Source organism: Somniosus microcephalus, chromosome 4 (genome assembly GCF_052327205.1).
Source record: "Somniosus microcephalus isolate GS21.2 chromosome 4, FLI_Smic_1.0, whole genome shotgun sequence".
Classification (NCBI taxonomy): domain Eukaryota; kingdom Metazoa; phylum Chordata; class Chondrichthyes; order Squaliformes; family Somniosidae; genus Somniosus; species Somniosus microcephalus.
Window position 1 is genome coordinate 6904109 of NC_140990.1, and position 72089 is coordinate 6976197.

Here is a 72089-nt window from a genome sequence, read left to right on the forward strand (position 1 = left end):
TTCGATTTCAAAATTCACATCCTTGTTTTCAAATCCCTCCATGGCCTCGCCCCTCCCTATCTTAGTTATTCCCTTCAGACTCAACCACCCGCCCCCCGCGATAGAATCACAAAAAAATTACGGCACAGAAGGAGGCCATTCAGCCCATCTTGTCCGTGCCGGCCGATTAAGTGCTATCCACACTAATCCCACTTTCCAGCACTTGGACCGTAGCCTTGTAGGTTACGGCACTTCAAGTGCACATTCAAGTACTTTTTAAAATGTGATGAGAGTTTCTGCCTCTACCACCCTGTCAGGCAGTGAGTTCCAGACCCCCACCACCCACTGGGTGAAAACATTTCTCCTCAACTCCCCTCTAAACCTCCGACCAATTACTTTAAATCTATGCCCCCTGGTTGTGGAGCCCTCTGCCAAGGGAAATAGGTCCTTCCTATCTCGGCCCCTCAGAATTTTATACACCTCAATCAGGTCTCCCCTCAGCCTCCTCGGTTCCAAAGAAATCAACCTCCTCCCCTCCGAGACATCTGCGTTCCTCCAATTCTGCCCTCTTGAGCATCCCTGATTATAATCGCTGCACCATCAGTGGCCGTGTCTTCTGTAGCCTCGGCCCTAAGCTCTGGAATTCCCTCCCTGAACCTCTGCGCCTCTCTTTCATATAAAATAGGAGGAGTCGGCCATTCGGCCCCTCGAGCCTGCTCCGCCATTCAATGAGATCATGGCTGATCAAAACCCACCTCTGTGACCAAGCTTTTGGCCATCTGCCCGAATTTCTCCTTCTGTGGCTCGGGGTCACATTTTTCAATGTCTTACAATACTCCTGTGCAGCGCCTTGGGACGTTTTCCTACGTTAAAGGCGCTATAGAAATACAAGTTGTTGTTGTTCTCATTGTTGGAGGTGAGCTCTGAACAGGCCCCGCCCCCTCCCCCTACTCCGCATGCGCCGCTCCAAGGTGAGCGCGGGCTCTGAACAGGCCCCGACCCCTCCCTCTACTCCGCATGCGCCGCTCCAAGGTGAGCGCGGGCTCTGAACAGGCCCCGCCCCCGTCCCCCTACTCGGCATGCGCCGCCCCAAGTTGAGCGCGGGCTCTGAACAGGCCCCGCCCCCTCCCCCTACTCCGCATGCGCCGCTCCAAGGTGAGCGCGGGCTCCGAACAGGCCCCGCCCCCTTCCCCTACTCCGCATGCGCCGCTCCAAGGTGAGCGCGGGCTCTGAACAGGCCCCGCCCCCTCCCCCTACTCCACATGCGCCACTCCAAGGTGAGCGCGGGCTCTGAACAGGCCCCGCCCCCTCCCCCTACTCCGCATGCGCCGCTCCAAGGTGAGCGCGGGCTCTGAACAGGCCCCGCCCCCTCCCCCTACTCCGCATGCGCCGCTCCAAAGTGAGCGCGGGCTCTGAACAGGCCCCGCCCCCTCCCCCTACTCCGCATGCGCCGCTCCAAGGTGCGCGCGGGCTCTGAACAGGCCCCGCCCCCTCCCCCTACTCCGCATGTGCCGCCGGGCCCCGCTCCCGAGGATGAGCCACTACCGCGCCTGCGCAGGGCCTCGCATTCTGGGTCGGCCCGGGCAACCGCGAGAGTCCGGATCACCGGCGGAAAGTGAGTTTTATCAGGGTTTTTTATATATAGCGGAGAGAAGCGCGGGCGGGGAGATAAATAAAAATAAAATACAAACCGGACCGTCCCAGCGCCCTCCCGGCACCGAGCGGAGCGGATTGAGCAGCCGCAGCCCCTTGTCTTCTGCAGGGAGCCGGACTGGGGCACGTCATCAACTCCACGGCGGTGACTGATGGGAGCTCTGACCAATAGGGAGAGAGCGGGCGGAGCTAGGAGGACTGAGGTGGCAGCGGGTCCTCCAACCAATCGGGGTGTCCGAGGGGCGGGACTTCCGCCGCCTGCTTCTCCCACTGCTGAGACAAGTGGAATGCAGTAGAGGGCGCTCTTCTGAGTTTGGGGCTCAGGCCTGTTGGTGGAGCAGTGCAGAGGGAACTTTACTCTGCACTGGGCTTTACTCCCTCAGCACTGCACTGGAAGGGCAGCACAGAGTTTTAGACTCGAGTCTCTGGAGTGGGACTTCAACCCATAACCTTCTGACTCAGAGGGGAGAGTGCTGCCGCCTGAGCTTGGCTGACACGCTGTATCTAACCCGTGCTGTACCTGCCTTGGGAGTGTTTGATGGGACAGTGTAGAGGGAGCTTTACTCTGTATCTAACCCGTGCTGTACCTGCCCTGGGAGTGTTTGATGGGACAGTGTAGAGGGAGCTTTACTCTGTATCTAACCCGTGCTGTACCTGCCCTGGATGTGTTTGATGGGACAGTGTAGAGGGAGCTTTACTCTGTATCTAACCTGTGCTGTACCTGCCCTAGGAGTGTTTGATGGGACAGTGTAGAGGGAGCTTTACTCAGTATCTAACCGGTGCCGTACATACCCTGGGAGTGTCTGATGTGACAAGATAGAGGGAGCTTTACTCTGTCTCTAACCCGAGATGCAGCTGCCCTAGGAGTGTTTGATGGGACAGTGTAGAGGGAGCTTTACTCTGTATCTAACCCGTGCTGTACCTGCCCTGGGAGTGTTTGATGGGACAGTGTAGAGGGATATTTACTCTGTATCTAACCCATGCTGTACCTGCCCTGGGAGTGTTTGATGGGACAGTGTCGAGGGAGCTTTACTCTGTATTTAACCTATGCTGTACCTGCCCTGGGAGTGTTTGATGGGACAGTGTAGAGGGAGCTTTACTCTGTATCTAACCCGTGCTGTACCTACCCTGGGAGTGTTTGATGGGACAGTGTAGAGGGAGCTTTACTCTGTATCTAACCCATGCTGTACCTGGCCTGGGAGTGTTTGATGGGATAGTGTAGAGGGAGATTTACTCTGTATCTAACCCATGCTGTACCTGGCCTGGGAGTGTTTGATGGGACAGTGTAGAGGGAGCTTTACTCTGTATCTAACCCGTGCTGTACCTGCCCTGGGAATGTTTGATGGGACAGTGCAGAGGGAGCTTTACTCTGTCTCTAACCCGAACTGTACCTGCCCTGGGAGTGTTTGATGGGACAGTGTAGAGGGTATTTACTCTGTATCTAACCTATGCTGTACCTGCCCTGGGAGTGTTTGATGGGACAGTGTAGAGGGAGCTTTACTCTGTATCTAACCCGTGCTGTACCTGCCCTGGGAGTGTTTGATGGGACAGTGTAGAGGGATATTTACTCTGTATCTAACCCATGCTGTACCTACCCTGGGAATGTTTGATGGGACAGTGTAGAGGGAGCTTTACTCTGTATCTAACCCGTGCTGTACCTGCCCTGGGAGTGTTTGATGGGACAGTGTAGAGGGAGCTTTACTCTGTATCTAACCCGTGCTGTACCTGTCCTGGGACTGTTTGATGGGACAGTGTAGAGGGAGCTTTACTCTGTATCTAACCCGTGCTGTACCTGCCCTGGGAGTGTTTGATGGGACAGTGTAGAGCGAGCTTTACTCTGTATCTAACCCGTGCTGTACCTGCCCTGGGAGTGTTTGATGGGACAGTGCAGAGGGAGCTTTACTCTGTCTCTAACCCGAGCTGTAGCTGCCCCAGGAGTGTTTAATGGGACAGTATAAAATGATACAATGGTTACAATATGAAGGAAGACATTCGGATCACCGAGCCCGTGCCGTCTCTCTGCAAGAGCACTTCAGCTGCTCCCACTCCCCGCCCTTTCCCCGTAGCCCTGCAAATTTTTTTTCATTTAGGTACTTATCCAATTCCCCTTTTGGAAGCCAGGATAGAATCTGCCTCCATCACCCTCTCACGCATTGCATTCCAGATCCTAACCATTCGCTGCTTAAAGAAGATTTTCCTCATGTCGCCTTTGGTTCTTCTGCCAATCACCTTAAATGTGAGTCCTATGGTTCTCTACCCTTCTGCCAATGGGTACAGTTTCTTTCTATCTACTCTGTGTACACCCCTCATAATTTTGAATCCCTCTATCAAACCTACTCTGAACCTTCTCTGCTGTAAGGAGAACAGCATACCCTCCCACCCAGCTTTGTGTCGTCTGCAAATTTGGAGATATTACATCCAATTCCCTCGTCCAGATCATTAATATATATTGTGAACTGCTGGGGTCCTAGGACCGATCCTTGCGGTACCCCACTAGTAACTGCCTGCCACTCGGAAAACGACCCGTTTATTCCAACTCTTTGCTTTCTGTCCGCCAACCAGTTCTCTATCCAAGTCAATTCCTTGCCTCCAATCCCATGTGCCTTAATTTTGCACGCTAATCTCTTATGCAGGACCTTATCGAAAGCCTTCTGAAAGTCCAAATACACCACATCCACTGGTTCTCCCTTATCTATTTTACCAGTTACATCCTCAAAAAATTCCAGTAGATTAGTCAAGCATGATTTGACTTTTGTAAATCCATGTTGACTTTGTCCGATCCTGTCACTGCTTTCCAAGTGCTCTGCTATTACATCTTTTATAATGGACTCTAGCATTTTCCCCACTACCGATGTCAGGCTTACCGGTCTATAATTCCCCACTTTTTCTCTACCACCTTTTGTGAATAGTGGGGTAACATTAGCTACTCTCCAATCCATGGGTACTGTTCCAGAGTCTATCGAATTCTGGAAGATGACCAGCAATGCATCTACTATTTCTAGGGCCACTTCCTTAAGTACCCTGGGCTGTAGATTATCAGACCCTGGGGATTTATCGGCCTTCAGTCCCATCAATTTTCCTAACACCATTTCCCTACAAATACTGATTTCTTTCAGTTCCACCCTTTCATCAGACCCGATGTTCCCCGGCATCTCTGGGAGGTTATTTGTGTCCTCCTTTGTGAAGACAGGACCAAAATATGTATTTAGTTCATCTGCCATTTCTTTGTTCCCCATTATAAATTCCCCTGATTCTGACTGTAAGGGACCTACGCTTGACTTCACCAATCTTTTTCTCTTCACACATATCTATAAAAGCTTTTACAGTCAGTTTTTATGTTCCCTGGAAGCTTACTCTCATATTCTATTTTCCCTTTCTTCATTAATCCCTTTGTCCTCCTTTGTTGAATCCTAAACTGCTCCCAATCCTCAGGATTATTGCTTTTTCTGGCCAATTTATATGTCCTCTCCTTGGATCTTATGCTTTCCCTAATTTCCCTTGTTAGCCACGGTTGAATCACCTTTTTTGTTTTATTTTTATGCCAAACTGGGATGAACAAATTCTGTAGCTCAACCATTCGGTCTTTGAATGTTTGCCATTGCCTATCCACCGTCAACCCTTTGAGTGACATTCCCCAATCAATCCTACCCAACTCGCTCCTCAGACCATCGTAGTTTCCTTTATTTAAATTGAGGACCCTTGTCTCTGAGTCAACTACTTCATTCTCCATCTTAAGGAAGAATTCAATCATATTATGATCGCTCCGACCCAAGGGGCCACGTACAACAAGATTGCTAATTAATCCTTTCTCGTTACATAATACCCAGTCTAAGATGGCCTGATCTCTGGTTGGTTCCTCGACATATTGGTCCAGGAAACCATCCCGTAAACACTCCAGGAATTCCTCCTCCACAGTATTGTTACTAATTTGGTTAGCTCAATCTATATGTAGATTAAAGTCACCCATGATGACTGCTGTGCCCTTATTGCACGCTTCTTTAATTTCCCTTTTAATGCCATCCCCAACCTCCGCCTTACTGTTTGGAGGTCTATATACCACTCCCACTAATGTTTTTTTCCCCTTAGTATTTCTCAATTCTACCCATACAGATTCCACATTATCAGAGCTAATATCCTTCATTACAATTGTGTTAATCCCTTCTTTAACCAGTAATGCTACCCCACCTCCCTTTCCTTTTTGCCTATCTTTCCTGAATATCGAATACCCCTGGATGTTGAGTTCCCAGTCCTGGCCTTCCTTGAGCCACGTTTCTGTAATCCCAACCAAATCATATTCCTTTACCTCTATTTGCGCAGCCAATTCATCCACCTTATTACAAATGCTCCTCGCATTAAGACACAAAGCCTTCAGGCTTGTTTTTTTAACGCTCTTAGGCCTATTAGAATTATTATTTACTGTGGCCATGTTTGATTTAAACCGTTGATTTCTCTGACTGCCACTTTTGTTTTTCTCCTTCCTATCTTTTGCTTTTCTCCTTCCTATCTTTTGCTTTTTTCCTTGTTTCCCTTTCCTCTGTCTCCCTGCTCAGGTTCCCAACCCCCTGCCATTTTAGTTTAAACCCTCCCCCACTGCACTAGCAAACACTCCCCCTAGGACATCGGTTCCAGCCCTGCCCAGGTGCAAACCGTCCGGTTTGAACTGGTCCCACCTCCCCCAGAACCGGTTCCAATGTCCAAGGAACTTGAATCCCTCCCCCTGGCACCATTCCTCTAGCCAAGTATTCATCTGAAGTATCCTTCAATTTCTACTCTGACTAGCATGTGGCACTGGTAGCAATCCTGAGATTACTACCTTTGAGGTCCTGTTTTTTAATTTATCTCCTAACTCCCTATATTCCGCTTTTAGGACCTCATCCCGCTTCTTACCTATATCGTTGGTGCCTATATGCACCACGACAACTGGCTGTTCACCCTCCCCTTCCAAGATGTTCTGCAGCCGCTCGGATACATCCTTGACCCTTGCACCAGGGAGGCAACACACCATCCTGGAGTCTCGTTTGTGACCACAGAAACGCCTATCTATTCCCCTTACAATAGAATCCCCTATTACTATAGCTCTACCCCTCTTTTTCCTCCCATTCTGTGCAGCAGAGCCACCCCTGGTGCCAGCTGCCTTCCTCGGATAAGCCATCCCCCCCAACAGTACTCAAAGTGGTGTATCTGTTGGAGAGGGGGATGGCCACAGGGGATCCCTGCACTACCTGCCTGCGCCGAGTAATCTGCCTGTTGGTCACCCGTTCCCTTTCTTCGTGTCCAACCTCTACCTGCGGTGTGTCCAACTCCGTAAACGTGCTATTCACGATGTCCTGAGCATCGTGAATGCTCCAGTATGCATCCAATCGCAGCTCCAGTGCCGCAATGCAGTCTGTCAGTAGCTGCAGCTGGATGCACTTCCTGCACATGTAGTTGTCAGGGACAAAGGAAGTGTCCCTGAGTTCCCACATATCGCAGGAGGAGCATATCACATGGCCGGGCTGTCCTGCCATGACTTACCCTTTAATTAATTGAATATTCTTAATACTCTGTATCTAACCCGTGCTTTACCTGCCCTGGGAGTGTTTGACGCGACAGTGTAGAGGGAGTTTTACTCTGTATCTAACCCGTGCTGTACTTGCACTGGGAATGTTTGATAGGACAGTGTAGAGGGAGCTTTACTCTTTATCTAACCCGTGCCGTACCTGCCCCGGGAGTGTTTGATGGGGCAGTTTTACTCTGTATCTAACCCGTGCTGTACCTGGCCTGAGAATGTTTGATGGGGCAATGTAGAGGGAGTTTTACTCTGTATCTTACCTCGTGCTGTACCTGCCCTGGGAGTGTTTGATGGGACAGCATAGAGAGAGATTTACTCTGTATCTAACCCATGCCATACCTGCCCTGGGAGTGTTTGATGGGGCACTGTGGAGGGAATTTTACTCTGTATCTAACCCGTGCTGTACCTACCCTGGGAGGGTGTGATGGGACAGTGTAGAGGGAGCTTTACTCTGTGTCTAACCTATGCTGTACCTGCCCTGGGAGTGTTTGATGGGACAGTGTAGAGGGAGCTTTACTCTGTATCTAACCTGTGCTGTACCTGCCCTGGGAGTGTTTGATGGGTCAGTGTAGAGGGAGCTTTACTCTGTATCTAACCCGTGCTGTACCTGCCCTGGGAGTGTTTGATGGGACAGTGTAGAGGGAGCTTTACTCTGTATCTAACCTGTGCTGTACCTGCCCTGGGAGTGTTTGATGGGTCAGTGTAGAGGGAGCTTTACTCTGTATCTAACCCGTGCTGTACCTGCCCTGGGAGTGTTTGATGGGACAGTGTAGAGGGAGCTTTACTCTGTGTCTAACCTATGCTGTACCTGCCCTGGGAGTGTTTGATGGGACAGTGTAGAGGGAGCTTTACTCTGTATCTAACCTGTGCTGTACCTGCCCTGGGAGTGTTTGATGGGTCAGTGTAGAGGGAGCTTTACTCTGTATCTAACCCGTGCTGTACCTGCCCTGGGAGTGTTTGATGGGACAGTGTAGAGGGAGCTTTACTCTGTATCTAACCCGTGCTGTACCTGCCCTGGGAGTGTTTGATAGGACAGCGTAGAGGGAGTTTTACTCTGTATCTAACCCGTGCTGTACCTGCCCTGGGAGTGTTTGATGGGACAGTGTCGAGGGAGCTTTACTCTGTATCTAACCCGTGCTGTACCTGCCCTGGGGGTGTTTGATGTTGACACCAGCTGCTGAAAATGTTAAAATGTTCCTTTTCCCCACAGTGACATCCAGCACCTTCTTGAGCACAAAAATTCACTTCAAGAAAGTAACACCAACCCATCAGCTTCTCCCCTGGACACCGACATTGAGGGGACAGGGAATGTGTGTAACAAGTCATCAATTAGCTCTCGGCTTATCTTAGAATCAAGGCCTCAATAGACTGGGTGTTTCAAACAAAGCTGTTTTATTGATACAGAGTCTTAAAATCCAGTCCAGTTATTGGGGTTTTAATATCCATAAAATATAAGATGGTCACTAATAAATCCAGGAGGGAATTCAGGAGAAACTTGTTTACCCAGAGAGTGGTGAGAATGTGGAACTCGCCACCACAAAGAGTAGTTGAGGCTAAAAGTACAGATGCATTTAAGGGGAAGCCACATGAGTGTGTAAGGAATAGGAGGATATGTTGATCGGGTTAACTGAAGTAGGGTGGGTGTGGGGCATAAACACCGGCATGGACCAGTTGGGTTGAAAGTCCTGATTCTGTGCTGTACATTCTATGTAACACCAAGAACAGTCAAAAGAAGGGAATCATCAGAATAACACTTATATAATTTTTTTTGATATATATAAATGACCTGGATATTGGAATACAGAGCAGAATTTCTAAATTTGCCGATGACACCAAACTTGGGGGTGTGGTAAACAGTGAGGATGATACCAGTCAACTGCAACAGGACATAGAAAGGCTAGCAGAATGGGCAGACAAGTGGCAGATGGAATTTAATACAGAGAAGTGTGAGGTGATGCATTCTGGCAGAAGGGACAGGGAGAGGCAATATTCACTTAATGGCACAGTTTTAAAGAGCGTGCAGGGACAGAGGGACCTGGGAGTTAATGTGCGTAGGTCCCTGAAGGTGGCAGGACATATTGAGAGAGTGGTTAGCAAAGCATATGGCATCTTGGGCTTCATAAATAGAGGTATTGAGTACAAAAGTAGAGAAGTTATGCTGAAACTTTATAAAGCACTGGTTAGGCCACAACTGGAGTATTGCATCCAGTTCTGGTCACCAAACTTTAGGAAGGATGTGAAAGCCATTGAGAGGGTGCAGAGATTTACCAGAAAGGTCCGGGGATGGGGGATCTTAGCTACAAGGACAGGTTGGAGAAAATGGATTTATTTTCCTTAGAGCAAAGGAGGTTGAGGGGTGATTTGATAGAGGTGTACAAGATTATGACGGGTTTGGATAGGCTAGACGGGGAAAGGCTGTTCCCACTGGTTGATGGGACAAGGACTAGGGGACACAGATTTAAGGTTTTAGGCAAGAGATACAGCGGGGGATGTGAGGAAAACTTTTTTACGCAGCGAGTGGCGAGGACCTGGAACTCGCTGCCGACGGAAGTGGTGGAAGCGGACACACTGAATGTTTTCAAGGGGAGACTGGATAGGCACTTGAGAGAAATAAACTTGCAGGGCTACGGGGATAGAGCGGGGGAATGGGACTGACTGGATTGCTCTACAGAAAGCTGGCACGGACTCGATGGGCCAAATGACCTCCTTCTGTGCCGTTATGACTCTATGACTATGACTAGAACAGTGTGAACTCGCTGGTGTCTCAGCAGGTTGGAGAACTGAGTGAATCCCTTCCCACACACGGAGCAGGTGAACGGCCTCTCCCCAGTGTGAACTCGCTGGTGTACCTTCAGATTCCCAGAGCTTTTAAAGCTCTTCCCACAGTCAGAACATTTAAATGGTCTCTCCCCAGTGTGATATCGCTGATGTCTCACCAGGTGGGATGACTGAGTGAATCCCTTCCCACACACAGAGCAAGTGAACGGTCTCTCCCCAGTGTGAACTCGCTGGTGTGTGAGTAGGTTGGATGACTGAGTGAATACCTTCCCACACACAGTGCAGGTGTACATCCTCTCCCCAGTGTGAACTCGCTGGTGTCTCACCAGGTGGGATGACTGAGTGAATCCCTTCCCACACACAGAGCAGGTGAACGGTCTCTCCCCAGTGTGAACTCGCTGGTGTGTCAGTAGTTGGGATGACTGAGTGAATCCCTTCCCACACACGGAGCAGGTGAATGGCCTCTTTCCTGCTCCCTCCAGCTGGTGTCCCTTAAGCTCCTGGGACATTTGAAAGCTTTTCCCACAGTCGGAATGATTCAGTGGCCTCTCCCCAGTGTGAAGGCGCTGGTGTGCCAGCAGATTCGAGGACCGAGTGAATCCCTTCCCACACATGGAGCAGATGAACAGAATCTCTCCTGCTCTCTCCAGCTGGTGTCTCTTCAGATCCTGGGACCTTTTAAATCTCTTCCCACAGTCAGAACATTTAATCGGTCTCTCATCACTGTGAACAAGCTGGTGTCTCAGGAGGGTGGCAGAATGAGAGAATCGCTTCAAAAACACGGAGCAGGTCAAAGGTCTCTCATTGGTGTGGACAAGCTGGTGTCTCAGCAGCATGGAGGGTGCAATTAATCCCTTCCTGTAGTGTATGTGCCTTTAAGAGCCCCCTGTGTACTGTAATGCCGGTAATGGCCACTCGGGCTATATAAGCCTGTATATTGTGTTGTATCAGTTAGTTCACCTCCAGACTTTGTTCAGTAAACACCTGTGAAACCAACTTCTGCATTCAGTGTCTCTATTAACACACGGACACAACACTTCCCACACACGGAGCGGGTTAAAGGTCTCTTCCTAGTGTGATCTTGCTGGTGTATCATCGGAGCGGATGACTGAGTGAATGCCTTCCACACACGGTGCCCGGGTTTCCCCCAGTGTGTAGGCACTGGTGTCGCTTCAGGTATTTGTAGATTCTGAAGCTCTTTCAGAACATTTTAAAGGTCTCTCCCCAGTGTGAACTCACGGGGGTGCCAGCAGATTCAAGGAGCGACTGAATCAGGTCCTGATGAATCGAGCGACTCTTGTCAGATCTTGACGTGATGTTTGGTTTGAGCTTCCTGTCTGTAAATGCTCCACTTCTAAAACCCTGTAAAAGGAGTGTAGAAAGGGTAAGGGGGGAGTAGGAACTTTTTTGGCTAATTTTGCATCAAAGAACAAACATGGCAGGGCCGGTCCCACTGGTGTCCAGCCGTGCCCACAATAATCAGTGGGCCAGAAACAGCCCAATCCACCCTCACTGACTTGGCCCTGAAGTCAAATCAAGTGTCATCAAATGACATCCTTTGTGACTGTGACAAAGGTAAACTATCCCTCCTCGTCCTTCCTGAATTGTCTGCAGCCTTTGACACGGTTGACCACTCCGTCATTCTCCCAACACCTCTCCACCGTCGTCCAGCTGGGTGGGACTGCACTCGCCTGGTTCCATTCTTATCTATCTAATCGTAGCCACAGAATCACCTGCAATGCCTTCTCTTCCCACTCCCGCATTGTTACCTCTGGTGTCCCCCAAGGATCTATCCTTGGGCCCCTCCTATTTCTCATCTAAATGTTGCCCCTTGGTGACATCATCTGAAAACACAGTCTCAGTTTCCACATGTACGCTGACGACACCCAGCTCTACCTCACCACCACTTCTCTGGACCCCTCCACGATCTCTAATCCGGTTCTGGGTGAGCAGAAATTTTCTCCAATTAAATATTGGGAACACTAAAGCAATTGTTTTCGGTCCCTAGCCACTGACTCCATCCCTCTCCCTAACATCTCTCTGAGGCTGAACCACACTGTTCACAAACTCGGTGTCATATTTGACCCTGAAATGAGCTTCCGAACACATATCCGCAGCATAACAAAGACCGCCTACTTCCACCTCGGTAACATGGCCCGTCTCCACCCCTGCCTCAGCTCATCCGCTGCTGAAACCCTCACCCGGGCCTTTGTTACCTCTAGACTCGACTATTCCAACGCACTCCTGCCTGGCCTCCCACATTCGACCCTATGTAAACTTGAGGTGATCCAAAACTACCCGTGTTGTAACTCAACGCCAAGTCCCGTTCACCCATCACCCCTGTGCTCGCTGACCTACATTGGCTCCCGTTTAAGCAATGCTTCGATTTCAAAATTCTCATCCTTGTTTTCAAATTGCTCCATGGCCTCGCCTCTCCCTATCTTAGTTATTCCCTTCAGCCTCACAACCACCCGCCCCCCATGATAGAATCACAGAAAAATTATGGCACAGAAGGAGGCCATTCGGCCCATCTTGACTGTGCCGGACGATTAAGTGCTATCCACACTAATCCCACTTTCCAGCACTTGGTCCGTAGCCTTGTAGGTTACGACACTTCAAGTGCACATCCAAGTACTTTTAAAATGTGATGAGAGTTTCTGCCTCTACCACCCTGTCAGGCAGTGAGTTCCAGACCCCCACCACCCACTGGGTGAAAACATTTCTCCTCAACTCCCATCTAAACCTCCGACCAATTACTTTAAATCTATGCCCCCTGGTTGTGGACCCCTCTGCCAAGGGAAATAGGTCCTTCCTATCTCGGCCCCTCAGAATTTTATACACCTCAATCAGGTCTCCCCTCAGCCTCCTCGGTTCCAAAGAAAACAACCTCCTCCTCCCCCACCCCCCCGAGACATCTGCGTTCCTCCAATTCTGCCCTCTTGAGCATCCCTGATTATAATCGCTGCACCATCAGTGGCCGTGCCTTCTGTTGCCTCGGCCCTGAGCTCTGGAATTCCCTCCCTGAACCTCTCCGCCTCTCTTTCGTAGAAAATAGGAGCAGGAGTAGGCCATTCGGCCCCTCGAGCCTGCTCCACCATTCAATGAGATCATGGCTGATCAAAAACCAACTCTGTGACCAAGCTTTTGGCCATTTGCACTAATTTCTCCTTCTGTGGCTCAGGGTCACATTTTTCAATGTCTTACAATACTCCTGTGCAGCGCCTTGGGATGTTTTCCTACGTAAAAGGCGCTACAGAAATACAAGTTGTTGTTGTTCTCATTGTTGGAGGTGAGCTCTGAACAGGCCCCACCCCCTGCCCCTACTCCGCATGCGCTGCTCCAAGGTGCGCGCGGGCTGTGAACAGGCCCCGCCCCCTCCCACTACACCGCATGCACCGCTCCAAGGTGAGCGCGGGCTCTGAACAGGCCCCGCCCCCTCCCCCTACTCCGCATGCGCCGCTCCAAGGTGAGCGCGGGCTCTGAACAGGCCCCTCCCCCTACTCCGCATGTGCCACTCCAAGGTGAGGGCGGGCTCTGAACAGGCCCCGCCCCCTCCCCCTACTCTGCATGCGTCGCTCCAAGGTGAGCGCGGGCTCTGAACAGGCCCCGCCCCCTCCCCCGACTCCGCATGCGTCGCTCCAAGGTGAGCGCGGGCTCTGAACAGGCCCCGCCCCCTCCCCCGACTCCGCATGCGTCGCTCCAAGGTGAGCGCGGGCTCTGAACAGGCCCCGCCCCCTCCTCCTATTCCGCATGTGCCGTCAGGCCCCGCTCCCGAGGATGATCCGCTACCGCACCTGCACAGGGCCTCGCATTCTGGGTCGGCCCGGGCAACCGCGAGAGTCCGGATCCCCGGCGGAAAGTGGGTTTTATCAGGTTTTTTTATATATGGCGGGGAGAAGCGCGGGCGGGGAGATAAATAAAAAGAAAATACAAACCGGACCATCCCAACGCCCTCCCGGCACCGAGCGGAGCGGATTGAGCAGCCGCAGCCCCTTGTCTTCTGCAGGGAGCCGGACTGGGGCACGTCATCAACTCCACGGCGGTGACTGATGGGAGCTCCGACCAATAGGGAGAGAGCGGGCGGAGCTTGGAGGACTGAGGTGGCGGCGGGTCCTCCAACCAATCGGGGTGTCCGAGGGGCGGGACTTCCGCCGCCTGCTTCTCCCGCTGCTGAGACAAGTGGAATGCAGCAGAGGGCGCTCTTCTGAGTTTGGGGCTCAGGCCTGTTAGTGGAGCAGTGCAGAGGGAACTTTACTCTGCACTGGGCTTTACTCCCTCAGCACTGCACTGGAGGGGCAGCACAGGGTTTTAGACTCCAGTCTCTGGAGTGGGACTTCAACCCACAACCTTCTGACTCAGAGGAGAGAGTGCTGCTGCCTGAGTCACGGCTGACACTCTGTATCTAACCCGTGCTCTACCTGCCCTGGGAGTGCTGGATGGGACAGTGTAGAGGGCGCTTTACTCTGTGTCTAACCCGTGCTGTACCTGCCCTCATGAGCAAATTTGGCTAGGGTAAAAAAAAATCAGAGAGTTAAATGCGTGGCTCAAAGACTGGTGTGGGAGAAATGGGTTTTGCTTCTTGGGACACTGGCACCAGTACTGGGACAGGGGAGAGCTGTTCCGTTGGGACGGAGTTCACTTGTCCAGTGCTGGGACTAGAATCCTGGCGAATCAAATAACTAGGGCTGTAGAGAGGGCTTTAAACTAATTGGTGGGGGGGAGGTTTCAAGAGAGCGAAAAATAAAAATGTCAGCGGAGAAGGCAATAGAGCAAGGTAGCAGTGGGGGAATTAAAAACCAGAGCGTGTCAGGAAGGGACAGAATATATAAAGGTAAAGTAATAAAGGGGGTAAAAGCAGGAATAAATTGTCACAAAACATATTTAAAAGTTCTTTATCTGAATATACGCAGCATTCGTAACAAAATAGACGAGTTGACGGTACAAATAATTACACATGGGTACGATCTGGTGGCCATTACGGAGACATGGCTGCAGGGTGACCATGACTGGGAAATAAACATCCAGGGGTATTTGACTATTAGGAAGGACAGACAGGAAGGAAAAGGAGGTGGGGTGGCTGTGTTAATAAAGGATGGAATCACTGCAATAGTGAGAAATGATATTGGGTCAAAGGATCAGGATAGTGAAACGGTTCGGGTGGAAATAAGGAATAATAAAGGGGAAAAAGTCACTAGTGGGTGTAGTCTATAGGCCTCCTAACAGTTGCAACTCTATTGGTTGGAGTATAAATCAGGAAATAGTTGGGGCTTATAATAAGGGAACAGCTATAATGATTGGAGATTTTAACTTACATATTGTCTGGACAAATCAAATTGGGCAGGGCAGCCTTGAGGAAGAGTTCATAGAGTGCATTAGGGATGGGTTCCTCGAGCAGTATGTTACAGAACAACCGGGGGATAGGCAATCTTAGCTCTGGTCCTGTGTAATGAGGCAGGATTAATAAAAAATGTACTAGTAAAGGATCCCCTTGGAATGAGTGACCATAACATGGTTGAATTCCAAATTCAGTTGGAGGGTGAGAGAGTTGGATCTCAAACCAGCGTACTAAGCTTAAATAAAGGAGACTATGAAGGTATGAGAGCAGAGTTGACTAAAGTGGACTGGGAAAATAGATTAAGGTGTAAGACGGTACATGAGCAGTGGTGTACATTCAAGGAGATATTTCACAACTTTCAAGAAAAATATATTCCACTGAGGAAAAAGGGGTGTAAAAGAAAAGACAGCCATCCGTGGCTAAGTAAAGTAATAAAGGATTGTATCCGACTGGAAACAAGGGCATATAAAGTGGGAGGATAGAAGATTGGGAAGCATTTAAAAGCCAAAGAATAACTAAAAGATTAATTAAGAAAGGGAAGGCCAGCGGCGAGAGCAGGATCGGAGGAGCGACTCCAGCGGGGTTAAGACGTCAGCAGGAAGCAGTAAGTGATTGGTTGGTGAGTATTTCTCTCTTTTTTAAACTTTAACTCTGGTTTATAGTTTCTAAGGTCTCTCTGGTGTAGCGGGGACTGTTGGTAAACTATTTAACTGTAGTGTAATTAGTGGGATTGATTGATTTAATTTAAATTCGATTAATTAAAGGGTAAATCAAGGCAGCAGCAGCCAACTTCCTGGCACCAGGGGTGGCTCTGATGCTCAGAATGGGAGGAGAAAGAGGGGGAGAGCTACAGTAATAGGGGATTCAATCGTAAGGGGAATAGATAGGCGTTTCTGCGGCCGCAAACGAGACTCCAGGATGGTGTGTTGCCTCCCTGGTGCAAGGGTCAAGGATGTCTCCGAGCGGCTGCAGAACATCTTGGAAGGGGAGGGTGAACAGCCAGTTGTTGTGGTGCATATAGGTACCAACGATATAGGTAAAAAACGGGATGAGGTCCTAAAAGCGGAATATAGGGAGTTAGGAGGTAAATTAAAAAACAGGACCTCAAAGGTAGTAATCCCAGGATTGCTACCAGTGCCACGTGCTAGTCAGAGTAGAAATAGAAGGATATTTCAGATGAACACGTGGCTAGAGGAATGGTGCCAGGGGGAGGGATTCAAGTTCCTGGGACATTGGAACCAGTTCTGGGGGAGGTGGGACCAGTTCAAACCGGACGGTCTGCACCTGGGCAGGGCTGGAACCAATGTCCTAGGGGGAGTGCTTGCTAGTGCTGTGGGGGAGGGTTTAAACTAAAATGGCAGGCGGTTGGGAACCTGAGCAAGGACACAGAGGAAAGGGAAACAAGGATAAAAGCAAAAGATAGGAAGGAGAAAAACAAAAGTGGCAGTCAAAGAAATCAACGGTTTAAATCAAACGTGGCCACAGTAAATAATAATTCTAATAGGTCTAAGAGCGTTAAAAAACAAGCCTGAAGGCTTTGTGTCTTAATGCGAGGAGCATTTGTAATAAGGTGGATGAATTGGCTGCGCAAATAGAAGTAAACAAATATGATTTGGTTAGGATTACGGAAACGTGGCTCAAGGATGGCCAAGGCTGGGAACTCAACATCCAGGGGTATTCGATATTCAGGAAAGATAGGCAAAAAGGAAAGGGAGGTGAGGTAGCATTACTGGTTAAGGAAGGGATTAACACAATTGTAATGAAGGATATTGGCTCTGATGATGTGGAATCTGTATGGGTAGAATTGTGAAATGCTAAGGGGAAAAAAACATTAGTGGGAGTGGTATATAGACCTCCAAACAGTAAGGCGGAGGTTGGGGATGGCATTAAAAGGGAAATTAAAGAAGCGTGCAATAAGGGCACAGCAGTCATCATGGGTGACTTTAATCTACATATAGATTGAGCTAACCAAATTAGTAACAATACTGTGGAGGAGGAATTCCTGGAGTGTTTACGGGATGGTTTCCTGGACCAATATGTTGAGGAACCAACCAGAGATCAGGCCATCTTAGACTGGGTATTATGTAACGAGAAAGGATTAATTAGCAATCTTGTTGTACGAGGCCCCTTGGGTCGGAGCGATCATAATATGATCAAATTCTTCATTAAGATGGAGAATGAAGTAGTTGACTCAGAAACTAGGGTCCTCAATTTAAATAAAGGAAACTACGATGGTCTGAGGAGCGAGTTGGGTAGGATTGATTGGGGAATGGCACTCAAAGGGTTGACGGTGGATAGGCAATGGCAAACATTCAAAGACCGAATGGATGAACTACAGAAGTTGTTCATCCCAGTTTGGCATCAAAATAAAACAAAAAAGGTGACTCAACCGTGGCTAACAAGGGAAATTAGGGATAGCATAAGATCCAAGGAGAGGACATATAAATTGGCCAGAAAAAGCAATAATCCTGAGGATTGGGAGCAGTTCAGGATTCAACAAAGGAGGACAAAGGGATTAATTAAGAAAGGGAAAATAGAATGAGAGTAAGCTTGCAGGGAACATAAAAACTGAGTGTAAAAGCTTTTATAGATATGTGAAGAGAAAACGATTGGTGAAGTCAAGCGTAGGTCCCTTGCAGTCAGAATCGGGGGAATTTATAACGGGGAACAAAGAAATGGCAGACCAACTAAATACATATTTTGGTTCTGTCTTCACAAAGGAGGACACAAATAACCTCCCAGAAATACCAGGGAACATAGGGTCTGATGAAAGGGTGGAACTGAAAGAAATCAGTATTTGTAGGGAAATGGTGTTAGGAAAATTGATGGGACTGAAGGCTGATAATCCCCAGGGCCTGATAATCTACATCCCAGGGTACTTAAGGAAGTGGCCCTAGAAATAGTAGATGCATTGCTGGTCATCTTCCAGAACTCGATAGACTCTGGAACAGTACCCATGGATTGGAGGGTAGCTAATGTTACCCCACTATTCAAAAAAGGTGGCAGAGAAAAAGCGGGGAATTATAGACCGGTAAGCCTGACATCGGTAGTGGGGAAAATGCTGGAGTCAATTATAAAGGATGTAATAGCAGAGCACTTGGAAAACAGTGACGGGATCGGACAAAGTCAACATGGATTTACAAAAGTCAAATCATGCTTGACTAATCTACTGGAATTTTTTGAGGATGTAACTGGTAAAATAGATAAGGGAGAACCAGTGGATGTGGTGTATTTGGACTTACAGAAGGCTTTCGATAAGGTCCCGCATAAGAGATTAGCGTGCAAAATTAAGGCACATGGGATGGGGGCAAGGTATTGACTTGGATAGAGAACTGGTTGGCGGACAGAAAGCAAAGAGTTGGAGTAAATGGGTCATTTTCCGAGTGGCAGGCAGTGACTAATGGGGTACCGCAAGGATCGGTCCTAGGACCCCAGCTGTTCACAATATATATTAATGATCTGGACGAGGGAATTGGATGTAATATCTCCAAATTTGCAGACGACACAAAGCTGGGTGGGAGTGCATGCTGTGAGGAGGATGTCATGAAACTCCAGTACGATTTGGACAGGTTAGGTGATTGGGCAGAAACATGGCAAATGCACTATAATGTGGATAAATGTGAGGTTATCCACTTTGGTGGCAAAAACAGGAAGGCAGATTATTATTTGAATGGCAATAGATTGGGAGAAGGGGAAGTGCAAAGAGACCTGGGTGTTCTTGTGCACCAGTCGCTGAAGGTAAGCATGCAGGTGCAGCAGGCGGTTAAGAAGGCAAATGGTATGTTGGCCTTCGTAGCAAGAGGGTTCAAGTAAAGGAACAAGGATGTCTTGCTACAGTTGTACAGGGCCTTGGTGAGACCGCATCTTGAGTATTGTGTGCAGTTTTGGTCGCCTTACCTGAGGAAGGACGTTCTTGCCATGGAGGGAGTGCAGTGAAGATTCACCAGGTTGATACCTGGGATGGCAGGAATGACGTATGAGGAGAGATTGTGTTGATTGGGCTTATACTCACTGGAGTTTGGAAGATTGAGAGGGGATCTCATCGAAACCTATAAAATTCTGTCAGGCCTGGACAGACTAGATGCAGGAAGGATGATTCTGATGGCCGGGGAGTCCAGAACCAGGGGTCACAGTCTAAGGATAAGGGGTAAGCCATTTAGGACTGAGATGAGGAGGAATTTCTTCACCCAGAGAGAGTGGTGAACCTGTGTAATTCTCTGCCACAGAGGGCGGTGGAGGCCAGTTCATTAAATATATTCAAGAAAGGAGTTGGATATATTTCTTAAGGCCAAAGGGATCAAGGGATATGGGGAGAAGGGAGGGACAGGGTACTGAATTTGAATGATAAGCCATGATCTCATTGAATGGCAGAGCAGGCTTGAAGGGCCGAATGGCCTACTCCTGCTCCTATCTTCTATGTTTCTATGTTATGAAAGTAAACTAGCAAAAAATACAAAAACAGATAGCAAGAGTTTCTACAGTTATGTAGAAAGAAAAAGGGTGGCTAAAGTGAATGTTGGTCTCTTAGAGGACGAGACCGGGAAATTAGTAGTGGGGAACATGGAGATGGCAGAAACGCTGAACAAATATTTTGTATCAGTCTATACAGTAGAGGACACTAAAAATATCCCAACACTGGACAAACAGGGGGCTATGGGGGGGGGGGGGGGGGGGGTGGGGGGGGAGGAGCTAAACACGATTAAAATCACTAAGGAGATGGTACTCGGTAAGATAATGGGACTTAAGGCGGATAAATCCCCTGGACCTGATGGATTACATCCTAGGGACTTGAGAGAGGTAGCGGTGGGGATTGCGGATGCATTGGTAATAATTTTCCAAAACTCCCTGGATTCAGGCAAGGTCCCAGCAGATTGGAAAACTGCTAATGTAACGCCCTTACTTAAAAAGGGAGGTAGACAAAAGGCTGGAAACGATTGACCAGTTAGCCTAACATCTGTGGTTGATAAAATGTTGGATTCCATTATTAAGGAAGCAGTAACAGGACATTTGGATAAGGATAATTTAATCGGACAGAGTCAGCATGGTTTTATAAAGGGGAAGTCATGTTTGACAAATTTGCTCGAATTCTTTGAGGATATAACAAACTGGGTGGATAAAGGGGAACCAGTGGATGTGGTGTATTTGGACTTCCAAACGGCATTTGACAAGGTGCCACACAAAAGATCACTGCACAAGATAAAAAATCACAGGATTGGAGGTAATATACTGGCATGGGTGGAAGATTGGCTACCTAACAGGAAACAGAGAGTTGGGATAAATGATTCATTCTCGGGTTGGCAATCAGTAACTAGTGGTGTTCCGCAGGGGTCAGTGCTGGGACCCCCAACTCTTTACAATCTATATTAACGATTTGGAGGAGGGGACCGAGTGCAACATATCCAAGTTTGCCGATGATACAAAGATGGGAGGGAAGGCAGTGAGTGAGGAGGACATAAAATACCTGCAAAAGGACATAGACAGGCTAAGTGAGTGGGCAGAAATTTGGCAGATGGAATATAATGTTGGAAAGTGTGAGGTTATGCACTTTGGCAGAAAAAATCAAAGAGCAAGTTATTATCTAAATGGAGAGAAACTGCAAAGTGCTACAGTACAAAGGGATCTGGGGGTCATGGTGCATGAAACACAGGTTAGTATGCAGGTACAGCAGGTGATCAGGAAGGCCAATGGAATCTTGGCTTTTATTGCCAGGGGGATGGAGAATAAAAGCAGGGAAGTCTTGCTTCAGTTATACAGGGTACTGGTGTGGCCACACCTGGAATATTGCGTACAGTTTTGGTTTCCATATTTAAGAAAAGATATACTTGCTCTCGAAGCAGTTCAGAGAAGGTTCACTCGGTTGATTCCGGAGATGAGGGGGTTGACTTATGAGGAAAGGTTGAGTAGGTTGGGACTCTACTCATTGGAATTCAGAAGAATGAGAGGAAATCTTATCGAAACATATAAGATTGTGAGGGGGCTTGATCGGGTGGATGCGAGGAGGATGTTTCCACTGATGGGTGAGACTCGAACTAGGGGGCATAATCTTAGAATAAGGGGCTGCCCTTTCAAAACTGAGATGAGGAGAAACTTCTTCACTCAGAGGGTAGTAAATCTATGGAATTTGCTACCCCAGAGAGCTGCGGAAGCTGCTACATTAAATAAATTTAAAATGGAGATAGACAGTTTCCTAGCTGATAAGGGAATTAGGGGTTACGGGGAAAGGGCAGGGAAGTGGACGTGAGTCTAGGTTCGGATCAGCCATGATCCTATTGAATGGCGGAGCAGGCCCGAGGGGCCGAATGGCCTACTCCTGCTCCTATCTTCTATGTTTCTATGTTTAATGGAATGGGCGGACATGTGGCAGATGAAATTTAACGCAGAAAAGTGCGAAGTGATACATTTTGGTTGGAAGAACAAGGAGAGGAAATATAAACTAAAGGGTACAATCCTAAAGTGGGTGCAGGAACAGAGAGACCTGGGGGTATATGTGCACAAATCATTGAAGGTGGCAGGGCAGGTTGAGAAAGCGGTTAAAAAAGCTTACGGGAACCTGGGCTTTATAAATAGAGGCATAGAGTCCAAAAACAAGGAAGTTATGATGAACGTTTACGAAACACTGGTTCGGCCCCAACTGGAGTATTGTGTCCAATTCTGGGCACCGCACTTTAGGAAGGATGTGAAGGCTTCAGAGAGGGTGCAGAAAAGATTGACCAGAATGGTTGCAGGGATGAGGGACTTCAGTTACGTGGAGAGACTGGAGAAACTGGGGTTGTTCTCCTTAGAGTAGAGAAGGTTGAGAGGAGATTTGATGGAGGTGTTTAAAATCATGAGGGGTCTGGACAGAGTAGATAGAGAGAAACTCTTCCCCTTGGTGGAAGGGTCGAGAACCAGAGGACACAGATTTAAGGGGACTGGCAGAAGATCCAAAGGTGAGACGAGGAAAAACTTTTTTACGCAGCGAGTGGTTAGGATCTGGAATGCACGGCCTGAGAGGGTGGTGGAGGCAGATTCAATCCTGGCTTTCAAAAGGGAATTGGATAAGTACCTGAAGGAAAAAAAATTTGCAGGACTACAGGGAAAGGGCGGGGGAGTGGGACTAGCTGACTTGCACAGAGCCGGCACAGGCTCGATGGGTCAATTGGCCTCCTTCTGTGCTGTAACCACTCTGATTCTATAGGAGCAGGAGTTGGCCATATGGCCCCTCGAGCCTGCACCGCCATTCAATAAGATCATGGCTGATGTTCGACTTCATCTCCACCTTCCCGCCCGATCCCCATATCCCTCGATTCCCCTAGAGTCCAAAAATCTATCGATCTCAGCCTTGATTATACTCAATGACTGAGCCTCCACAGCCCTCGGGCAGAGAATTCCAAAGATTCACAACCCTCTGAGTGAAGAAATTTCTGCTCATCTCAGTCCTAAATGGCCGACCCCTTATCCTGAGACTGTGACCCCTGGTTCTGGACACTCCAGAACTTCAGCCAGGCAAAGCCGCCATCAGTCACTTCAAGAACGGTTAAATGTTTAAAAATGAAACAACAACAACTACTTGTATTTATATAGCGCCTTTAATGTAGTAAAACGTCCCAAGGCGTTTCACAGGAGTATTATAAGACAAAAAAAATGACACCGAGTCACATAACAAGCAATTAGGGCAGATGACCAAAAGCCTGGTCAAAGAGGCAGGTTTTAAGGAGCATCTTAAAGGAGGAAAGAGAGGTAGCGAGGCGGAGAGGTTTAGGGAGGGAATTCCAGAGCTTAGGGCCGAGGCGGCTGAAGGCACGGCCACCAAAGGTTGAGCGATTATAATCAGGGATGCTCAAGAGGGCAGATTTAGAGGAGCGCAGATATCTCAAGGGTTGTGGGGTTGGAGGAGATTACAGAGATAGGGAGGGGCGAGGCCATGGAGGGATTTGAACACAAGGATGAGAATTTTGAAATTGAGGCATTGCTTAACCAGGAGCCAATGTAGGTCAGCGAGCACAGAGGTGATGGGTGAGCGGGACTTGGTGCCAGTTAGGACACGGGTAGTTTTGAATGACCTCAAGTTTACGTAGGGTAGAACGTGGGAGGCCAGCCAGGAGTGTGTTGGAATAGTCAAGTCAAGAGGTAACAAAGGGCCGGATGAGGGTTTCAGCAGCGGATGAGCTGAGGCAGGGGCGGAGACGGGTGATGTTACCGAGGCGGTCTTTGTTATGCTGCGGATATGCGGTTGGAAGCTCATTTCAGGATCAATTATGACACCAAGGTTGCGAACAGTGTGGTTCCGCCTCAGACAGATGTTAGGGAGAGGGATGGAGTCAGTGGCTAGGGAACGGAGTTTGTGGGGTGTCTGTCCCTTTAACTACAATTCATAGAATCATAGATATTTACAGCAGAAGGAGGCCATTCGGCCCATCTTGTCCGTGCCGGCCGAAAAAGAGCGATCCAGCCAAATCCCACTTTCCAGCAGTTGGAATAAATGGCTCTTTTTCCAAGTGGCAGGCAGTGACTAGTGGGGTACCACAAGGATCGGTCCTTGGACCCCAGCTGTTCACAATATATATTAATGATCTGGACGTGGGAATTGGATGTAATATCTCCAAATTTGCAGACGACACAAAGCTGGGTGGGAGGGTATGCTGTGAGGAGGATGTTGTGAAACTCCAGTACAATTTGGATAGGTTGGGTGATTGGGCAGAAACATGGCAAATGCACTATAATGTGGATAAATGTGAGGTTATCCACTTTGGTGGCAAAAACAGGAAGGCAGATTATTATTTGAATGGCAATAGATTGGGAGAAGGGTAAGTGCAAAGAAACCTGGGTGTTCTTGTGCACCAGTCGCTGAAGGTAAGCATGCAGGTGCAGCAGGCGGTTAAGAAGGCAAATGGTATGTTGGCCTTCGTAGCGAGAGGATTTGAGTACAGGAACAAGGATGTCTTGCTGCAGTTGTACAGGGCCTTGGTGACACTGCACCTTGAGTATTGTGTGCAGTTTTGGTCACCATGCAGGACGTTCTTGCCATGGAGGGAGTGCAGCGAAGATTCACCAGGCTGATACCTGGGATGGCAGGAATGACGTATGAGGAGAGATTGTGTCGATTGGGCTTATATTCACTGGAGTTTAGAAGATTGAGAGGGGATCTCATCGAAACCTATAAGTTTCTGTCAGGTCTGGACAGACTAGATGCAGGAAGGATGTTTCTGATGGCCAGGGAGTCCAGAACCAGGGGTCATAGTCTAAGGATAAGGGGTAGGCCATTTAGGACTGAAATGAGGAGGAATTTCTTCACCCAGAGAGTGGTGAACCTGTGGAATTCTCTACCAGAGGGCGGTGGAGGCCAGTTCATTAAATATATTCAAGAAAGAGTTGGATATATTTCTTGAGGCTAAAGGGATCAAGGGATATGGGGAGAGGGCAGGGACAGGGTACTGAATTTGGATGATCAGCCATGATCTCATTGAATGGCGGAGCAGGCTCGAGGGGCCGAATGGCCTACTCCTGCTCCTATCTTCTATGTTTCTATGGTCCATAGCCTTGTAGGTTATGGCACTTCAAGTGCATATCCAAGTACTTTTTAATGTGATGAGGGTTTCTGCCTCTACCACCCTTTCAGGCAGTGAGTTCCAGACCTCCACCACCCTCTGGGTGAAGAAAGTTCCCCTCAAATCCCCTCTAAACCTCTGACCAATTACTTTAAATCTGTGCCCCCTGGTTATTGATCTGTCTGCTAAGGGAAATAGGCCCTTCCTATCCACTCTCTCTCTGCCCCTCATAATTTTATACACCTCAATCAGGTCTCCCCTCAGTCTCCTCTGTTCCAAAGAAAACAACCCCAGCCTGTTCGATAAGGTCCCGCATAAGAGATTAGCGTGTAAAGTTAAGGCTCATGGGATTAGGGGCAAGGTACTGACTTGGATAGAGAACTGGTTGGCAGACAGGAAGCAAAGAGTTGGAATAAACGGGTTTTTATCCGAGTGGCAGGCAGTGACTAGTGGGGTACCGCAGGGATCGGTCCTTGGACCCCAGCTATTCACAATATATATTAATGATCTAGACGAGGGAACTAGATGTAATATCTCCAAGTTTGCAGATGACACAAAGCTGAGTGGGCGTGTGTGCTGTGAGGAGGATGCCGAGAAACTACAGGATGATTTGGACACGTTGAGTGATTATACTGCATCTGCTATGCATCTGCCCAATGTGGATAAATGCGAGGTTATCCATTTTGGTGGCAAAAACAGGAAGGCAGATTATTATCTGAACGGCAATAGATTGGGAGAAGGGGAAGTGCAACGAGACCTGGGTGTCTTTGTGCGCCAGTCGCTGAAGCTAAGCATGCAGGTGCAGTAGGCGGTTCAGAAGGCAAATGGTATGTTGGCCTTCATAGCGAGATGGTTTGAGTACAGGAGCAAGGATGTCTTGCTGCAGTTGTACAGGGCCTTGGTGAGACCACACCTTGAGCATTGTGTGCAGTTTTGGTCGGATTCACCAGACATACCTGGGATGGCAGGAATGACGTATGAGGAGAGATTGGGTCGATTAGGCTTATATTCGCTGGAGTTTAGAAGAATGAGAGGGGATTTCATTGAAACTTATAAAATTCTAACAGGACTAGACAGACTAGATGTAGGAAGGATGTTCCCGATGGCGGGGGAGTCCAGCACCAGGGGTCACAGTCTAAGGATAAGGGGTAAGCCATTTAGGACAGAGATGAGGAGGAATTTCTTCACCCAGAGAGTGGTGAACCTGTGGAATTCTCTACCACAGAAGGCAGTAGAGGCCAATTCATTAAATATATTCAAGAAGGAGTTGGATATATTTCTTAAAGCTAAAGGGATCAAGAGATATGGAGAGAAGGCAGGGACAGGGTACTGAATTTGGATGATCAGCCATGATCTCATTGAATGGCGGAGCAGGCTCGAGGGGCCGAATGGCCTACTCCTGCTCCTATCTTCTATGTTTCTATGTTCAGCCTCAGACAAATGTTAGGGAGAGGGATGGAGTCAGTGGCTAGGGAACAGAGTTTGTGGGGTGTCTGTCCCTTTAACTACAATTCATAGAATCATAGGCATTTACAGCACAGAAGGAGGCCATTCGGCCCATCTTGTCCGTGCCGGCCGACAAAGAGCTATCCACCCTAATCCCACTTTCCAGCACTTGGTCCGTAGCCTTGTAGGTTACGGCACTTCAAGTGCATATCCAAGTACTTTTTAATGTGATGAGGGTTTCTGCCTCTACCACCCTTTCAGGCAGTGAGTTCCAGACCCCCACCACCCTCTGGGTGAAAACATTTCTCCTCAAATCCCCTCTAAACCTCCGACCAATTACTTTAAATCTATGCCCCCTGGTTATTGATCTGTCTGCTAAGGGAAATAGGTCCTCCCTATCCACTCTCTCTCTGCCCCTCAATGTTATACACCTCAATCAGGTCTCCCCATAGCCTCCTCTGTTCCAAAGAAAACAACCCCAGCCTCTCCAATCTTTCCTCATAGCTAAAATTCTCCAGTCCTAGCAAAATCCTCGTAAATCTCCCGTCTCGAGCAGTCACATCTTTCCTGCAATGGGGCGACCAGAACTGCACGCAGCACTCTAGCGGTGGACTAACTGGTGTTTTGTACAGTTCAAGCATAACCTCCCTGCTCTTACACGATACAGAAAGAGAGAGGCACTGACATATGAGGAGAGATTGCGTCGATTGGGCTTATACTCGCTGGAGTTCAGAAGAATGAGGGGATCTCATTGAAACTTATAAAATTCTAACAGGACTAGACAGACTAGATGCAGGAAGGATGTTCCCGATGGTCGGGGAGTCCAGAACCAGGGGTCACAGTCTAAGGATAAGGGGTAAGCCATTTAGGACAGAGATGAGGAGGAATTTCTTCACCCAGAGAGTGGTGAACCTGTGGAACTCTCTGCCACAGAAGGCAGTTGAGGCCAATTCATTAAATATATTCAGGAAAGAGTTGGATATATTTCTTAAGGCTAAAGGGATCAAGGGATATGGGGAGAAGGCAGGGACAGGATACTGAATTCGGATGATCAGCCATGATCGCATTGAATGGCGGAGCAGGCTCGAGGGGCCGAATGGCCTACTCCTGCTCCTATCTTCTATGTTACTATGTTTCCCTCACTGATCGTGGCTCTTCACCAACACCGACTTTACAAAGAAAGCCCCGTGCGGCAGCCTGGAGCTCAGGGGCCCAGCGCGCAGGCGCGGTGGAGGATGATTGACAGGGGCCCAGGGGGTGTGCTGACCATGCACGGAGTGGGCCGGGCGCCTGTGGAGCAGGAGAGGGCGGGGCCATGGGGCGCATGCGTGGGGTCAGCCACAACTCAGCGCGGGGGCTTGTGGGAATTGCAGCCACCATTACTGTTGATACTTTCAACCAACCTGTGCAGCAGCTGGGGCCTGAAAATCAGCTTCATTGCCCCTGGGCTGGGAAAGGGGGACATGAGGCAACATTCTCCCTCTTATCCCTTTCTACACTCCTTTTACAGGGTTTTAGAAATGGAGCATTTACAGACAGGAAGCTCAGACCAAACATCACGTCAGGACCTGACAGAGTCGCTCAATTCATCAGGACCTGAATATCATTGGCCTTTGCACATGGAAGGAGAGAGCAGCGATCACAGCGCAAACAAACCGCTCACGTGTTCCGTGTGTGGACTCGGATTCAGCCGATCGCCTGACCTGGCGAGACACGTGCACCGTCACTCCGGGGAGAAACCGGGTAAAGGTGGGGACAGCGGGAAGGGATTCAGTTCCCCATCTACATCAGGAGTTCATCCGCACAGTCACCCTGGGGACAGTCTGTTCACCTGCTCCATGTGTGGGAAGGGATTCACTTGCACATCCCACCTGCTGAGACACCAGAGAGTTCACACTGATGAGAGACCGTTTCAATGTTCCGACTGTGGGAAGAGCTTCAAATGCCCCAGGGATCTGAAGGAACACCAGCTTGTTCACACCGATGAGAGTCCATTTACATGTTCCGACTGTGGGAAGAGTTTTAAAAGCTCCAGGGTTCTGACCAGACACCAGCGAGTTCACACTGGGGAGAGGCCATTTCCCTGCTCTGTGTGTGGGAAGGGATTCACTGATTCATCTACCCTGCTGACACACCAGCTTGTTCACACTGATGAGAAACCATTTAAATGTTCTGACTGTGGGAAGAGCTTTAAATGCCCCAGGGATCTGAAGGAACACCAGCTTGTTCACACAGATGAGAGACTGTTTACATGTTCTGACTGTGGGAAGAGCTTTAAAAGATCCGGGGCTCTGACCACACACCAGCTTGTTCACACTGATGAGAGGCCATTTACATGTTCTGACTGTGGAAAGAGCTTTCAATACTCCAGGGACCTGAAGCAACACCAGCTTGTTCACACAGATGAGAGACCGTTTACATGTTCTGACTGTGGTAAGAGTTTTAAAAGCTCCAGGGCTCTGACCAGACACCAGCAAATTCACACTGGGGAGAGGCCATTTCCCTGCTGTGTGTGGGAAGGGATTCTTGCAGTCCACCAACCTGCTGGCACACAAGCTTGTTCACACTGGGGAGAGAGCGTTTACATGTTCTGACTGTGGGAAGAGCTTTAAAAGCTCCAATGACCTGCTGAGACACCAGCGAGTTCACACTGTTCTGTAGCGCAGGGCCCTGTAGACAGCTGGGGTGACATGAACGTGGAATGGATGAATGTTTTATAAATTTTTGTACTGCTGTTTAATCTTTCAATCTGTTGTGCTGATGATTCCCTTGATTTGACTGTTAGTTATTTTTGTTTTTCTCCTTATCACAGGCAATTGCCTATTAAAAGTCAACCATCACAACCAATAAAACATGTAACATAACCAAAAAATGTTTAAAGGAAACTTAAATTAAATTAAAATTCTATTTTCGGTGGTGATGATGCACGTCAGTCCCTCCGATACCCACCGGTCACGGAAGGCCTCGAGCGCGCCGGTGGACTGTTCATGTTATTACATTGAATGTACATCACAGAAACAGGCCATTCGGCCCAACTGGTCCATGCCGGGGTTTATGCTCCACACGAGCCTCCTCCGACATATCCTCCTATGTTTATCTGGCTTCTCCTTAAATACATCTATACCATTCACCTCAACCACTCCCTGTGGTAGCGAGTTCCACATTCTCATCACTCTCTGGGTAAAGAAGTTTCTCCTGAATTCCCTCCTGGATTTATTGGTGACTTTTATATTTAGAGCCACATAAATATGATGAGATTCTGTTAAGCTGACCAGTATGTTGTTGTACTTTGTCTTTTTCTGATGAATGAAACATTACTGAGCCCCTGTACCCATGTTATGGGATGAAGTGCCAGACAAGTGAAGGCACAATGTCTGGGTGTGAATCTGATAACCTCATGGACCGTATAGGTGTGATAACCAGACGGGCTTGTGGTTATAGTCTGGTCACAGATGGACTAAATTCCCTGAATTAACAGGAGTTCAGGAGGCGGTCAACAGACGGGTCCAAACAATCCCATTTCCTGAGCGGTAACCAAGCTTGTGTATAAGAACAGGCCACTTAAGCCGTTGTCAGTTGGAACAGACTCGAGAAGATCGCGCGCGAATCCACTGTACTTCTGTTCTCCAGATTGAGGGAATTATCACCCGGTCTGTGTTGTGCAGCGCTCTTAATAAAGCCTGGAGAGACAATTTGTGTTCTTGTGAGCTTGATTATCTGGTATCAGAAACCCTGGGACTCCTGATCATTAGAGTCAACCTCAGTGTGTGGAAAGGGATTCCCTGGTGTATCCCACCCGCTGACACACCAGAGTGTCCACAGTGTGACTGCGGTGGGTCGATTCCACTGTTTCCGATGCCTTTAATCACATCCAGGACTGAACCATGTTAATTCAGGCAACTGGGGCTTGTTAATGTTAAGAGCCCCCAATAACTGGGCTGGATTTAAAGATTATTCCCTGTTTTCTCAGTACTAGTGAGCAGAGAGAAGCTGATGTTATAGAATCATAGAGCACAGTAGGATGCCTTTCGGCCCATCGTGCTGGTGCCGGCTCTCTGAAAGAGCGATGCAGTTAGTCCCACTGCCCTGCTCTTTCCCCACAGCCCTGCAAATTTCTGCCTTTAGTATATATCCAATTCCCTTTTGAAAGTTACTATTGAATCTGCTTCCACCTCCCATTCAGGCAGTGCATTCCAGATCATCACAATTCGCTGTGTAAAAAAGTCTCCTCATTTCCTCTCTCGATTCTTTTGCCAATGATCTGAAATCTGTGTCCTCTCATTACCGACCCTCCTGCCAGTGACAACAGCTTCTCCTTGTTTGCTCGATCAAAACCCCTCATAATTTTGAGCACCTCGATCACCGCTCCACTTAACCGTCTCTGCTCCAAGTTATATTGCCGTTGTTTTGTGAATTGTTGCTGTGATCGAGGTGCTGGATGCCCGTGCCTGGGGAATGGGACATTCTATCCTCGTGAGCACCGAGTGTCAGCATCCAGCAATCTCTGGTCAGGGACTGTCTTTTTAAACTGCCTCACCTGAGCTTTTTGACTCCCTGATTTCATTATTAAACATTTCAGAGTTTTTGCAGAGTGACCAAGGCTGAACAGATAAATGTGAGGTATTACATTTTGGTAGGAAGAATGGGGAGGTCAATTATCACTGGGAGGGTGCGAGTCTAGGTGGGGTAGAGGAGCAAAGGGATCTCGGAGTACAAATACACAAATTACTAAAAGTTGTGACACAGGTTAGCAAGGCCATAAAAAAAGCAAACCAAGCACTAGGGTTTATTTCTCGAGGGATAGAATTGAAAAGTAGTGAAGTTATGCTAAACCTGTATCGAACCCTGGTTGGACCAGACTTAGAGTACTGCGTACAGTTCTGGTCACCATATTATAAAAAGGATATAGAGGGACTGGAGAGGGTGCAGAGAAGATTTACAAGGATGATACCAGAAATGCGAGGGTATACATATCAGGAAAGGATGAACAGGCTGGGTCTCTTTTCTCTTGAAAACAGAAGGTTGAGGGGTGACCTAATAGAGGTCTTTAAAATTATGACAAATGTTGATAGAGTGGATACAGAGAGAATGTTTCCACTTGTGGGGAAGAGCATAACTAGAGGCCTCAATATAAGATAGTCACCAAGAAATCCAATAGGGAATTGAGAAGAAACTTCTTTACCCAGAGAGTGGTGAGAATGTGGAACTCGCTGCCACAGGGAGTGGTTGAAGCGAATAGTATCGATGCATTTAAGGGGAGGCTAGACAAGCATATGAGGGAGAAGGGAATCGAGGGTTATGCTGATAGATTTAGATGAGGAAAGACGGGAGGAGGCTCGAGTGGAGCATAAACACCATGGACTGGTTGGGCCGAATGGTCTGTTTCTGTGCCGTATATCCGATGTCATCCTATGTCAAGTATCCCAGCTGGCTTAGCTCCAGGCACTTTAGCTCAGTGGGCAGCACTCTCACCTCTGAGTCAGAAGGTCGTGGGTTCAAGTCCCAGTCCAGAGACTTGAGCATAAAAATCTAGGCTGACACTCCAGTACTGAGAGAGTGCTGCACTGTCCGAGGTGCCGTCTTTCGGATGAGATGTTAAACCGAGGCCCCCGTCTGCTCTTTCAGGTGGATGTAAAAGATCCCGTGGCACTACATTGAAGAAGAGCAGGGGAGTTCTCCCCGGTGTCCTGGGGCCAATATTTATCCCTCAATCAACATCACTGAAATAGATTATCTGGTCATTGTCACACTACTGTTTGTGGGAGCTTGCTGTGCACCAATTGGCTGACGCGTTTCCTACATTACAACAGTGACTACACTTCAGAAGTTCTTCATTGGCTGTAAAGCGCTCTGGGACATCCTGAGGTTGTGAAAGGCGCCACTGATGAGGGAGCTTTTCAATGTTCTGTCTGTCAGAAGAGCTTTAAATACTCTGGGGAGTCCTGAAGCAACACCAGCTTGTTCACACTGATGAGAAACCATTTAAATGTTCTGACTGTGGGAAGAGCTTTAAATGCTCCGGGGCTCTGACCAGATACCAGCGAGTTCACACTGGGGAGAGGCAGTTCACCTGCTCTGTGTGGGAAGGGATTCTTGCAGTCTACCAACCTGCTGGCACACCAGCTTGTTCACACTGATGAGAGAGCGTTTACATGTTCTGACTGTGGGAAGAGCTTTAAAATCTCCAATGACCTGCTGAGACACCATCTTGTTCACACTGATGAGAATCCATTTACATGTTCTGACTGTGGAAAGAGCTTTAAAAACTCTTATAATCTGCTGAGACACCAGCGAGTTCACACTGTTCTGTAGCGCAGGGCCCTGCAGATAGATGGGGAAGACATGAACGTGGAATGGACGAATATTTATAAATTCTTGTACTGCTGTTTAATCTTTCAAACTGTTGTGCTGATGATTCCCTTTATTTGACTTCATGTTATTTTGCTATTTTTCCTTATCACAGGCAATTGCCTATTAAAAGTCAACAATGTGCCCCCTTTTTAAAGGGGCATGAGAAATAAGAGCAGGAGTCAGCCATACGGCCCCTCGAGCCTGCTCCACCATTCAATAAGATCATGGCTGATCATCGACCTCAACTCCACTTTCCCGCCCGATCTCCATATCCCTTGATTCCCCTAGAGTCCAACAATCTATCGATCTCAGCCTTGAATATACTCAAAGACTCAGCATTCACAGCCCTCTGGGGCAGAGAATTCCAAAGATTCACAACCCTCTGAGTGAAGAAATTCCTCATCTCAGTCTTAAATGGCCGACCCCTTATCCTGAGACTATGGCCCCTAGTTCTAGACACTCCAGCCAGGGGAAACAACCTCTCAGCATCTACCCTGTCAATCCCCTTCAGAATCTTGTATGTTTCAATGAGATCACCTCTCATTCTTCTAAACTCCAGAGAGTATCGGCCCATTCTACACAATCTCTCATAGGACAGCCCTCTCATCCCAGGAATCAATCTAGTGAACCTTCGTTGCACCGCCTCCAAGGCAAGTATATCCTTCCTTAGATAAGGAGACCAAAACTGTGCCCAGTACTCCAAGTGTGGTCTCACCAAGGCCCTATATAATTGGAGTAAGACTTCTTTACTCCTGTACTCAAATCCTCTTGTAGTGAAGGCCAGCATACCATTTGCCTTCCTAATGGCTTGCTGCACCTGCACATGCACTTTCAGTGACTCATGTACAAGGACACCCAGGCCCCTTTGAGCAACTGCATTCCCCAATCTTTCACCATTTTGGAAATACTTTGCCTGTCTGTTTTTTCTACCAAAGTAGATAACATCACATTTATCCACATTATAATCCATCTGCCATGTTCTCGACCACTCACTGAGCCTGTCGAGATCCCTTTGAAGCCTCTTCACATCCTCTTCACAACTGACACTGCCACCTAGCTTTGTGTCATCAGCAAATTTGGAAATGTTACATTTAGTCCCCTCATCCAAATCATTTATATAGATTGTGAATAGCTGGGGCCCAAGCACCGATCCCCGTGGTACCCCACTAGTCACAGCCTGTCATCCTGAAAAAGACTTGTTTATCCCTACTCTTTGTTTTTTGTCTGTTAACCAGTTCTCAATCCATGCTAGTATATTACCCCCAATTCCATGTACTTAATTTTGTTCACCAACCTCTTGTGTGGGACCTTCTGAAAATACAAATATAACACATCTACCAGTTCCCCTTTGTCTACTCCACTAGTTACATCCTCAAAGAACTCCAATAGGTTTGTCAAACAGGACTTCCTTTTCATAAATCCATGTTGATTCTGCCCAATCTTACTATTAGTTTCTAAGTGCCCAGTTATTGCATCCTTTATAATAGATTCCAGCATTTTCCCAACTACTGATGTGAGGCTAACAGGTCTGTAGTTCCCCGCTTTCTCTCTCCCTCCTTTCTTAAATAGCGAGGTTACATTTGCTATCCTCCAATCTGCAGGAACCATTCCAGAATCTATAGAATTTTGGAAGATGACAACCAATGCGTCCACTATCCCAATGGCCACCTCTTTCAAAACCCTAGGATGTAGGTCATCTGGTCCTTGAGATTTATCGACTTTTAGTCCCATTAATTTAGCTAGTACTGTTTTTTTTACTAATAATCATTTCTTTACGTTCCTCATTCTCGCCACACCCTTGGTTCTCTAGTTCAGGGCGAGAGCAGGAAATGGCACCAATACAGTCATCAATGTACTGGAAAAAATGGTGAGGGAGGGGACCTGAGTAGGTCTGGAACAAAGCTAGCATGCAGGTACAGCAAGCAATAGGAAGGCAAATGGCATGTTGGCCTTTATTGCAAAGGGGTTGGACTATAAGAGTAAGGAAGTCTTGTTACAATTGTACAGGGCCTTGTTGAGACCTCACCTGGAGGACTGTGCTCAGTTTTGATAGAAGTCGATAGATTTCTGACTAGTAAGGGCATCAAGGGATATGGCGATAGGGCCGGTGAATGGAGTTGAGGCAGAAGATCAGCCATGATCTCATTGAATGGCAGAGCAGGCTCAAAGGGCCGAATGGCCTACTCCTGCTCCTATTTCTTATGTTCTTATTCACTTTGCTTCCAATTTCCACCCTTCCCTCACCTTCACATGGTCCATCTCCGACTCTTCCCTTCCCTTCCTCGACTTCTCTGTCTCCATTTCTGGGGATAGGCTATCGACCAACATCTAGTATCAACCCACTGACTCCCACAGCTACCTGGACTACACTTCCTCCCACCCCGCCTCCTGTAAGGACTCTATTCCATTCTCCCAGTTTCTCCGTCTCCGCCGCATCTGTTCTGACGATGCCACCTTCCATACTAGTGCTCCCGGTATGTCTTCCTTTTTCCTCAACCGAGGATTCCCCTCTACTGTGGTTGACATGGCCCTTGACCGTGTCCATTCCATTTCCCACACTTCTGCCCTCACCCCTGCCCCTCCCTCCCAGAACCATGATAGGGTTCCCCTTGTCCTCACCATTCACCCCACCAGCCTCCACATTCAACGGATCATCCTACGCCATTTCCGCCACCTCCAACGTGATCCCACCACCAAACACATCTTCCCCTCCCACCCCCTTTCAGCATTCCGAAGGGACCGCTCCCTCCACAATACCCTTGTCCACTCCTCTATCACCCCCAACACCCCTTCCCCTTCACCCGGCACCTTCCCGTGCAAGCGCAGGAGATGCAACACCTGCCCTTTAACCTCCTCCCTTCCCACTGTCCAGGGCCCCAAACACTCCTTCCAGGTGAAACAGCGATTTACTTGTACTTCTTGCAATTTAGTCCACTGTATTCGCTGCGCACGATGTGGTCTCCTCTACACTGGGGAGACCAAACGCAGATTGGGTGACTGCCTTGAGGAACACCTCCATTCAGTCCATAAGGGTGACCCCGAGCTTCCGGTCGCCTGTCACTTTAATTCTCCACACCACTCCCACTCTGACCTCTCTGTCCTCGGCCTCTTACACTGTTCCAACGAAGCTCAACGTAAGCTCGAGGAACAGCACCTCATCTTTCGATTAGGCACTTTACAGACTTCTGGACTCAACATCGAGTTCAACAATTTCAGACTATAACCTGTATTTTTTTATGTTGTGTCCATCAGTAGTAAGACACAAGACTGCAGGAGAACGGTACAACAGGTGTTTACCCTTAAAAGGTATATACATTACAATTCCTCCCCTTTTAGATTAACAGTACCATAACACTCATTAACAATTAAATATCAAACTAATTACAATTAACACTTTTAACATACAACGTTAGCTGAAAATAGTCCATTTATATATTCAGTCCTTGGGGAGGCTACCTGATCCTTTCTGGATAGCGCCTTTCCCGAGTGTCTCGCTCTTGGTGCGGAGGCGATTCTGGCCCCCTGTCGTCGGTTGGGTCATCAGCTTCCGATGCTACTGTTTCTGGGGTAGATGCGACCTGTACGTCGGGGTCCTCACCAGGTACGTATGGGTGAAGCATGGGGTTGACTTGTTCCTGTGACTCTAGGATCTGGTCAGCATGGCGTCTCATGATGTTCTCCCCAACGTCCACTGTGTACATTAGTGGGCCCTGCCGTGTGTATATCGTTCCTGGCTGCCATTTTTCTGTTCGGTAGTCGCGGGCCAAGACTGGTTGCCCTACATTGAAGCTCCTTGTTGGCTCCTGTGCTGGAATTGCTTACTCTCAACATCTCTTCGTACGTTTGGTCTGAGCAAATCCAGGTGAGATCTTAACCTTCGGTTAAAGAACATCATGGCCGGGGCCTGGTTGGTGACTGCATATGTCACATTCCGGTAGGCGAACAGGAAATTGTCCACCTTATGCTGCAGCGGAATGTTGTCATTGTACATAGCCTTTATTGCCTTCTTAAAGGTTTGTACGAACCTCTCAGCCAATCCATTTGTGGCTGGATGATACAGGGCGGATGTGTAATGCCTTACTCCATTCTTCTGCATAAACCTCCGGAACTCTTCGGACACAAACTGTGGTCCGTTATCGGAGCAAATCTGTTCTGGCAAGCCGTTCCTGGCAAAAATGGTCCGTAGGACTGCAATAGTTTTCTCCGTGGTGGGACATTTTGATGACCTCAGGCCATTTCGAGTGCGCATCCACAGCTATTAAAAATATTGAGTCCATGAATGGACCAGCAAAATCAATATGCACCCGTTGCCATGGAGATGAGGGCCACTCCCATGGGTGTAGAGGGGCATGTGGTGGTGCATTTTGGACTTTCTGGCATCCTGAGCAGCTCTTGGTCAGGTCCTCGATTTGTTTATCGATTCCCGACCACCACACATAAGCCTTGGCAAGGCTTTTCATTTTTACCCCTCCCAGATGACCTTCTTGAAGCTCATTGAGCACTCTATCCCTTAACTTGGGTGGAATTACCACTCGGGATCCACACATCAAGGTCCCCAGGCACACTGACAGCTGTTCTCCTCTTGTTGAGAATGCTGGGAACAGTGAGTCGCCATGTGCTGGCCATCCCTTCACTGTCAAATCATATACCCGAGACAGTGTCCGGTCATTTCGGGTCTCCTTTGCTATACGAGCGTTAGTTCCCGGTAAGTATTCAACTATAATCGAATGAAATATTTAGGCAGGATCCACTGCTGGTGCTTCCTCCGCAGTAGGCAGTGGCAGGCGTGATAGCCCATCAGCATTTCCATGCTATTTCGTGCCCTTATATTCAATCTCATAGTGGTGCGCCCCTAGAAAGAGTGACCATCTTTGTAGTCGTTGCGCAGTCATCACCGGAACGCCCTTCTTCGGATTAAAAATGGAGACAAGAGGCTGGTGGTCAGTCAGCAAGGTGAATTTCTGCCCGTGCAGATAGTGATTGAACTTTTTCACTCCCCACACTAGGCTGAGGGCCTCCCTGTCAATCTGGGTGTAGTTACGCTCGACTGAGGTTAGTGATCGTGACGCAAAGGCTATTGGCCTCTCTGAGCCGTCCGAGAATTTGTGCGACAGCACCGCTCCAATGCCGTAGGGTGACGCATCACACGCCAACCGAATTGGTAGTGCTGGGTTGAAATGGGCCAATACCTCTTTCGATGTGATTAGTGTTTTGCTCTTCTGGAAAGCTCGTTTACATTCATCACTCCACTTCCATGGCACTCCAGTTTGCAGCAGGGTGTTCAGTGGGTGTAGTATTGTAGACAAATTTGGCAAGAACTTGTGGTAGTAGCTTACCAGCCCGAGGAACGACCTCAGTTGTGACACGTTTTCCGGTGCTGGAGCCTTGACTACTGCCTCAATCTTTTCTGGGGACTTATGTAACCCTTCTTTATCGATAACGTGGCCACAATACGAGATCAGTTTTTTAAAAAACTCGCATTTGGGGCGGTTAGCTCGGAGCCCATATTCCTTCAATCTAGTGAGCACCTGCTCCAGGTTGGCGAGGTGATCACTGTCATTTTCGCCCGTGACCAGGATGTCGTCCAAATAACACTGGGTCCCTGGGATCCCTTGCAGGACTTGTTCCATTGCCCTTTGCCAAATAGCCGGAGCTGATGCTACCCCGAATACCAGCCGGTTGTATTGGTAGAGACCTTTGTGGGTGTTGATTGTGAGGTATTTTTTTGATGCTTCTTCTACCTCCATTTGCAGATACGCCTGGGCCAGATCAAACTTAGTGACGCATTTCCCTCCAGATAGCGAGGCGAAAATATCTTCAATCCGCGGAAGTGGATATTGTACGGTGTGAAGGACTGGGTTCACTGTTACCTTAAAGTCCCCACAGATGCGAACCTTCCTTGGTTCCCCAGGCGTGCTGCTCTACGACTTTTTCATCACAGGGACGATGGGTGTAGCCCACTCGCTCCAGTGTACCTTGGACAGTACTCCTGAATGTTCCAAACTCTCCAGCTCTGCTTCGATGGCTGGGCGGATCGCATAAGGTACCGGTCTGGCCTTAAAAAATTTTGGGCTTGCGTTTTCTTCGATTTTAATTGTTGCTGTCATGCCTTTTAGTGTTCTGAGTCCTTGCTGGAACACTTCTTGCGCATCGATTAGGATCTTTGTCAGTCGCCCAGGTGTGACGTCATCATCCTTTTTGGCAGCCACAGTCAGTGCTTGTATGGAATGCCAATCCAGCTGTATTTTCTGGATCCATTCACGTCCCAGTAATGGTGGTCCTCCATCTTGCAATACATACAGGTCTAGTTTTGGTATTTCCTTACCGTTATATATAACGGTCACCCTTATTTTTCCTTTGGGGTAGACTTTTTGCCCCGTGTACGTCTTCAAAATAATTTTTGTGTCTCTCAAGGGTATGTGTGAGAATAGCCGCTCATAGTCCCGTCGGTTTATGACTGTTAGGGCTGATCCTGTGTCCAATTCCATTTTTACCTGGACTCCTGCTATCTTGAGAGTGACCCAAATGGTTCGGTGATCCTCTGTTTTGATCACATTATGTAGTTTCAGACAACTCAGCTCCCTGCTTTTGGAGTCGGTATCACTCTTTTGTTCGTCTGCACTATTCTCCCTCACCTTATGTACCTTCTTGTACTTTTCTTTTGCAGATTTCTTATTGCTGGTTTTCTTTCCCGACCTGCAGACTCGTGCTATGTGTCCTACTTTTCCACACTGTCTGCACACTTTGTCTTTGAACCAGCAATCATTGTGGTCGTGTGTTGTTCTGCCGCAGCGATAGCACTTCTCTGTTCCATATGACATTTCGTTTGTGCCATATTCTTGCGGTCTCTGTTGTATCTCTGCAGCGCCCCATGCTGCTGCTTCATATGATACCGCAATGCTGAAAGCCTTTTCCAGCGTAAGGTCCTTTTCAGATAAAAGCCGTTTCTGGGTTCCTTCACTTTGAAGCCCACACACAAACTTGTCCCTTAAGGTATCTGCCAGTCCCGTTCCAAACTGGCAGTGTTTCGATAGTTTGCGCAGTTCCGTTAAATATTCAGCATTGCTTTCATCCTTATGCTGGTTCCGTTTGTGAAACTTGAATCTTTCTGTTATCAGCAGCGGTGTGGGATTTAAATGTTCCTGTAGTATCGTCACTATGTCTCCAAAACTCTTTTCCACTGGCTTTGCTGGGGTTACTAGATTTTGTAATAAGCCATACGTCTTTGCACCCATTAAATTTAACAATACCGGCGCTTTCTTGTCATCTGACACCTCATTTGCCTTGCAGTATACCTCTATTCGTTCGACATATGTAGTTCAATCTTCGACTTCATTGTCAAATGCGGTGATACTGCCACTCTTCGGCATTTTGGGTGTGGTTTAAAATGGCGTCTCCCATGCTTTCCTTCCTCCCCCGCTGCTGCCAACGCCGCTCTCGGCGGTCCTCGTGGCAATGGCGGCGCCCTGTAGGTTTCGCGCGCTTCTCCTGCGCTGCTGCCAACGCCGCTCTCGGCGGTCCTCGTGGCAATGGTGGTGCCCTGTAGGTTTCGTGCGCTTCTCCTGCACTGTTGCCAACGCCGCTCTCGGCGGTCCTCGTGGCAATGGCGGCACCTCGCGGGTTTCTGCGCATCTCTCTCCCTCTCCTCGATGCTGCTTGGCCCCTGAACACCGGCTGTGCCCTGTGCGCTCTGCCCTCTCTCTCTCTCTCACCCGTCGACGCTGCTCGGCCCTTTGCTGTGCCGCTCGGTCGGGCTCTAGCCCGCCGCTGTCCGGGAAGTGTCTGCGCACTACCTGTTGCCAGCCTGTTTCGCTGGACCACCGCGACTGGAAAGCCAAGCCTGGCTCTCAACAGCCTCCCCCGCAATTCTCGAGTCTCTGCTGGATGACTGGGCGGTTGCCCATGGTCGACGCCTGTGTCTCTGGCCTTGACCTCCAATCTACTGGTCTCCAGGAACGAATCCCTGGGAGGTGATGCAGAGTTGCAGGTAGGATCGAATTTGTCTCGTCGCCAATGTTGTGTCCGTCAGTAGTAAGACACAAGACTGCAGGAGAACGGTACAACAGGTGTTTACTCAACGTGGCTCACACTGGAACTGAACTGTACAGATTACTACTCAGTGCTATATACAGGTGTGGTCACTGCCGGTACTACAGTATACATGAGCTGTAAAAAGTAGTTCCCCCGCTAAAGGTATATACATTACGCTGTAGCGGTCCCACGGGTTGTCCTATACACTGAGATACATAATTCCCTTTAACTTACCTTACTGTATGTTTAACTTACCTTTTGGGGCCATTGCCCCTTTAAGAGGCGACCTAACGCGCTGACGTCACGCATCACGTGACGCATGCATGTCGGCCGCTGACCTAACGCGCTGACGTCATACGACGCATGCGCGCCGGCCGCCGGCCCGACTCGGTCTTCCGAGACGGCCGCCGGCACAGCCCGGCCTACTGCGACTTCGGCCGCATCGGCCAGCCGACTGGAGCGACGCGATCTCCCGCTCCCACGGCAAGCACCGGGCACAGCCTGGCCTCGCGATCTCGGCCTCAACGGCCAGCCTCCGTACCGGGAGACGCGCTGACGCAACGACGCGGTCACGCGACGCCACAAGCGCGGGCAAATGCGGCGATGCGATCACGTGACGTCCAAAGCACGGGAACACACAGCAGAGCGTGATGACGTCATCACGCTCTCCGCAGTGCTCCTACAGCCAGTCTTCGTGGAGTCCCCGCTGGGACAAGACCTATACCACCGTGCTCCTACAGCCAGCCATCTTACCTGCAATCTTACCTGATGTAATTAGTCTGTTCTTGTAAATAAATAACTTGTTAATACTTCGTCGAAGTCAAACTCTCTTATTTAGTGGCGATCAACTTCAACCGCTACAACACTTTATATATTTAAATTTTTTTCTCGTTTTCTCACATGGTAGCTGTTAATGTTGCTACCATCATTATTCACACCACATCTAGAGCCATCATTTGTTTCTTAACTTGTCCCATTACCTCTCCTTTTGCCTCGCACCATCATCCCTTTTGTCAGTCAATCTCTCCTGCCTTCCATCCTATCACAGACCTTCCCTTTGTTCTTCCATCCTATCACAGACCTTCCCTTTGTTCTTCCATCCTATCACAGACCTTCCCTTTGTTCTTTCCTCCCCTCCTCCCTGCCTCTGCTTAAAAATCTCTCTTCTCTAACCTTTTCCAGTCCTGATGAAGGGTCCTCGACCCGAAACGTTGACTCTGTTTCTCTCTCCTCGATGCTGCTGGACCTGCTGAGTGTTTCCAGCATTTTCTGTTGTTATTTCTATCTTGATACTATTTGACTGCCTGGGGCTGCACGTAGGCCTCTCTGTTCTTATCCACTAGTCATTGATCATCCCGTCCCCAGGCTGACTCTGTGTTAAAACCTCAGACGAGCCTCCACCTGTTCTCCCGGTTACAGAAACCAGTTTGTCTCTCTCAGGAATGCCCAAGGCTCTGTTGTCTGGGCACCAACTCACTCGTGACCTCACATGTTGCAACAAGTCTACTGCCTGAGCAGTTTGCAGTGCTATTAGGTCTGAGGGTCTCTTAGCAACCACCTCCCTTATCTAGGCAAAGGGCTCATCTCCTGACTTTGGGTGTTATCATTCCAAACTTCAGCATTCTCTGTCTTTTAGCTTCAATCTGTCTGTGTCCACCCAGTGACAACACTGAGCTCCTCCCTCCAACCACTGACACTCGCCCTCTTGCTGAGAAAGAAAGACTTGCATTTATATAGCGCCTTTCACAACCTCAGGATGTTCCAGAGCAATTTACAGCCAATGAAGTACTTCTGAAGTGTAGTCACTGTTGTAATGTAGGAAACACGGCAGCCAATTGGCGCACAGCAAGCTCCCACAAACAACAATGTGATAATGATCAGATAATCTATTTCAATGATTTTAATTGAGGGATAAATATTGGCCCCAGGACACCGGGGAGAACTCCCCTGCTCTTCTTCAATGTAGTGCCATGGGATCTTTTACATCCACCTGAAAGAGCAGACGGGGGCCTCGGTTTAACATCTCATCCGAAAGACGGCACCTCTGACAGCGCAGCACTCTCTCAGTACTGGAGTGTCAGCCTAGATTTTTATGCTCAAGTCTCTGGACTGGGACTTGAACCCACGACCTTCTGACTCAGAGGTGAGAGTGCTGCCCACTGAGCTAAAGTGCCTGGAGCTAAGCCAGCTGGGATACTTGACATAGGATTACATCGGATATACGGCACAGAAACAGGCCATTCGGCCCAACCAGTCCATGACGGTGTTTATGCTCCACTCGAGCCTCCTCCCGTCTTTCCTCGTCTAAATCTATCAGCATAACCCTCGATTCCCTTCTCCCCCATATGCTTGTCTAGCCTCCCCTTAAATGCATCGATACTATTCGCTTCAACCACTCCCTGTGGCAGCGAGTTCCACATTCTCACCACTCTCTGGGTAAAGAAGTTTCTTCTGAATTCCCTATTGGATTTCTTGGTGACTATCTTATATTGATGGCCTCTAGTTATGCTCTTCCCCACAAGTGGAAACATTCTCTCTGTATCCACTCTATCAACATTTTTCATAATTTTAAAGACCTCTATTAGGTCACCCCTCAGCCTTCTTTTTTCAAGAGAAAAGAGACCCAGCCTGTTCATCCTTTCCTGATATGTATACCCTCGCATTTCTGGTATCATCCTTGTAAATCTTCTCTGCACCCTCTCCAGTGCCTCTATATCCTTTTTATAATATGGTGACCAGAACTGTACACAGTACTCTAAGTGTGGTCTAACCAAGGTTCGATACAGGTTTAGCATAACTTCACTACTTTTCAATTCTATCCCTCGAGAAATAAACCCTAGTGCTTGGTTTGCTTTTTTTATGGCCTTGCTAACCTGTGTCGCAACTTTTAGTAATTTGTGTATTTGTACTCCGAGATCCCTTTGTTCCTCTACCCCACCTAGACTCGCACCCTCCAAGTGATAAGTGACCTCCCCATTCTTCCTACCAAAATGTAATACCTCACATTTATCTGTTCAGCCTTGGTCAGTCTGCAAAAACTCTGAAATGATTAATAATGAAATCAGGGAGTCAAAAAGCTCAGGTGAGGCAGTTTAAAAAGCCAGTCCCTGACCAGAGATTGCTGGATGCTGACACTCGGTGCTCACGAGGATAGAATGTCCCATTCCCCAGGCATGGACATCCAGCACCTCGATCACAGCAAAAATTCACAAAACGGCAATATAACTTGGAGCAGAGACGGTTAAGTGGAGCTGTGATCGAGGTGCTCAAAATTTTCAGGGGTTTTGATCGAGCAAACAAGGAGAAGCTGTTGTCACTGGCAGGAGGGTCGGTAACGAGAGGACACAGATTTCAGATCATTGGCAAAAGAATCGAGAGAGGAAATGAGGAGACTTTTTTTACACAGCGAATTGTGATGATCTGGAATGCACTGCCTGAATGGGAGGTGGAAGCAGATTCAATAGTAACTTTCAAAAGGGAATTGGATATATACTAAAAGCTGAAATTTGCAGGGCTGTGGGGAAAGAGCAGGGCAGTGGGACTAATTGCATCGCTCTTTCAGAGAGCCAGCACCAGCACGATGTGCTCTATGATTCTATAACATCAGCTTCTCTCTGCTCACTAGTACTGAGAGAACAGGGAATAATCTTTAAATCCAGCCCAGTTATTGGGGTTTTAACATTAACAAGCCCCAGTTGCCTGAATTAACATGGTTCAGTCCTGGATGTGATTAAAGGCATCGGAAACAGTGGAATCGACCCACCGCAGTCACACTGTGGACACTCTGGTGTGTCAGCGGGTGGGATACACCAGGGAATCCCTTTCCACACACTGAGTGTGGTAAACCACTGTTGTTAGTATTGTTGTACTTGTCTGTGCATGCCTCAGCTGACTCCGCCCCTGGCTCCACCCTCATGGCTGGGTATAAAGGTCGCTGCTCAGAAGCCTCCGGCCCTTTTGGATACCAGGCAACCACAAGAGGCATGCTCTGTTCTTTGGTAATAAAAGCCTGTTTATTACTTTCTCAATCTCCAGTCTTTTGTAGCAATTGATAGTGCATCACTGAGGTTGACTCTAATGATCAGGAGTCCCAGGGTTTCGGACACCAGATAATCAAGCTCACAAGAACACAAATTGTCTCTCCAAGCTTTATTAAGAGCGCTGCATAACACAGATCAGGTGATAATTCCCTCAATCTGGAGAATAGAAGTACAGTGGATTCGCGCGCGATCTTCTCGAGTCTGTTCCAACTGACAATGGCTTAAGTGGCTTGTTCTTATACACGAGCTTGGTTACCGCTCAGGAAATGGGATTGTTTGGACCCGTCTGTTGACCGCCTCCTGAACTCCTGCTAATTCAGGGAATTTAGTCCATCTGTGACCAGACTATAACCACAAGCCCGTCTGGTTATCACACCTATACGGTCCGTGAGGTTATTATCAGATTCACACCCAGACGTTGTGCCTTCACTTGTCTGGCACTTCATCCCATAACACGGGTACAGGGGCTCAGTAATGTTTCATTCATCAGAAAAAGACAAAGTACAACAACATACTGGGCAGCTTAACAGAATCTCATCATAGTTATGGGGCCATAAATATAAGTCATTAATAAATCCAGGAGGGAATTCAGGAAAAACTTCTTTACCCAGAGAGTGATGAGAATGGGGAACTCGCTACCACAGGGAGTAGTTGAGGTGAACGACAGATGTGTTTAAGGAGAAGCCAGATAAACATAGGAGGACATGTCGGAGGAGGCTAGTGTGGAGCATAAACCCCGGCATGGACCAGTTGGGCCGAATGGCCTGTTTCTGTGTTGTACATTCGATGTAATAACATGAACAGTCCACCGGCGCGCTCGAGGCCTTCCGTGACCGGTGGGTACCGGAGGGACTGGCGTGTATCATCACCACCGAAAATAGAATTTTAATTTAATTTAAGTTTCCTTTAAACTTTTTTTGGTTATGTTACAGGTTTTATTGGTTGTGATGGTTTACTTTTAATAGGTAATTGCCTGTGATAAGGAGAAAAACAAAAATACCATTAACAGTCAAATCAAGGGAATCATCAGCACAACAGATTGAAAGATTAAACAGCAGTACAAGAATTTATAAAACATTCATCCATTCCACGTTCATGTCTCCCCAGCTGTCTACAGGGCCCTGCATTACAGAACAGTGTGAACTCGCTGGTGTCTCAGCAGGTCATTGGTGCTTTTAAAGCTCTCCCCACAGTCAGAACATGTAAATGCTCTCTCATCCGTGTGAACAAGCTGGTGTCGCTTCAGGACCCTGGAGCTTTTAGCACTCTTTTGGCACAGAACATTTAAACACGCTCTCATCAGTGTGAACAAGCTGGTGTCTCAGCAGGTGGGATGTGTAAGTGAATCCCTTCCCACACACTGAGCAGGGGCAGGGAAATGGCCTCTCCCCGGTGTGAACTCGCTGGTGTCTGGTCAGAGTCCCGGAGCATTTAAAACTCTTCCCACAGTCAGAACATGTAAATGGTCTCTCATCGGTGTGAACAAGCTGGTGTTGCTTCAGATACCTGGAGCATTTGAAGCCCTTCCCACAGTCGGAACATGTAAATGGTCTCTCATCAGTGTGAGCAAGTTGGTGTTCCTTCAGATCCCTGGAGTATTTGAAGCTCTTCCCGCAGTCGGAACATTTAAATGGTTTCTCATCGGTGTGAACATGCTGGTGTTCCTTCACATGCCCGGAGTATTTGAAGCTCTTCCCGCAGTCAGAACATTTAAATGGTTTCTCATCAGAGTGAACAAGCTTGTGTCTCAGCAGGTGGGATGAATAAATAAATCCCTTCCCACACACGGAGCAGGTGAACGGACTGTCTCCGGGGTGACTGCGCCAATGAACTTCTGACGTAGACGGGGAACTGAATCCCTTCCCACCATCCCCACCTTTACCCGGTTTCTCCCCGGTGTGACGGAGCACGTGTCTCGCCAAGGCAGGCAAGCGGCTGAAGGCGAGTCCACACAGGGAACACGTGTGCGGTTTGTCCGCGCTGTGATCGCTGCTCTCTCCTTCCATGTCCAAAGGCCGATGATATTCAGGTCCTGATGAATTGAGCAATTCTGTCAGATCTTGTGGTGATGTTTGGTTTGAGCTTCCTGTCTGTAAATGCTCCACTTCTAAAACTCTGTAAAAGGAGTTTAGAAAGGGGGTAAGAGGGAGAATGTTGTCTCATGTCCCCCTTTCCCAGCCCAGGGGCAGTGAAGCTGATTTTCAGGCCCCAGCTGCTGCACAGGTTGGTTGAAAAGATCAACAGTAATGGCGGCCGCAATCCCGACAAGCCCCCGCGCTCCAGAAGGCGCTCCAGCCGCCGCACTGAGTTGTGGCTGACCCCGCGCATGCGCCCCATGGCCCCGCCCTCTCCTGCTCCACAGGTGCCCGGCCCGCACCGCGCATGCTCAGCACACACCCCGGGCCCCTGTCAATCATCCTCCCCCGCGCCTGCGTGCTGGGCCCGAGCTCCAGGCTGCCGCACGGGGCTCTCTTTGTAAAGTCGGTGTTGGTGAAGAGCCACAATCAGTGAGGGAAACAGAGCAGGAGTAGGCCATTCGGTCCCTTGAGCCTGCTCCACCATTCAATGAGATCATGGCTGATCATCCAAATTCAGTACCCTGTTCCCGCCTTCTCTCCATATCCCTTGATCCCTTTAGCCTTAAGAAATATATCCAACTCCTTCTTGAATATATTTAATGAATTGGCCTCTACTGCCTTCTGTGGTAGAGAATTCCACAGGTTCACCACTCTCTGGGTGAAGAAATTCCTCCTCATCTCAGTCCTAAAAGGCTTACCCCTTATCCTTAGACTGTGACCCCTGGTTCTGGACTCCCCGACCATCGGGAACATCCTTCCCGCATCTAGTCTGTCTAGTCCTGTTAGAATTTTATAAGTTTCAATGAGCTCCCCTCTCATTCTTCTAAACTCCAGCGAGTATAAGCCCAATCGACCCAATCTCTCCTCTTACGTCATTCCTGCCATCCCAGGTATCAGTCTGGTGAATCTTTGCTGCACTCCTTCCATGGCAAGAACATCCCTCCTCAGATAAGGCGACCAAAACTGCACACAATACTCAAGATGTGGTCTCACCAAGGCCCTGTACAACTGCAGCAAGAGATCCTTGTTCCTGTACTCGAACCCTCTCGCTACGAAGGCCAACATACCATTTGCCTTCTTAACTGCCTGCTGCACCTGTATGCTTACCTTCAGCGACTGGTGCACAAGGACACCCAGGTCTCGTTGCACTTTCCCTTCTCCCAATCTATTGTCATTCAGATAATAATCTGCCTTCCTGTTTTTGACACCAAAGTGGATAACCTCGCATTTATCCACATTATACTGCATCTGCCATGCTTCTGCCCGATCACCCAACCTGTCAAAATCGTACTGGAGTTTATCGGCATCCTCCTCACAGCACACACGCCCACCCAGCTTTGTGTCGTCTGCAAACTTGGAGATATTACATCTAGTTCCCTCGTCTAGATCATTAATATATATTGTGAATAGCTGGGGTCCAAGGACCGATCCCTGTGGTACCCAACTAGTCACTGCCTGCCACTCGGAAAAAGACCCGTTTATTCGAACTCTTTGCTTTCTGTCTGCCAACCAGTTCTCTATCCAATTCAATACCTTGCCCCCAATCCCATGAGCCTTAACTTTACACGCTAATCTCTTATGTGGGACCTTATCGAAAGCCTTCTGAAAGTCCAAATACACCACATCCACTGGTTCTCCCATATCTATTTTACCAGTTACATCCTCAAAAAATTCCAGTAGATTAGTCAAGCACGATTTACCTTTTGTAAATCCATGTCGACTTTGTCCAATCCTGTCACTGTTTTCCAAGTGCTCTGCTGTTACATCTTTTATAATGGATTCTGGCATTTTCCCCACTACCGATGTCAGGCTTACTGGTCTGTAATTCCCCGTTTTCTCTCTACCACCTTTTTTGAATAGTGGGGTAAAATTAGCTACCCTCCAATCCATGGGTACTGTTCCAGAGTCTATCGAATGTTGGAAGATGACCAGCAATGCATCTACTATTTCTAGGGCCACTTCCCTGGTGATTGTAATTTTCTTGAGTTCCTCCCTCCCTTCCATTTCCTGATTTACAGCTATTTCTGGGATGTTACTTGAATCCTCTATAGTGAAGACCGATGCAAAATACCTGTTCAATTCAACTGCCATCTCCTTATTTTCCATTATTAATTTCCCAGACTCACTTTCTATAGGACCAACGCTCACTTTGTTAACTCTTTTCTTTTTAAATATCTATAGAAACTCTTACTATCAGTTTTCATATTTCTAACTAGCTTTCTCTGGTACTCTAATTTTTCTCTCATTAATCTTTTAGTCATTCTTTGCTGTTTTTTATATTCTGTCCAATCTTCTGACCTGCCAGCCATCTTTGCGCAATGATATGCTTTTTCTTTAAGTCTGATACGATCTTTAACTTTTTTAGTTAACCATGGATGGTGGGTCCTCCCCTTGGAATTTTTCTTTCTCGTTGGAATGTATCTATTCTGTGTATTCTGAAATATCCCCTTAAATGTCTGCCACTGCAACTCTATTGACCTATCCCTTAACCTAATTTGCCTGTTCACTTTAGCTAGCTCTGCTTTCATGCCCTCATAATTGCCCTTATTTAAGTTTAAAATACTAGTCTTGGACCCACTCGTCTCTCCCTCAAACTGAATGTAAAATTCAATCATATTATGATCGCTGCTACCTAGGGGCGCCTTCACTATGAGGTCATTAATTAATCCTATCTCACTGCACAATACCAGGTCCAGTATAGCCTGCTCTCTGGTTGGCTCCAGAACGTGCTGTTCTAAGAAACTATCCCAAAAAGATTCTATGAACTCCTCATCTAGGCTACCTTTGCCCATCTGATTTTTCCAGTCTATATGTAGATTAAAATCCCCCATGATTATAGCCATACCTTTCTGACAAGCTCCCATTATTTCTTCCTTTATACTCCATCCTACCGTGTGGTTACTGTCAGGAGGCCTGTACACCACTCCCACAAGTGACTTCTTGCCTTTATCATTTCTCATCTTAACACGCAGGTGCAGCAAGCAATTAGGAAAGCAAATGGTCTGTTAGTCTTTATTACAAGAGGATTGGAGTATAAGAGTAAAGTCTTACCGCAATTATATAGGGCCTTGGTGAGACCACACCTGGAGTATTGTGTACAGTCTTGGTCTCCTTACCTAAGGAAGGATATACTTGCCTTAGAGGGAGTGCAACAAAGGTTCACCAGACTGATTCCTGGGATGGGGGGATTGTCCTATGAGGGGAGATTGAGGAGACTGGGCCTATATTCCCAGGAATTTTGAAGAATGAGAGGTGATGTCATTGAAACATCTACAATTCTTACAGGGTTTGACAGGGTAGATGCTGGGAGACTGTTTCCCCTGGCTGGGGAGTCTAGAACCAGGGGTCACAGTCTCAGAATAAGGGGTCGGCCATTTAGGATTGAGATGAGGAGAAATTTCTTCACTCAGAGGGTGGTGAATCTTTGGAATTCTCTGCCCCAGAGGGCTGTGGAGGCTCAGTCATTGAGTATAATCAAGGCTGAGATCGATAGATTTTTGGACTCATGGGGAATCGAGGGATATGGGGATCAGGCGGGAAGGTGGGGATGAGGTAGAAGATCAGCCATGATCTTATTGAATGGCGGAGCAGGCTCAAAGGGCCGAATGGCCTGCTCCTGCTCCTATTTCTTATGTTCTTAAGAAAGCCGTTTGCTATAGCCTGCTGCCCCATGACAAATACACAGAGGATTTCAGTTATGTGGAGAGACTGGAGAAGCTGGGATTGTTCTCCTTGGAGCAGAGAAGGTGCAGCGGAGATTTAATAGAGGTGCTCAAAACATGAAGGGTTTTGATAGAGTAAATAGGAGCATGGGAACAGGAGGAGGCCATTCAGCCCCTCCAGCCTGTTCCGCCATTCAATGAGATCATGGCCGATCTGTGTCTTAACACCACCCACCTGCCTTGGCTCCATATCCCTTTGCTCCCTTGTCTAGCAAAAGTTTATCGCTCTGGGATTTAAAATGATTAATTGAGCTGGCATCGACTGCTTTCTGTGGGAGAGGGTTCCACACTTCTACCACCCTTTGTGTGAAGAAGTGTTTCCCAACTTCTCTCCTGAATGGCCTGGCTCTGATTTTAAGGTGATGTCCCCTTGTCCTTGACTGCCCCACCGGCGGAAAAAGTTTCTCTCTATCTACTCTACCAATTCCTTTCAAAATCCTAAAATCCTCAATCACTCCTTAACCTTCTAGATTCCAGGGAACACAAGCCTAGTTTATGTAATCTCTCCCTCATAATCTAACCCTTGGAGCCCGGGTAACATTCTGGTCAATCTGTGCTGCACTCCTTCCAAGGTCAGTATATCCTTTCTGAGGTGCGGTGCCCAGAACTGTACACAGTGCTCCAGGGAGTTCCTGGGAGTTAATGTGCGTAGGTCGCTGAAGGTGGCGGGACAAATTGAGAGAGTGGTTAACAAAGCATATGGGATCTTGGGCTTCATAAATAGAGGTATTGAGTACAAAAGTAGAGAAGTTATGCTGAACCTTTATAAAGTGCTGGTTAGGCCACAACTGGAGTATTGCGTCCAGTTCTGGTCACCACACTTTCGGAAGGATGTGAAAGCCCTTGAGAGGGTGCAGAGGAGATTTACCAGAATGGTTCCGGGGATGGGGGATCTTAGCTACAAGGACAGGTTGGAGAAGCTGGATTTGTTTTCATTAGAGCAAAGGAGGTTGAGGGGTGATTTGATAGAGGTGTACAAGATTATGATGGGTTTGGATAGGCTAGACGGGGAAAGGCTGTTCCCACTAGTTGATGGTACAAGGACTAGGGGACACAGATTTAAGGTTTTGGGCAAGAGATACAGGGGGGATGTGAGGAAAAACTTTTTTACGCAGCGAGTGGTGATGACCTGGAACTCGCTGCCGATGGAAGTGGTGGAAGCGGAGACACTCAATGTTTTCAAGGGGAGACTGGATAGGCACTTGAGGGAAATAAACTTGCAGGGCTACGGGGATAGAGCGGGGGAATGGGACTGACTGGATTGCTCTACAGAGAGCCGGCACAGACTCGATGGGCCGAATGGCCTCCTTCTCTGCAGTTATGACTCTCTGGGGTCTAACCAGGGCTTTGTATAGCTGGAGCTTATAAGGAGAAACTGTTTCCAGTGGCAGGAGGGTCGGTAACCAGAGGACACAGATATAAGGTCATTGACAAAAGAACCAGAGGCGAGGTGAGGAGAATTTTATTGACGCAGCGAGTTGTTGTGATCTGGAATGCGCTGCCTGAAAGGGCGGTGGAAGCAGAGTCAATAATAACGTTCACTGGGGAATTGGATAAATACTTGAAGGGGAAACATTTTCAGGGCTATGGGGACAGAGCAGGGGAGTGGGACTAAATGGAGAGCTCTTTCAAAGAGCCGGCACAGGCACGATGGGCTGAATGGCCTCCTTCTGTGCTGTCTGATTCTATGAGCCACTCCTAGAGTGGAGTGGTGCCCGCAGGGATCGCTTGGCAGGAAATTGGGAGGAGGTGGTTCACACGCAGACAGCACCTGATTTCAAGACGCTGTCCTTTTAAAATCGGTCCTCCACAGGCAAGGAGGGACTCGGTCCCTTTAATGAAAATCACATTGAAAAGGAGAGTCCCTGTCCCTTTAAGAGCCCTCCGCCCACCACTCCCACCTTTTTTGTAAAGTCTTTGAAATTAATAATAAAAGTTCATGCAGAAAAAATGTGAGTGTGTGTCTGACTGTATTTTAGTGAGTATCTGTGTCTGTGTGTCTGTCTGACTGTATGTGTGTGTCTGTGTAGAATAGCATCATAGAATGATACAGCACAGAAGGAGGCCATTCGGCCCATCGTGCCTGTGCCAGTTCTTTGAAAGAGCGATCCAATTAATCCCACTCCCCCTGCTCTTTCCCCAAAGCCCTGTAAATGTTTTCCCTTCAAGTATTTATCTCAATCTCTTTTGAATTATAATATTGAATCTGCTTCCACCGCCCTTTCAGGCAGCGCATTCCAGATCACAACAACTTGGTGTAAAAATCTGTTTCCTCATGTCACCTCTGGTTCTTTTGCCAATCGCCTTAAATCTGGTTTCTGTCCCTTCAGCCATTGGAAACGGTTTCTCCTTATTTACTCTGTAAAAATCCATCCTGATTTTGAACAACTCTATCAAATCTCCTCTTAATCTTCTTTGCTTAAGGAGAACAAGCCCAGCTTCTCCCGTCTCTCCACGTAACTCAAGTCCCTCATCCCTGGTCCCATTCTTGTAAATTTCTTCTGCACCCTCTCTTAGGCCTTGACATCCTTCCTGAAGTGTGGTGCCCAGCGGAAGCCTAGCCAGTGCTTAGCATAACCTGCTTGCTTTTGTACTCTATTCCTCTATTATTAAAGTCAAGGATCCTGTATGCTTTTTTTAAACAGGCTTCTCAACTTGTTCTGCCACCTTCTAAGATTTGTGTACATACACCCCGAGGCCTCTGTTCCTGCACCCTCTTTAAAACTGGACCATTTAGTTTATATTGCCTCTCCTCATTCTTCCTACCAAAATGAATCACTTCACACTTCTCTACATTAAATTTAATCTGCCACGTTTCTGCCCATTTCACCAGTCTGGCTACATCCTCCTGAAGTCTGTTACTATCCTCATTGTTTGCTACATTTCTGAGTTTCGTGTCGTCTGCAAATTTTGAAATTTTGCCCTGGATCCCCAAGTCCAGGTCATTGATATATATCAAAAAAAGCAGTGGTCCGAATCAATGTTCACGTTAAGTTGTGCGGCCACGCAGCAGTCTGGAGGTCCCGTGCAGCCGGCTCACCGCCCTATAAATGGAATAAACGCGCATGCGCGGAAATTTGAATGGGCCGTGCAGCCCGTTAAAGGGGCCACGCACCTCAAAATAAAGAGGGAACATTGATCCTAATACCGACCCCTGGGGAACATCACTGTTTACCTCCCTCCAGTCTGAAAAGCAACCGTTCAGCACTACTCTCTGCTTTCTGTCAATTCAATTCAAATTGCTCTATTGGCATGACAAGGTACATCTTATGTTGCCAAAGCATCGAAAAACATTCATGGTTGTACACAAAAATACAGATCTATCCATACAGTGCATAAACAGATATATCCCTGAGTGTATAAATATACATTCATATAATTTGTATATACTCTTTTCTTATATTTAGTGGTTGTCCCTCTGTTTATGGCAAGCTGTAACATAGTGTGCCGCTAAGGTTACACAATTTCTCTCTTCCCCTAGTAGGTATGGGAGTTTTTGGTCATCATTCAAATTTCTGAATTCCGGGCATATTTTTGTGAATTTTGGGTAGAAATTCTCCCTTATGCCCTGATATTTTCTACAAGCTGTGAGGAAGTGCATCTCTGTCTCCACCACTCCCTGACTGCAGTGAGAGCATATCCTGTCCTCTCTTGGTAGCCGGGTCTGCCTGTGTCTAACTTTTTCGATCGCCAGGCTATGTTCACTAAGTCTGTACATTGTCAAGGTTTTTCCTCAGTTTGCTATCCTTTACCATGGTCAGGTAATCAGCCATGTTGTATTGTCTGTTTAGGGCCAAGTAGCAATTGAGTTTGTTTTGGGTTTTTGTTGTTTCTGCCCAATATGACAGATATTTTTCCTTTTGCTTAGCGACGATTCCCTTGGCAGAGAATTGGGAGGGGGCGAGTGCAAACAGCACCTGATTTCTCGCCAAGCACTCACGGGAGCAGGGGATTTGCTCTCATTTAAATGTCAGTCTCTTAAATATACATTATTATAAAAAGGGAGATGCTGTCCCTTTAAAATCGGTCATCCACGGGGACGCGGTCCCTTTAATGAAAATCTCGTAGAGAGAGCGCCTGTCCCTTTAAGAGAACCCCCACCACTCCCATATTTCTCTTAATAAAGTGCTTGAATTTAATAATTAAAAACGCAGAAAATTAATATTAAAAAAATTAATTCAGGGAGAAAAAATATTTTTACTCACATTTGCTCCACAGCGTTTCTTGTTTCTGTTTCATCAATTTAAAAACAAACTGCTTTTTTTACGATCGGCCATGATCGCATTGAATGGCGGAGCAGGCTCGAGGGGCCAAATGGCCGACTCCTGCTCCTATCTCCTATGTTTAAAACAAGTATCTTCTGTAAAATAAAATTAGTTTGAGCTGTAAAAGGAACATAAAAAATAAACTTTCCCAGGATCACAGATTCTAACCACACCAAAATAACAACAGAGAATGCTGGAAAAACTCAGCAGGTCAGGCAACATCCGTGGAGAGAAATTTACAAAATGGCGGCGGGCCGATCCCAGGTCCCGCCTCCTCCTTCGCCGCGATTGGTTGGAGGACCAAAGACACTCGGTCGGTCCTCCAGGCTCCGCCTCCCCTCGCACATTGGTGGAGAGCTCAGTGTCAGTCTGTGCACGCTGGCGACGTCGTGACGTTGCAGGGTGGGCGGTTGGAGCAGGCGGGAAATTAAATTCATTTAAATTAAATCTCCCGTCAGCCTCCTCTGTCCCAGTCAGCCGGCGCAAGTCCCGCCCCTCGGGCTCCCCGATTGGTTGGAGGACCCGCCGCCGGCTCGCTCCTCCAGCCCCGCCCCGCTCGCTCCCTATTGGTCGGAACCTCCCGTCAATCAGGCCTTGGGCCCGGGTCCGATCTTCTATGTACTTTCAGTGATGACTTTTATAAACTGGTTTTACAGGAAATTAGAAGAGGAGGGGAGAGATTTGAAGACACTCGGTCCCTTTGTGACTCTAAAGTTGCTGCTGGCCCCGCGCATGCGCTCCATAGCCCCGCCCTCTCCTGCTCCGCGTGCGCCCGGCCCGCACCGCGCATGCTCAGCACACCCCCTGGGCCCCTGTCAATCATCCGCCCCCTCTGAATAGGCCCCGCCCCCTCCCCCTACTCCGCATGCGCCGCCGGGCCTCGCTCCCGAAGTTGAGCCGCTACCGCGCCTGCACAGGACCTCGCATTCTGGGGAAGGCCCGGGCAACCGCGAGAGTCCGGATCACCGGCGGAAAGTGAGTTTTATCAGCGTTTTTTTTATATAGCGGAGAGAAGCGCGGGCGGGGAGATGAATAAAAAGAAAATACAAACCGCACCGTCCCAGCACCCTCCCGGCACCGAGCGGAGCAGATTCAGCGGCCGCAGCCCGTTGTCTTCTGCAGGGAGCCGGACTGGGGCACGTCATCAACTCCACGGCGGTGACTGACGGGAGCTCCGACCAATAGGGAGAGAGCGGGCGGAGCTTGGAGGACTGAGGTGGCGGCGGGTCCTCCAACCAATCGGGGTGCCCGAGGGGCGGGACTTCCGCTGCCTGCTTCTCCCGCTGCTGAGACAAGTGGAATGCAGCAGAGGGCGCTCTTCTGAGTTTGGGGCTCAGGCCTGTTAGTGGAGCAGTGCAGGGGGAACTTTACTCTGCACTGGGCTTTACTCCCTCCGCACTACACTGGAGGGGCAGCACAGAGTTTTAGACTCGAGTCTCTGGAGTGGGACTTCAACCCACAACCTTCTGACTCAGAGGAGAGAGTGCTGCCGCCTGAGCCACGGCTGACACTCTGTATCTAACCCGTGCTGTACCTGCCCTGGGAGTGTCTGATGGGACAGTGTAGAGGGAGCTTTACTCTGTATCTAACCCGTGCTGTCCCTGCCCTGGGAGTGTTTGATGGGACAGTGTAGAGGGAGCTTTACTCTGTATCTAACCCGTGCTGTACCTGCCCTGGGAGTGTTTGATGGGACAGTGTTGAGGGAGCTTTACTCTGTATCTAACCCGTGCTGTACCTGCCCTGGGAGTGTTTGATGGGACAGTGTTGAGGGAGCTTTACTCTGTATCTAACCCGTGCTGTACCTGCCCTGGGAGTGTTTGATGGGACAGTGTAGAGGGAGCTTTACTCTGTATCTAACCCGTGCTATTCCTGCCCTGGGAGTGTTTGATGGGACAGTGTCGAGGGAGCTTTACTCTGTATCTAACCCGTGCTATACCTGCCCTGGGAGTGTTTGATGGGACAGTGTAGAGGGAGCTTCACTCTGTATCTAACCCGTGCTGTACCTGCCCTGGGAGTGTTTGATGGGACAGTGTAGAGGGAGCTTTACTCTGTATCTAACCCGTGCTATACCTGCCCTGGGAGTGTTTGATGGGACAGTGTAGAGGAAGCTTTACTCTGCATCTAACCCGTGCTGTACAGGGGGCAATGGGGGGGGGGGGGGGGGGGAGGAGCTAAAGACGATTAAAATCACTAAGGAGATGATACTCAGTAAAATAATGGGACTTAAGGTGGATAAATCCCCCGGAGCTGATGGCCTACATCCTAGGGTCTTGAGGGAAGTGGCAGTAGGGATTGTGGATGCATTGGTGATTATTTTCCAGAACTCCCTGGACTCAGGAAAGGTCCCGGCAGATTGGAAAACTGCTAATGTAACACCCTTATTTAAGAAGGGAAGTAGACAAAAGATGGAAACTATAGACCAGTTAGCCTAACATCTGTGGTTGGCAAAATGTTGGAGTCCATTATTAAGGAAACAGTAACAGAGCATTTGGATAAACATAATTTAATCGGACAGAGTCAGCATGGTTTTATGAAGGGGAAGTCATGTTTGACAAATTTGCTCAAATTCTTTGAAGGTGTAGCATGCAGGGTGGATAAAGGGGAACCAGTGGATGTAGTGTATTTGGACTTCCAAAAGGCATTTGACAAGGTTCCACACAAAAGATTACTGATCAAGATAAGAAATCACGGGATTGGGGGTAATACACTGGCATGGGTGGAAGATTGGCTATCTAACAAAAAACAAAGAGTTGGGATAAATGGTTCATTCTCGGGCTGGCAACCAGTAACTAGTGGTGTTCCGCAGGGGTCAGTGCTGGGACCCCAACTCTTTACAATCTATGTTAACGATTTGGAGGATGGGACCGAGTGCAACATATCCAAGTTTGCCGACGATACAAAGATGGGAGGGAAAGCAGTGAGTGAGGAGGACATAAAAAACCTGCAAAAGGACATAGACAGGCTAAGTGAGTGGGCAGAGATTTGGCAGATGCAATATAATGTTGGAAAGTGTGAGGTTATGCACTTTGGCAGAAAAAATCAAAGAGCAAGTTATTATCTAAATGGAGAGAAACTGCAAAGTGCTACTTCTGCCAGTATGTGTTACACCATGGTATAGCACCATCAGTTGTCTACAACATTCCGGTGCCACCACCTGGTTACGTGGGCCCCATTTCCAAATTCCATCTTGTAATTGTGCGCCAGCTTGTCTCCTTTTGCTCTTTACTAGTATTTTCTTGTAGCTCCATTATATTCACTTCCTGTACCCCACTGACAATCATGACCATATTTATTTTGTTTTTGAACGCGTCCTCTGGTTGCATTTCTTCCGCAGCTAGTTTCGCGGCTAGATCTGCATACCTATTCCCCATAGGGGCCTGGTCCTGGGGTTCATAGAAACATAGAAGATAGGAGCAGGAGTAGGCCATTCGGCCCCTCGAGACTGCTACGCCATTCAATGAGACCATGGCTGTTCATCCAAATTCAGTACCCTGTTCCTGCCTGCTCCCCATATCCCTTGATCCCTTTAACCTTAAGAAATATATCCAACTCCTTCTTGAATATATTCAATGAATTGGCCTCTACTGCCTTCTGTGGTAGAGAATTCCACAGGTTCCCCACTCTCTGGGTGAAGAAATTCCTCCTCATCTCTGTCCTAAATGGCTTACCCCTTATCCTTAGACTGTGATCCCTGGTTCTGGACTCCCCGACCATCGGGAACATCCTTCCTGCATCTAGTCTGTCTAGTCCTGTTCGAATTTTATAAGCTTCAATGAGATCCCCTCTCATTCTACTGAACTCCAGCGAGTACAAGCCCAATCGACGCAATCTCTCCTCATACGTAATTTCTGCCATCCCAGGTATCAGCCTGGTGAATCTTCGCTGCACTCTTTCCATGGCAAGAACATCCTTCCTCAGATAAGGCGACCAAAACTGCACACAATACTCAAGATGTGGTCTCACCAAGGCCCTGTACAACTGCAGCAAGACATCCTTGTTCCTGTACTCAAACCCTCTCGCTACGAAGGCCAACACACCATTTGCCTTCTTACATCTAGTTCCCTTGTCCAGATCATCTGTGTAGTGTCCATGTGTAGATAAAGACACTGAAGACAGGAGTTGGTTCATAGGTATTTACTAAGCAAGTCTGGGGGAGGGTTTCTAAAGGATATACGAAATACACAGGTTTATATAGCCCAAGTGGCAATTACCGGCATTACTCACACCTGGGGCTCTTAAAGGCACATACACCACAATTGCTCTTAAAGGCACATACAACACAATTCCTCCCCTTTTAGTTAACTAGTACATCATATTTTTAAGTAATTATTAATTACATGTTATATGCAAAATAATATACATTGCTGTATTAATTAATTATAAGTTAGTCTCTCAGGAGGCTTCCTGACTCGGTCCGGATAACGCCTCGGGGGTGTAGCAGTTTCTGGTGGTGTAGTAGGTTCTTCTGGCAAGGCTGATTCGGCTTGAATGCCAGTGTCGGGTTCATCGGGTTCCAGTATCACCGGATCGGAGGTAGATATGGGTATCTCTACTTCATCGTTAGATGTATAGAGTGGTGGTATAGGTTGTCCCTTTTCGGATGACTTGATGATTTGGTCAGCATGGCGCCTTATTATGCTTTCTCCGATGTCCACGGTATACATCAGTGGTCCTAGTCGTGTGCAGATAGTTCCAGGCTGCCATTTCTCGGTACAGTAGTCCTGGGCCAAAACCGGTTGACCTATCTGGAAGGCCCTAGTTGGCCTTTCATTCATGCCCTGAAACTGCCGGTTCTCCACGTCCCTTTGGATGTTGGGCTTGACCAAATCCAGCCGGCATCTTAGGTTTCTATTGTAGAACATCATGGCGGGAGTTTGGTTGGTAACCATGTGTGTTGCATTCCTATATGCAAATAAGAAGTTATCCACCTTGTGCTGAAGTTTTATGTCTTCATTACCCATGGCCTTTATGGCCTTCTTGAAGGTCTGGACAAACCTTTCAGCCAATCCATTGGTGGCGGGATGGTATGGGGCGGACGTGTAGTGCTTTACCCCATTGTTCTTTAAGAACTTTCTGAATTCTTTGGACACAAATTGCGGTCCATTATCAGAACATATCTGTTCCGGCAGCCCACTCCTGGCAAATATGGTCCTTAATACTGTGATGGTTTTTTCCGTGGTGGTGGAGGACATCTTTATTACCTCCGGCCACTTGGAGTGTGCATCAACTGCGATTAAGAACATTGAGTCCATAAATGGACCAGCAAAGTCGATGTGCACCCTTTGCCAGGGAGATGAGGGCCACTCCCATGGATGTAGAGGGGCCTGTGGCGGAGCATTTTGGACCTTCTGGCATCCTAGGCAGCTCATGGTCATGTCTTCGATGTCTCCATCGATACCTGGCCACCATACAAACGCCCTAGCTAGGTTCATCATTTTCACTCCACCCAGATGCCCCTCGTGAAGCTCCTTTAGCACCTTATCCTGGAGTTTGGGTGGAATCACCACTCTGGATCCACACATCAAGGTTCCTCGGCACACTGACAGCTGTTCTCTTCTTTGCGAGAATGCTGGCAACAGTGGTTCGCCATGTGCTGGCCATCCCTTCACTGTTAAATCGTAGACCCGTGAGAGAGTAGGGTCATTTCTTGTCTCCCTTTCAATGGCAGAATTTGTCACCGGTAGACATTCCACGATGGTAGAGTGGAATATCTCTACTGGGTCTACTGTAGGTGCCTCTTCTATCGTTGGGAACGGTAGGCGCGATAAACCGTCAGCATTCCCATGCTGTTTTGACCCTTTGTATTCAATGTTGTATTGGTGTGCCCCTAGAAAAAGGGACCACCTCTGTAATCTTTGTGCTGTCATAATGGGAACACCTTTTTTAGGGTTGAATATGGAGATGAGGGGTTGATGGTCAGTCAGCAAGGTAAATTTTTGTCCGTGTAGGTAATGGTTGAATTTCTTCACTCCCCATACCAGGCTGAGTGCTTCCCTGTCTATTTGGACATAGTTACGCTCAGCTGAGTTTAATGAGCGTGACGCAAAAGCTATCGGCCGTTCTGAGCCATCAGGGAATTTATGCGACAATACTGCTCCTATGCCGTAAGGGGATGCATCGCACACCAGTCTGATTGGTAGTGATGGGTTGTAATGAGCCAAAACTTTCTCGGATGTGATTAAGTCTTTACATTTATGGAAGGCACGTTTACAGTCTTCGTTCCATTTCCAAATCACTCCTGTCTGTAGAAGATCATTAAGAGGGTGTAGAATAGATGATAAGTTCGGTAAAAATTTATGATAGTGATTTATTAATCCCAGGAATGACCTTAATTGTGAAACATTTTCAGGTGCTGGGGCTTTTATAACTGCTTCAATTTTTTCAGGTGACTTATGCAATCCTTCCTTATTAATTATGTGGCCACAATATGATATCTGATTTTGGAATAAATTCACACTTGGGGCGATTTGCTCGTAGGCCCCGTTCTTTCAGCCTAGTGAGCACCTGCTCCAAATTGGCAAGGTGCTCGTTGTCGTTTTCTCCTGTTATAAGGATGTCGTCTAGGTAGCATTGAGTCCCCGGAATCCCTTGCAGGACTTGCTCCATAGCTCTTTGCCAGATAGCTGGAGCTGATGCTACTCCAAAAACCAGTCGATTGTACTGGTACAGGCCTTTGTGTGTGTTTATTGTGAGATACTTTTTAGAGGTCTCCTCAACCGCCATGTGTAGATATGCCTGTGCCAAGTCAATTTTTGTGAAACGTTTCCCTCCGGATAGTGAGGCGAAAATATCTTCTATCATAGAGTTAGAGTTAGAGTTATAGAGTTTTTTACAGCACAGAAAGAGGCCCTTCGGCCCATCGTGTCTGCGCCGCCCATCCATCCCTGTCCAGTCTAATCCCATTTTCCAGCATTTGGTCCATAGCCTTGTATGCAATGGCATTTCAAGTGCTCATCCAAATGCTTCTTGAATGTTGTGAGGGTTCCTGCCTCTACCACCCTTTCAGGCATTGAGTTCCACATTCCAACCACCCTCTGGGTGAAAAAGTTCCTCCTCAAATCCCTTCTAAATCTCCTGCCCCTTACCCTGAATCTATGCCCCCTTGTTATTGACCCCCCCACTAAGGGGAAAAGTTCCTCTTTATCTACCCTATCTATGCCCCTCATCATTTTGTACACCTCAATCAGGTCCCCCCTCAGCCTTCTCTGCTCCAAGGAAAACAACCCCAGCCTGTCCAGCCTCTCTTCATAGCTGAGGCGCTCCATCCCAGGTAACATCCTGGTGAATCTTCTCTGCACCCTCTCCAAAGCAATCACATCCTTCCTATAGTGAGGCGACCAGAACTGCACACAGTACTCCAGCTGTGGCCTCACCAGCGTTTTGTACAGCTCCATCATAACCTCCCTGCTCTTATATTCTATGCCTCGGCTAATGAAGGCAAGTATCCCATATGCCTTTTTAACCACCTTATCTACCTGCTCCGCTGCCTTCAGGGATCTATGTACATGTACACCAAGGTCCCTCTGACCCTCTGTACTTCCTAAGGTCCTACCACTCATTGTGTATTCCCTTGCCTTATTTGTCTGTCCAAAATGCATCACCTCGCACTTTTCAGGGTTAAATTCCATTTGCCACTTTTCCGCCCATCTGACCAACCCGTTTATATCGTCCTGTAGCCGGAGGCTTTCCTCCTCGCAATTTACCACCCCACCAATTTTCGTGTCATCTGCGAACTTACTGATCATACCTTTTACATTCTCATCCAAATCATTTATGTAGATCACGAACAACAAGGGACCCAGCACCGATCCCTGAGGTACCCCACTGGACACAGGCTTCCAGTCACAAAAGCAACCTTCAACCATCACCCTCTGCCTCCTGCCACTCAGCCAGTTTAGGATCCAACGCGCCAAGGCACCCTGGATCCCATGGGCTCTTACCTTCTTAACCAGTCTCCTATGCGGGACTTTGTCAAAAGCTTTACTGAAGTCCATGTAAACCACATCCACAGCATTTCCCTCATCCACCCCACTAGTCACCCCCTCGAAAAATTCGATCAGATTTGTCAGACATGATTTACCCTTGACAAAGCCATGCTGACTATCCCCGATTAATCCTTGCCTCTCCAAGTGGAGATTAATTTTGTCCCTCAGAATTTTTTCCAATAATTTCCCCACCACAGATGTTAGACTCACTGGCCTGTAATTCCCTGGTTTATCCCTGCTACCCTTCTTGAATAATGGTACTACGTTAGCTGTTCTCCAGTCCTCTGGTACATCCCCTGTGGCCAGAGAGGTTCTGAAAATTAGTGTCAGAGCCCCTGCAATCTCCTCCTTTGCCTCCCACAGCAGCCTGGGATACATCTCGTCCGGGCCTGGGGATTTATCCACTTTTTGGCCTGCTAAAACCGCTAGCACCTCCTCCCTCTCGATGCTAATATGTTCAAGTATGTCACAGTCCCCTTGCCCGATTTCTATGTCTGCATCGTCTTTCTCCATAGTGAACACAGATGCAAAAAATTCATTTAAAACCCCGCCTACATCCTCTGGCTCTACACACAGATTGCCACTTTGGTCCCTAATGGGCCCTACCCTTTCCCCGGTTATCCTCTTGCCCATAATATACTTATAAAACATCTTAGGATTTTCTTTTATTTTGCTCGCCAGTGTTATTTCATGGCCCCTCCTCGCCCTCCTAATTTCTTTTTTAAGTATGCCCCTGCACTTTTTATACTCCTCTAGGGCTTCCTCCGTCTTTAGTCTTTTGTAACTGCCAAAAGCCCCCCTTTTATTTCTAATGCATTTTTGTATATCCCTTGTCATCCAAGGTTCCCTTTGCTTGTTGGTCCCACCCTTGACCTTTACAGGAACATGTTGGCGTTGTACTCTCTCAATTTCCCTTCTGAAAGTCTCCCATTGTTTTGATGTGGATTTTCCTATAAGCAGCTGCTCCCAGTCCACTTTGGCCAGATCCTGCCTTATCATATTAAAATCGGCCTTCCCCCAATTTAGAACCCTTATTTCCGGGCCGTCTTTGTCTTTTTCCATGACCACCTTAAATCTCACCGAATTATGGTCACTGTTGCCAAAATGCTCCCCTACTGACACTTCCACCACTTGCCCGGCTACATTCCCCAGAATTAGGTCCAGTACCGCCCCTTGTAGGACTTTCTACATGTTGGCTCAAAAAACTCTCCTGGATGCACTTTAAGAATTCTGCACCCTCTAAGCCTTTCACACTCTGACTGTCCCAATTTATATTGGGGAAGTTGAAATCCCCCACTATTATTACCCTATTATTTTCGCACTTTTCTGAGATTTGCCTACATATCTGTTCCTCTATCTCCCCCTGACTGTTTGGGGGCCTATAGTACACTCCCAGCAAAGTGCTTGCCCCCTTTTTGTTTTTAGGTTCTACCCATATGGCCTCATTAGAGGAACCCGCTAATATATCATCCCTCCTTACAGCCGTAATTGACTCCTTAATTAATATTGCAACACCCCCTCCCCTTTTACACCCCCCTCTGTCTCGCCTGAAGATTCTATACCCCGGAATATTGAGCTGCCAGTCCTGACCCTCCCTCAACCATGTCTCCGTGATAGCAACAATATCGTACTCCCATGTGTTCAACAACAACTTCAGTTCATCCACCTTATTTGCAAGACTCCTTGCATTAAAATAAATGCCTTCCAGCCCTGCCATATTCTCTTTTGCCTTCACATATTTGCTCTGCCTTCCCAGCTGACTTGTTTTTCCCTCTGTTTTTGGCCCTAAATCACCCCCTACTATAGCTCCACTCTGTACCCCAACCCCCTGCCAAGTTAGTTTAAACCCTCCCCAGCAGTGCTAGCAAACCTCCCCGCAAGGATATTGGTTCCCCTCTGGTTCAGGTGTAAACCGTCCGACTTGTACAAGTCCCACCTTTCCCAGAAGCAGACCCAGTGATCCAGGAAACTAAAGCCCTCCCCCCTGCACCATCCCTTTAGCCACGCATTCATCTGTTCTATCTTCCTATTCCTATACTTACTAGCACGTGGCACCGGGAGTAAGCCAGAGATTACAACCTTTGAGGTCCTGCTCCTTAATCCTTCACCTAGCTCCCTAAATTCTTGCTGCAGGACCTCATCCCTCTTTTTACCTATGTCGTTGGTACCAATGTGGACCACGACCACTGGCTGTTCACCCTCCCTCTCCAGAATGCCCTGCAGCCGCTCAGTGACATCCTTGACCCTGGCACCAGGGAGGCAACAAACCATCCTGGATTCACGTCTACGGCCACAGAAACGCCTATCTGTTCCCCTTACTTTTTCCCCCCTTCCTGGGCAGCAGGAGCACCCCCAGTGCCAGGAAGTTGGCTGCTGCTGCCTTCCCCTGGTGAGTCATCCCCCTCAACAGTATCCAAAGCGGTATACTTGTTTGAAAGGGGGATGTCCGCAGGGGTTCCCTGCACTACCTGCCTGCCTTTGTTGCTCCGCCTGATGGTCACCCCCTGTGCTGCCCTACCCTGAGGCGTGCACAACTCGCTAAACGTGTTATCCACGAGCCTTTCAGCATCGCGCACGCTCCAAAATTCATCCACCCGCAGCTCGAGCGCCACAATGCGGTCTACAAGTAGCTGCAGCTGGATGCATTTCCCGCACACATGGTCGCCAGGGACACTGGCAGCATCCCTGACTTCCCACATAGAGCAGGAGGAGCAGAACACGGGTCTGAACTCTCCTGCCATGACTTACTCCTTTAATTACTTTTTAAAATGTATTCAATACCCCAGTTACAGGTATGCTCTAGGGCGCTTTATTTACCAACTATCCCCACTACACCACAGAAATTTAACACCACAGAATTCAAGCTTGTATTGAAAAAAGAGAAATACTCACCAACCAATCACCTACCTGCACCCTGGTGACGTCACACACTGATTACTTTTTACCTCTCTCCCCGCTGCTGAGTTGGTATGCCTCGCCTCTCCGGTTTTTATACCGGGCTCCGACTCACTGCTCCCGACTGGTCTCGGGCCTCGCTGGTCGCCGGGTTTTCTCCCGAGCTCCTCCTCGCTGCTCCCGCTGGTCCCGACTGGTCTCGGGCCTCGCCTCTCTCCGGTTTTTATACCGGGCTCCGACTCACTGCTCCCGACTGGTCTCGGGCCTCGCTGGTCACCGAGTTTTCTCCCGAGCTCCTCCTCGCTGCTCCCACTGGTCTCGGGCCTCGCCTCTCTCCGGTTTTTATACCGGGCTCCGACTCACTGCTCCCGACTGGTCTCGGGCCTCGCTGGTCGCCGGGTTTTCTCCCGAGCTCCTCCTCGCTGCTCCCGCTGGTCCCGACTGGTCTTGGGCCTCGCCTCTCTCCGGTTTTTATACCGGGCTCCGACTCACTGCTCCCGACTGGTCTCGGGCCTCGCTGGTCGCCGAGTTTTCTCCCGAGCTCCTCCTCGCTGCTCCCACTGGTCTCGGGCCTCGCCTCTCTCCGGTTTTTATACCGGGCTCCGACTCACTGCTCCCGACTGGTCTCGGGCCTCGCTGGTCGCCGGGTTTTCTCCCGAGCTCCTCCTCGCTGGTCCCGACTGGTCTCGGGCCTCGCCTCTCTCCGGTTTTTATACCGGGCTCCGACTCACTGCTCCCGGCTGGTCTCGGGCCTCGCTGGTCGCCGGGTTTTCTCCCGAGCTCCTCCTCGCTGCTCCCGCTGGTCCCGACTGGTCTCGGGCCTCGCCTCTCTCCGGTTTTTATACCGGGCTCCGACTCACTGCTCACGACTGGTCTCGGGCCTCGCTGGTCGCCGGGTTTTCTCCCGAGCTCCTCCTCGCTGCTCCCGCTGGTCCCGACTGGTCTCGGGCCTCGCCTCTCTCCGGTTTTTATACCGGGCTCCGACTCACTGCTCCCGACTGGTCTCGGGCCTCGCTGGTCGCCGGGTTTTCTCCCGAGCTCCTCCTCGCTGCTCCCGCTGGTCCCGACTGGTCTCGGGCCTCGCCTCTCTCCGGTTTTTATACCGGGCTCCGACTCACTGCTCCCGACTGGTCTCGGGCCTCGCTGGTCGCCGGGATTTCTCCCGAGCTCCTCCTCGCTGCTCCCGCTGGTCCCGACTGGTCTCGGGCCTCGCCTCTCTCCGGTTTTTATACCGGGCTCCGACTCACTGCTTCCGACTGGTCTCGGGCCTCGCTGGTCGCCGGGTTTTCTCCCGAGCTCCTCCTCGCTGCTCCCGCTGGTCCCGACTCTAAAGAGGATACTGTACCGTGTGAAGGACCGGGTTTACAGTCACCTTAAAGTCCCCACAGATGCGAATTTTTCTCTGTTCCTCAGAGTTATTTTTCAATGCTTTTTTCATGACTGGAACGATGGGTGTTGCCCATTCGCTCCAATCTATTTTGGATAATACGCCTGACTTTTCCAAATTCTCCAGCTCTGCCTCGACTGCCGGATGTATTGCGTATGGCACCGGTCGTGCCTTAAAAAATTTGGGAATTGCTGTATCGTCCACTTTTATTGAGGCGGTGATGCCTTTCAAGATTCCTAGTTTCTCTTGAAACACTTCTTTGGCGTTGGCCAAGATGTCTTTTAATCGTTCAGGTATGATGTCATCATTGTTTTTTTCCTTATTGGTCACCGTCAGTGCCTGAATGGAGTGCCAGTCTAAACGTATCTTCCTTATCCATTCATGTCCCAACAACGGTGGACCACCATCTTGTAGAATGTATAAATACAACTTTTGTATTTCTTTGCCGTTGTATACCACAGGCACCTTTATTTTTCCTTTGGGGTATACTTTCTGCCCCGTATATGTTTTTAAGATAATGGATGTGTCTTTTAGAGGTATATGCGAAAATAGCCTCTCGTAATCTCGTCGATTTATTACGGTTAGAGCTGATCCTGTATCTAGCTCCATTTTAACTGGGGACCCTGCTATTATGAGGGTAACCCAAATGGTCTGGTAATCTTCATTGGCAATTACATTATGTAATTTGAGAGAGCTTAGTCTCTTGTTCCCGGAGTCGCTCTTCTGGTCTTTGGAGCTACTGTCCGTCATCATTTGTACCTTTCTGTGCTTTTCCTTATTGATTCTTTTCCCGTTAGTGGATTTTTTATTTTCAGATCGGCATACACGTGGAATGTGTCCCATCTTTCCGCATCGCCTGCATGCTTTTTCTTTGAACCAGCAATCCCTCTGGTCATGGTTGGATCTGCCGCAGCGATAACATCTCTCGAAACCCCGTGTCATTTCATGGGTGCCGAAGTCCTGTGGCCTTTGCTGTATCTTTGCCACTCCTATTGCACTGAAAGCCTTGTCCAGTGTTAAATCTTTTCCAGAAGATACCTTTTTTTGTGTTTCTACACTTAGGGGATCGCAGATGAATTTGTCTTGCAGAGAATCTGCCAGTCTTGCCTCGAATTGGCAGTGTAGGGTATCAACAATCTCCTCAAAATTCTTGTCCATCGGTTCGGCTGGAGTGATTAAGTTGCGTAACAGCTTGTATGTTTCTGCGCCCATTAGATCCAAAAGCGCTGAAGCTTTTTTTTCATCTTCTATTCCATTTGCGGTGCAAAACACCTCCACTCTTTCTACATATGTGGTCCAATCCTCTATCTTGTTATCAAAAACATCAATATTGCCAAAGTTAGGCTCTGTTTCGTTATCAAAAACATCAATATTGCCAGACGTATCACAGAATCACAGAAACCCCACAGTGCAGATAGAGGCTATTTCGGCCCATCGAGCCTACACCGACACATATCCCACCCGATCCCCGTAACCCCACGTATTTAATCCCCCTAACACTAAGGGTCAATTTTTATCATAGCCAATCAACCTAACCCGCACATCTTTGGCGTTTAAAAAAATATATGGCGCTTCCCGCGCTTTTTTTTTTCCTGTAGCAACGATATGGCGCTTCCCGCGCTTTCCCGCCGCTGCTACCGATAACAACGCTGTTTTACTGTGGTTTCCGTTTATTCACTGTTGGAGAATCGTTCCCGACGGAGGTCTAAACGCTGACCTGCTTGCCGCGCCGGCCGTCTCCCGAGTGCACCCTCCCAGTCCGTTATTGCTTGCCTCCGATTTCGCTGCCTGTCTCAGCTGTGGAGCCCGCCGCTGGAGCCCCAGCCTGACGCCCAGGAAGGATTAGCGCAGTACCTGCCACCAGCTTGGCCAGCTGGTGAAACCACAGTTTCTATTACTTCCTTGAGTCTTCTGGACGCTGGAGGAATCGATGTCCTTGAGGTGCTGCCGAATTGCAGGTAAGTCCGTTTCCACTTCGTCGCCACTGTAGTGTCCGTGTGTAGATAAAGACACTGAAGACAGGAGTTGGTTCATAGGTATTTACTAAGCAAGTCTGGGGGGGGGTTTCTAAAGGATATACAAAATACACAGGCTTACATAGCCCATGTGGCAATTACCGGCATTACTCACACCTGGGGCTCTTAAAGGCACATACACCACAATTGCTCTTAAAGGCACATACACCACAATTTATATATATTGTGAATAGCTGGGGTCCTAGGACCGATCCTTGCGGTACCCCACTAGTCATTGCCTGCCACTCGGAAAAAGACCCATTTATTCCAACTCTTTGCTTCCTGTCTGCCAACCAGTTCTCTATCCAAGTCAATACCTTGCCCCCAATCCCATGTGCCTTAACTTTACACGCTAATCTCTTATGCGGGACCTTATCGAAAGCCTTCTGAACGTCAAAATACACCACATCCACTGGTTCTCCCTTATTTATTTTACCAGTTACATCCTCAAAAAATTCCAGTAGATTAGTCAAGCATGATTTACCTTTTGTAAATCCATGTTGACTTTGTCCGATCCGGTCACTGTTTTCCAAGTGCTCTGCTATTACATCTTTTATAATGGACTCTAGCATTTTCCCCACTACCGATGTCAGGCTTACTGGTCTGTAATTCCCCGTTTTCTCTCTACCACCTTTTTTGAACAGTGGGGTAACATTAGCTACCCTCCAATCCATGGTACTGTTCCAGAGTCTATTGAATTTTGGAAGATGGCCAGCAATGCATCTACTATTTCTGGGGCCACTTCCTTAAGTTCCCTAGGATGTAGATTATCAGGCCCTGGGGATTTATCGGCCTTCAATCCCGTCAATTTCTCTAACACCATTTCCCTGCAAATACTGATTTCTATCAGGGTTTAATGAAAGGGAGGAACTATGTTTCCCGACATCTCTGGGAGGTTATTTGTGTCCTCCTTTGTGAAGACAGAACCAAAGTATGTATTTAATTGGTCAGCCATTTCTTTGTTCCCCATTATAAATTCCCCTGATTCTGACTGCAAGGGACCTACGCTTGACTTCACCAATCTTTTTCTCTTCACATATCTATAAAAGCTTTTACAGTCAGTTTTTATGTTCCCTGCAAGCTTACTCTCGTATTCTATTTTCCCCCTCTTAATTAATCCCTTTGTCCTCCTTTGTTGAATCCTGAACTGCTCCCAATCCTCAGGTTTACTGCATTTTCTGGCCAATTTATATGTCCACTCCTTGGATCTTATGCTATCTCTAATTTCCCTTATTAGCCATGGTTGAGTCACCTTTTTTGTTTTATTTTTATGCCAAACTGGGATGAACAAATTCTGTAGTTCATCCATGCGATCTTTGAATGTTTCCCATTGCCTATCCACCGTCAACCCTTTGAGTGACATTCCCCAATCAATCCTACCCAACTCGTGAAGAAGGATCAAGAAGGAGTTAGATATATTTCTTAAGGCTAACGGGATCAAGGAATATGTGGAGAAGGCAGGGACAGGGTACTGAGTTTGGAAGATCAGCATGATCTCATTGAATGGTGGAGCAGGCTCGAGGGGCCGAATGGCCTACTCCTGCTCCTATCTTCTATGTTTCTATGCTTCTAAAATTGTGCTGGTTGCCCATGCGCTGAGTGTATCCGAGCATTGCTCCAATGGATGCCGCGCGGCTCAATCCGGTGTCTGAAATCACAGGAATCAACTTTCATTGATTTTCTCATCCTCCTCCTATTGCTTGCTCTAAATATATCTCTGCGCTCCTCAGCCGGCTGAGACAATGGCGGTGGCTGTTACCCAGAACGCTCCGTGGGGTAGAATAGGCCCTATCAATGCTGCAGGGGCCTTGTGTGCAGGCGCGGCGTGGGAGCAGGGCGGGTCCCACGCGTGCGCAGTCAGTGCCGCCAGTCAGGTGATGGCAGCGGAAGGCGGAGAGAAGATTCTGGAGCGGGGAGGCGGAGGGGCACAGGGGAGCAATGGAACCGGCGGGGAGGCTTTATAAACACCCGGTCTAGGCCTCAAGCCCCCAAATGGGCAGCACGGTGGCATAGTGGTTAGCACTGTTGCCTCACAGCGCCAGGGACCCGGGTTCAAATCCGGTCTCGGGTGACTGTCTGTGTGGAGTTTGCACATTCTCCCTGTGTTTGCGTGGGTTTCCTCCGGGTGCTCCGGTTTCCTCCCACAGTCCAAAGATGTGCGGGATAGGTTGATTGGCCATGATAAAAATTGGCCCTTAGTGTTAGAGGGGATTAAATACGTGGGGTTACGGGGTTACAGGGATAGGGCTTGGGTGGGATGGCTGTCGGTGTAGGGACCGGGTGCTGGGGTTTGGATGGTCAGCCATGATCTCGTTGAATGGCGGAGCAGGCTCGAAGGGCCGAATGGCCTACTCCTGCTCCTATCTTCTGTGTTTCTGTGAATAAGAACTTACGGGCCCCGCGTTTGCCCCGAGCAGGGCGGCGGCTGCGGGACTTTCTCCCGGTGACAGGCCCGGCTCAATGGCTGCCATCTTGAGAGGCCGAGTGTGCAGCGGGGTGCATGCGCGGCCCCCTTGGGCCAGGGAGCAGGAGGAGAGAATGTTGTCAATTTCTGTCCTGGACTCTCAGTGATGGCTTTTGTAAACTCCTTTCACAGGCTGTGAGAAGGGCAGGATTGACAGACGGGGAAACTCAAACCAAACTTCACATCAAGATCTCAGAGAGTCACTCCATTCATCAGGACCTGAAATTCATCGGCCTTTTGAGTGCGGAAGGAAAAATGTTTGGGAGGTAAGTAGCACGGAGTCCAGTTCTACGGAGTACTGCTTCTACAGAGTACTTAACTCGGGAATTGGGTGAGTGAGCGAATTCGATGAGGTGGGGGTAAGAGGGGCTGCTTGATACATTAAATAAAAATATAAACAACTAGAGTTTAATTAGGACTGTGGGCTAAGTTACAGTAAAGATCTAAAGCGTATAACTAAATGTAATAAATTAAACAAGGTTATTACCTAGATTAAAAACTATTAATAGACAATTGGTTATTTCAAAATTTGAAAACCTAATTAGTTAAATAAAATACAATAGAGATGGCGGGGCTGGTGATGTGTT

The 72089-nt window shown here is 48.3% G+C and overlaps 1 protein-coding gene across 4 annotated transcripts; it reads right to left on the reverse strand.

Annotated features, from left to right (window-relative positions):
• Positions 1 to 8556: 8556 nt before the first annotated feature.
• Positions 8557 to 55903, reverse strand: LOC147118222 (uncharacterized). 4 transcript variants are annotated; one of them, XM_085984313.1, is made up of 3 exons: positions 55824 to 55903; positions 54697 to 54851; positions 8557 to 11323 (listed from the first exon to the last, which is right to left on the reverse strand). In XM_085984313.1, exon 3 carries the CDS (start codon positions 10795 to 10797, stop codon positions 9901 to 9903), a length of 897 nt encoding a protein of 298 aa, XP_085840439.1. In that variant the 5' UTR covers positions 10798 to 11323; positions 54697 to 54851; positions 55824 to 55903; the 3' UTR covers positions 8557 to 9900. The 4 variants fall into 4 exon arrangements, with proteins under 4 accessions (XP_085840439.1, XP_085840438.1, XP_085840440.1 ...); XM_085984312.1 differs by having other exon boundaries at positions 55813 to 55902; XM_085984314.1 differs by having other exon boundaries at positions 55808 to 55892.
• Positions 55904 to 72089: the final 16186 nt, after the last annotated feature.

Coding starts and splice junctions, on each gene's coding strand:
- LOC147118222 (XM_085984313.1), bottom strand. CDS start 10,797: ATGCTGCTGAGACACCAGCTTGTCCACACCAATGAGAGACCTTTGACC.